At 37.5% G+C, this 72,089-nt stretch overlaps 1 protein-coding gene and 3 long non-coding RNA genes across 12 annotated transcripts; all 4 read right to left on the reverse strand.

Annotated features, from left to right (window-relative positions):
- Nucleotides 1–23,313: 23,313 nt before the first annotated feature.
- Nucleotides 23,314–23,694, reverse strand: LOC145800506 (uncharacterized). Its single transcript, XM_082890195.1, has one exon. The coding sequence runs from the start codon at nucleotides 23,692–23,694 to the stop codon at nucleotides 23,314–23,316; it is 381 nt and encodes a 126-aa protein (XP_082746321.1).
- A 10,263-nt stretch (nucleotides 23,695–33,957) lies between these two features.
- On the reverse strand, nucleotides 33,958–49,582 carry LOC114281538 (uncharacterized). Of its 3 annotated transcripts, none has more exons than XR_003635943.2 (4): nucleotides 49,346–49,582; nucleotides 35,401–35,544; nucleotides 34,989–35,098; nucleotides 33,958–34,349 (listed from the first exon to the last, which is right to left on the reverse strand). It is a non-coding gene; the product is annotated as an uncharacterized LOC114281538 (long non-coding RNA). The 3 variants fall into 3 exon arrangements; XR_014342265.1 differs by having other exon boundaries at nucleotides 35,401–35,575; XR_003635942.2 differs by lacking the exon at nucleotides 35,401–35,544.
- LOC145801668 (uncharacterized) lies at nucleotides 36,452–39,716 on the reverse strand. Its single transcript, XR_014343303.1, has 4 exons — nucleotides 39,488–39,716; nucleotides 37,689–37,875; nucleotides 37,546–37,597; nucleotides 36,452–36,615 (listed from the first exon to the last, which is right to left on the reverse strand). It is a non-coding gene; the product is annotated as an uncharacterized LOC145801668 (long non-coding RNA).
- On the reverse strand, nucleotides 39,784–46,553 carry LOC114310187 (uncharacterized). 7 transcript variants are annotated; one of them, XR_014343304.1, is made up of 10 exons: nucleotides 46,283–46,553; nucleotides 43,786–43,871; nucleotides 43,348–43,599; nucleotides 42,818–43,063; nucleotides 42,567–42,640; nucleotides 42,297–42,351; nucleotides 41,680–41,751; nucleotides 41,517–41,592; nucleotides 40,778–40,874; nucleotides 39,784–39,842 (listed from the first exon to the last, which is right to left on the reverse strand). It is a non-coding gene; the product is annotated as an uncharacterized LOC114310187 (long non-coding RNA). The 7 variants fall into 7 exon arrangements; XR_014343305.1 differs by having other exon boundaries at nucleotides 42,297–42,412; XR_014343307.1 differs by lacking the exon at nucleotides 42,818–43,063.
- Nucleotides 49,583–72,089: the final 22,507 nt, after the last annotated feature.

Consider the following 72,089-nt stretch of genomic DNA (forward strand, 5'->3'; position numbering starts at 1 on the left):
AAAATCAGAAACTGGTCTCCAAACGGGAAAAATATTTTACGGCCATGAAACGTAGCCTACGGCCACTGAGAGATGGTCTACGAGACCTCTCCTTCCCTTCGGGAAGAGAAAACAGGGAAAACAGGACCTGGTTCGCAAACCGAGGTAAAGCACAAAAGAGCCCTGAAGTCTGGAGGCAAGGCTCGTAGCCGAGACTCTGAAACCTTAGAACGAGCACAATATGCATCATCAACGAGCGCTCAATTGGTGACGTTTGTGTCTTAAGGTTGGTCAAAAATGAGGTGTCTACAGTTGCCCCTCTTTGACAGAACTCGAAAGTCATAAGTGACGGGAGTGAATGTCAAAGCCCAGAGGCGACCCATTTTTGACAAGGCCGAAGACTTAGACAAACGGGCGAGATTAACAAAGATGTGCCCGTAGGCATGCCCGCAGGCAGGGGGCAAAATGCAAGACGATATGCACAAAGCTGAACGCAACTCATGACAATGCAAAGTAGCGAGCTGTAATGAAGCAAATATTCACAATAAATGCAACAGTTTTAAGCAAGAATAAAAACCAAACTACATTACATGCAGAAAGGATATAAAAAGATTATGCAATCTTAGCGAGCATGTGCGATAGATACACAAAAGTGGATGAGGTGTGATAGATACACAGAGTGAGTAAGCATGCGCGAATAACACACAAAGCGAGTGTAGTGATAGATACACTAAAGCGAACATGTGATGGATACACAAGGCGTGCGTGTGATGGATACACAAAGTGAACGTGTGAAGGATACACAAAGTAAACGTGTGATGGATACACAAAGTGAGCGTGTGATAGATACACAAAGTAAACGTGTGATGGATACACAAAGCGAGCATGTGATAGATACACTAAGTAAACGTGTGATGGATACACAAAAGGTGAACACGAAGTGTGATAGATGCACTTAGTGAACAAGTATGATAGATACACAAAAGGTGAACACGAAGTGTGATAGATGCACTTAGTGAACAAGTGTGATGGATACACAAAAGGTGAACACGAAGTGTGATAGATGCACTTAGTGAAAAAGTATGATAGATACACAAAAGGTGAACACAAAGTGTGATAGATGCACTAAGTGAACAAGTGTGATGGATACACAAAACGTAAACACAAAGTGTGATAGATACACTAAGTGAACAAGTGTGATGGATACACAAAAGGTGAACACAAAGTGTGATAGATTCACTAAGTGAACAAGTATGATATATATGCTAAAGGTGAACACAAAGTGTGATAGATGCACTATGTGAACCAGTGTGCTGGATACACTAAAGGTGAACACAAAGTGTGATAGATGCACTATGTGAACCAGTGTGATGGATACACTAAAGGTGAACACAAAGTGTGATAGATTCACTATGTGAACAGAGTATGATAGATATACTAAAAATGAACACGAAGTGTGATAGATGCACTATGTGAACAGAGTATGATAGATACACTAAATGTGAACACAAAGTGTGATAGATGCACTTAGTGAACAAGTATGATTGATATACTAAATGTGAACACGAGGTGTGATAGATGCACTTAGTGAACAAGTATGATGAATATACTAAAGGTGAACACGAAGTGTGATAGATGCACTAAGTGAACAGGTGTGATGGATACACAAAAGATAATGACGTGGATATGTGCATGATAGATACACAAAATGAGGATGTGTGTGATAGATACAGAAAATGAGAATGTGTGTGATAGATACAGAAAATGAGAATGTGTGTGATAGATACAGAAAATGAGAATGTGTGTGATAGATACACAAAATGAGAATGTGTGATTGATACACTAAGTGAAGAGAGTGTGATTGACACACTAAATAAATGAAGTGTGATTGATACACTAAGTGAATGATTTTAAACGGAACTTCTTTGAATGAACCGTACATACAATATTGTGAATGAATGAGAAAGAAACTTGATAGGTATAATGTAATACAATGCATGATGTTTAAGGAACGCAATAAACAAGCGTAGTGGCGTTTTAGAAAGCACCTCATGAGGTGAGTGGCAGTGAACCGCTCTTCTCCGACGGGGATCTCCCCTTGTGCTCTTCGAACACTTACCTTCAACTTACAGTACAAAGGCTCTGAAATACTGACAAGGGTTCTTCACGTAGAACACTTTGGATGCTGCCTTTCTTCCTGATCATATTTACAACTTTCCCTATTCTCCAACGGGATGACAGACTAGGTTGGTTCAGTATCCGGAATTGAGGTGCATACACGCTATCTCAACCTATGGGGCTTCCATACAGATTTCAAGCCGGGGATACACCCCTGGGTATTTAAACCAGACTTTAGTCCCGGAAATCCCGAACCTTTACGTTCTAGGCATCAGCCATTCGAGCCCTAGTTTCCACCGTCGCAGTTGGTCTCCTAGGAACTCATTGCAAACACGGCGAAGATGTCCTTGGCACGAAACGGTACTCGAGGAGAGCACTTCTGATCGCCATTCTGGCTTGAAGCAGACTTGATCTTGAGCTTGGGGTAGAGGCACACTCATACTTCGGAGTATTGGTAAGACCTGAAGAGGTACACACGAAATATAGTCTCGGAACTTACTGAAGTTGAAACAAACTCAGATACCGGACATTTTCCCTCTTTTCTTTTGCTTTGTAGTCTGGAACCCATATAGCTTCAAATAGGTCATGGTTTTACTATTCTGACATGACCTGGGTTAAACCCTGCAGTTTTACGAAAGAACGAATCTTGTTTTGCACAGATGTGGAGAACGGCACGGCACTCGGAACACAAAATGATTTTATTTTTTGAAATTGAGAGATGAGTTCTTGACCGGGTACTGAGCCTACGACTGACTATAGCAAAAACGACTCAACGGAAAGCAAAAGATAAAACAACGTAAACACATTCGTTGACAGTCAAAACGACTCAAAACAAGAATCAAGGTAAAACAAAAAGACACGACACTCAGACGTGCACAGGGAGCCTATTTTTCTGGGTATTGTTTCACACCCTTTCTCATTTGTGATTCTCACATCACTCGGCCTTCAAGCTCGATTTTTCTCTCAAAACCCTTCCCTCGCTTTTCCTCTCAGCGCACATCTCTCTATTCTTTAATCTCTCATTTTTCATCCCTCCCCAGGGTGGTTGATGGATAAACAAAAAGTTGTGGGCTCTTGCCCCTAGCACTCAGCTAGATTCTTCTTTTTCTGCGCGCAGCTAGTGAGTTCCTCCCACAGAAGGGTTGTGCTGCAACTAAGCGTGTAGCGAATCTGCAGCTGACATCGGCTGTCAATGCTCTGCCAGGGAGTTTGGACGTGGTTAGATCTGTCCAGATGAGGGAGTGGGATATCTTGATCCATTCCAGTTCGTGCTTCGCACTTGGCTTGATACCTCGTTGCTTGGAGGATGAGAGAGCTTTCAGCTCCTTTGTTGACAGTTTCAACTGTGCCCTTTTCTGGCAAGTATGGTGCCTTTTTTGGCAAATGCACTGACAATGGGGGAAAGACAGGAAGCCTGACTCAACTGTGCCCCTAGTTCATTATTTTGACCATTTTTTGTTTTTAACGTTCTGCTAAAACAATTTTGACCAACATGAGAGTTAGATTAACATGCTTGTTCGATTTTCTGATTTAAAATCATGCAAGTTAGGTTATGAGCATTGAAATTTTTTCTTTTTGGGCCCAAGAAATAGTCCAGTTTTGGAAAAGTGGAATAATTTTCGAGAGAATAGTCAACCTCAGTAAAAATTCTCAAAAACTGTTTTTGCAAACGGCCACTACTTAACGAGCACGGAACCTACCCTCGGGATGCACAACCTTAGATCCGAAGGAAAATTGCCCCTTGCTTGAAGGACACTGCATGGCAATGGAAAGTTGTCCCTTGTTTGAATAGCACCGCTGCACATTGTATGGCAACGGAAAGTTGTCCCTAGTCTGAATAGCGCCGCAGCATATGGCAACCAGTCCTCACTAGCGCCGCAGCACATGGCAACCAGTCCTCACAGTGACAGTTACAACCAAATTCTCGGATACAGAGAAGACAAAGATGACCAGAACCATCACATGGACACAGTCAGATTTGAAGTGTTTTACGGCTGGACTTCAAAATGAAGTTGCCTACGTATCCCAAAGATGTGAATCAAGTCTTACGTAGTTCGGGGTTAAGGTACACTCGGGTATTAACCTCTCATTTTGCCCTCTAACTTTTGCCAAGGTCGCCCTTTCTGGGTTTTCAACCTTACGAGCTTTGTTCTTCTTTTCTTTTCAATTCTTTTCATTTCTTTTTTTTTTCTTTCTTTTTTTTTTTCTTTTTTTTTTCTTTTTTTGCTCTTTTCTTTGCTCTAACTTTTGCTTGGGTCGCCCTTCCGGGTTTTCGGCCCAGCGAGCTTCTCAAGGGTAAAAGTGTAGCTTTGTCCATGTCAAATGGTTTTGAGATCCTAAAGTTATCTGAATGCAGGAGAATGGCTACTGTTAGCTGACGATGCAGGAGTCCACCCAATAGGGGGCTGAATTTGCTTCTAGTGCTGTGGGTACGAACTCAGTTATCCTTCAGCAATACTTTCTTCTTTCCTCCCCTTTGGGATTTGACATTCTTGCTGATCTTCATCTTTGACTCTTCGAACACATCTGACATTTTTGCCCCTAGTTTGAGGGGTGCTTCTGATCTAGCTTTGCAAGCTTCTTTTGACGGCATCTGATCTTCTTGATCTGACTTGCCCCTAGTTCGAGGGCTGCTTCTGATCCGGCCACACGGGCTTTACATGGTGGTTGACCATTGAACATTCTGAATCCAAGTTCAAGGTTTGAAGGTGAGGGGTCGAGCTTCGAGGCTGAGAGCGATCCTAGGCTGCACAATCTTAAGAGCAATTCCACACAGGTCTTCGCAGGACCGCGCAAAGCATTTTTTGAAATCTTTTGAGAAAGCGACAAATCGCTCGCGCTGAAGACAGTGTAGAACCAATCTAGATCAAGCCATGATCCTTCCTAGTACTCACACTAACAAGCATGATCTCATTCATTAAGGGCTTGGCATGCCTCTCTTTCTCTCAATTGATTCGAAATTTTTTTACAAATCCCAAGGAATTCCTTCCTCTTTGTTTTCATCACAATGTTCAAAAAGTTTTGAAAAACTTAGGCCCATGCAATGAGTTCGAGGCACAGAAAAGTGGGCAAAAAGTACTGTCGTTTCACCCAAACTTTTTGGCACAACTGGCTCCAAGGCAGAAACAGACTCAAAAGAAAACAAAAAGACAAACACAAAACAAGCAAGTTATGTCCGAGGTAACACCCCCGAAATCACCCGACTCTAACAAAATAGGACTGACTCGATACAACAAGATAGACCCAACTGACTCAGTACAAAAAGACTGACTATGCACAAAACAACAAAACTGACCTAATACCCAAGTCAGAAAATACAAAAACTAGCATTCATAAATGCTCAAAACAGTGCGTGCCATATGCCACATCGGGAGTAAACTGAGCACCGCCCGTAGGTGGTTCATCCCCTGATCACATCACATTATCCCCCACAAGTTCACTGATCAAGTACTGATAGACTTTGCTGAGCTGGTGCGGCGATGACCTTGTTGTCAAACAGATCTTGTACATCATGGTGAAGATGAAAGCAACTGTCAGTGCCATGACCGGTTTGTTGATGGTAGGCATAGTATTTAGTGTGGTCATGCTTTGAAGGGATAGGATTGGGTAGAGGCCGTTGTTCCAATGGTTTCAAATATCCCTTTCGGAGTAAGGCCTCTAGAGCCTTTGACAAAGGCATATAAAGTGGGGTAAAAACCCTCTTGACTCAAGGTGGATATTTGGTTTTTTGTGAGCTGCTTCCGGATGCACCGGTGAATGGGGTAGCTATTTTTGATGCGGTGGTGGTGACCATGCCCACTTCAGAAGATCTTGCAGCTGCATCATCATTAGTGGTCGCATTTAAGCTGTGGGAAAACGCCCTCCTAGGCTGCTCTTTCTCCTGGTCAAGAAGGCCCTGCTTCATAGCGTCCTTGATCTGTACTCTCATCTCATGTAAATCTGAAAAGGTGGGGAAGGGGAGAACGATCATCTTCTGCATGAGCTTGGGATGGAGGTTACGCACAACCATCCGAATTTGATCTTTGTCAGTGGGCCTAAGGGTCATCATTGAGGCCTTGGCCCTCCAGCGGGCTACGAAATCAGAAAAACTCTCCTTAGGCTCTTGCCTTGTTGTCTCAAGATCATGGGTTGTGACCTCGATCTGTGTATTATAGGAGTACTGAGCGACAAAAGCCTCGGCCATCTCATTCCAATTCCTCTTAACATCGTCTTTCAATTTTGCGTACCAGATGGCCACCACACCCGACAGGGTTCGGCCGAATAAAGAAAGCTGCCGTAGTCTGGTGAGGCCCATCGGCCTTAATATGTCTGAAAACAGTCGTAAGTGCACCATGGGATCCCCAGACCCGTCAAAGCGGTCAATATATGGCATTTTAAAGCGGTCTGGCAGCGTCACGGCCGCATTGGTATACCCATCCTCAATGTCCGAGATGGACTTGACGCCTTGAGATTTCTTGAACAGTTTTTCAAGCTTGCTCACCTTCAATGCTGTGGGGTCCACCTCGGACTCAAAGGGAGAATTCGGCAGTTGGTGGGTGTTTTGGATAATTGGGGTAGGATTGGGGGCGGAGCCGGTCCTATCGGAATGTCCGTATCTCCCTGGACATTTGGTGCCTCCTTGGGTGCTGGAACTCCTGGTGGAGGAGGGGCTTGGTGCGAAGCAGATGCTCCGGTTTGCTGCTGTAGCCGGGTAATTAACTCTGCCTGTTGAGCCATGACAACGGCTTGCTGTTTGGCAAATTCTGCTTGACGAATAGCGTCCTCCTATATGGCTTTCATGCTCTCCTGGAGCTGACGCACCATGTCTTCCATCCCTGACATATTGTCCCCTGACATACTGCCCTGATTTATCTGAACTGCATGTGTATCTATCTCTGTAAAAATAGATATCTCAACGCAACGGTGCACAGGTGAGATGGATAATGACTGTTGATCCGAAGACTGTAGCACTGATGATCTGTGCCTGACTGGCCTTTTTACCCTGCCTCTGGCAAAGGAACACTGATTTCCCTTGAACTGAATCTCTGACCTGACGAAGTCTATCAGCACAAGTCCGATGAACCTCGGGGGATATTGGAGTCTTCTGAAGCTACGGTTCCAAGACTACCTAGCAAAAGAGAAAACATGCAGCATCTCAGCCTGATTTCACCAAAACAGATATGAACGTAGCTGAATGACCGTGCTCTCTACCAAATTCTGCCCAAAAGTCCGCCTGTAAACTGATACCCTCAGGTAAAATTGATTCCCAAATATTGATGCCCGCAGGCCTGATACCCAGACTTGCAAACTGTTACATGCATTCCTGTAGGGACACACCCTAAAAGTACATAGCAAGCAAGTGAGAGCCAAAACACCCCTATGTTGGGGTAGGGTTTCCCTATCCTATTTTGTCAGGACCTAGGGTTTCACAACGCACGCAGCGGTTTCAAACAACCTAAACTTGGGTAAGCAACCTGTCCTAGCTTTGGAATGGTCACTATAGATTCCGAATATGCACTAGGTCGAATGGTCAAAAAGGGTGCCCCGATAAAACCGGGGTTTGTGTTCCCGCCATGGCAGAGCCCGCAACCGGTCAGCCTTATGAAATGCTTCGCAAAGCGAGCCTTCGACAAACCGATCGGGAATAGCATACGGCAAACACGGTGTCCTAGGTGTACCAATGCAAATGCAATGCAAAAAAACACATAAGTGTAGTCAAAACCAGATATCACGAGTTCGAGTCAAGTTCTCCAAAATCCCCAGCGGAGTCGCCAGAAACTGTAGACATCCTCGAACGCCCCGGGAGGGAATCCCGTTCTGTTCATATGGGCTCACTACAGTTCAGGACTCGAATGTCACGGTCCTGTATCTAATCTCACAGAGTGCAATGCAAGACCGATGAATCATCAAAGAGTCCAAATCCGGTAAATCGTTTTTGAAAACAGATTTTTTTTAAAGAAGTGTCAAACATGGACTGCTTTGCCAGATACAGAGTCGCTACCTAATATTTTATTTTTGGAGAATTTAGGAAACCCTGACTCGTGTCTAAGGCCACGTGTCCACAATCACCAAAGTTACCTCGGCTCGGGAACTTGGGTACGATTGGGGAAGGTCACTTCGTGAACAACCCCACTCGCCCGATCAAAGATCGGCCTCTACTAACCATGATATCTAGTTTTGAAAACATTATGCGTTCTTATTCTGGTTATTAGCCTAGATTTACTATGTGATGCGTATAGTATATAAGTATAGACTGGATCGCCTGAATTGGAACAAAACATTTTATGTTTGTTTTTGAAAGCGGTTTGCTACTCGCAAGTAGGCTAAAAATGCAGATTTTGCCACCCTCGGGTAAGCTTAGAAAAAATGGTTTTGCCACTATCTAGTGGGCTTAAAACTCACAGTCAATGCATTATTCCAATTCAGATAATCCAACCTTCATCCACAGGCATTCAGGCAGGTATATCACATAAGCAAATAGCCTCATGGTCAGCGTGCTATCATGGCAGTCACTCACACGTATGCAAGGATGCTAAAGCATAAAACTTACCGAGTACTACAAGCCAAAACAGAAGCTGATTAGAAATCATGCATGAATCCTAACTATGCTGGAATACCTAATGCAACACATGCAAAATGCAACTAAAATAGGCTCGGCTATTCTACAATGGCATGTGAAATGCTACAGCTAACACGTATTCAACTCGGAATTGAAATACAATGCAGTTAGGATGATGCGCCGAGCCCGGTGCATGCAAGACAGATGAATGAATGCAAACATGCGAGCATAAGTATGCTAATTGAAATATGCCCTAATCTAACCATCATAAGCTGGTAAATAAAAAGGAGAAAGAAGTGGGGTTGGAAGACATACATCACACTCACGCACACTTATTACAACATTGCCCTCGCTCGGAGGGTTCAAATGAATATTACACAACCAAAATAAATAAAGAATTATTACACAACACTAATTACTTAACAAATGAACTAGGTAACCAAAGTAAACTAGCATGCTATGCTACGTGCAATGGACTGCCTCAGCTCTGCTCGGAATGATGGAGGGTGTATGCATGCTCAATTTACCTTGTCGGTAAATTCCATCGCAATGCCTTGACTCGCCTTGACTCGCCTTTGTTTGCAATTGAATCTAGAAACTTGCACAAAGCTCCGAGAGGCTGAAACTCCACTCTGGGGAGCTGTGGGAGGGCCATCGACCAGCTATTGGGCTTAGAGACCACCCACCGACCAGTTTATGTGGGAAAAACCAAAAGGGGTGGTCGGCCTGCCAGAAAAGCTGGTCGGCCGACCAGTTCCTGCCTCTAGTTTCTGATTTTTCTGCAACAAAGGCAAGAAAAGAGAAAGCAAGGAATTTGCAACACATGTGTGCACGACCACTCTCTCCGTCATTGCACAAGCTCTAGGGAGTGTGGTCCTCGATCCTCGTGCCACCAATCACGCATCTCAATGCATGATGACCGAGGAATCGAATTGCACGACTCGATGTGAAATGAATGCACATATGAACGCAACAAGGCCTAAACTCCATCATGGATAATCCGGAGCGTTAGCGACTGGGAATCGAGGCACGTTTCGTCACTTGGAGTACGAAACACTAAACCCTACTCCAAACACAATGCAATATGCATGATATGCATGAATGTAATTCTAACATGCAATCCTAGATGCAATGCCGCTGAATGACGCAAACATGAAAGGGATGAAATGCAAACATGCACCTAGCATATACAATGCTAACACTACATGGCATGCGTAATGCTCATGAACTAAATGCGACTAACAACCTATGGCATACTCAATGCGACTACCAACCTAGCATACACAATGCAAGGAATGACATGGCATACACAATGCTAACAACATATCATGCACAACACATTGCAACATGGCATACACAATGCAAGGTGGACTTAAACCAATATGAGTGGACCTCAGCCACACTCAAATCAGTGGCCAAATGATGGAAATGAGACAACCGAAACACATGCAAACATGCACGATGCAAGGGACCGATCCTAAGGCATCAAATGCCACTCTACCAAAGCATGGTAAAGGATGAAACATGGCATAAAATGACACATGATACAGCTCTGAAATGGTCATAAAATATGGTCCCGAAACATGCAAATATGGCACACAATGCAAGCTAAGGGGCCCGGGTACCGAAACTAGTGAAGTGCGTTACACTAGAGGTACCCAAAGCAATGCACCAAAGGCAAAACTAACCCCAAAAAGACCCTAGGCAGGTCTGAAACAGTGGGGAAATGGCCTAAAATGATGGCTCGGAATGCAGCGAAATGGAGCTCATTCAGTGGTCCGAAAACAAGGCATACAAGTCCGACTCTCAAACACATTTAAAGAGTACAAAACATGGCAATATGGCATTCAAACAAGCTCTGAAATATGATGTCTAATTAGCCCAAAACATGAACACACCTCAGTAAATGCATGGAATGAACCTCGAAACTCAAAGTTAAGCATGGGTATTGAACTACAAGCATGCAAAACAAACGTCATTCGACCACAAGACCCAAAAACAGAGCTAGGGCAGTCCAAAATATGCACAAAATCAGTTTAAGGTAAGGCCAAAAAGAGCTAAAATCAAGGGTCAACAAAGCATGCGAAATAAGCTAGTGAACCATGATTTACAGTACAAGTATGTGAAGCACATGAGGGCTCACCGAACCAGCTACAAACAGAAGTATGCCATGCCAAAATATGCCCAAATAACCACTGAAACTCAGTCAATGCATGCAAAAATGAAGTGTTCCTTTGGAAGGCCATGAGGTGGATTACTCTACACATACATGATAGACATACAAAGTGGAAAAACTACCTCTGGAAAGAGGTTATGAAAGCCCTAAAACTCACTGAAAAGGGCCTGAAATGGGTCAATGAAGCATGCAATGAAAGGTCCCTTTGAAAGGCCTTGAGGAGGATTGCTCTACATATGCATGAGGGACACAAATTATGCCCAAAGGGCTCCAGACAGAGCTAAGGCAGACCTTAAAACTCACAAATAATGGCCTAAAACAAGACTTCAAAGCATGCAAAATGGAGCTCCTTTGGAAGGCCAATAAAGCTAGTAAAGAGAACAAGGGGTGAGAGGGTCACCTCTCTATGATTTTGATGCTCAAAGACACATCTAAGCCATTAAAAATTCACTGGATTTCAATGGCTAAAAGGCCAAACCAAGGCCAATGCAAATGCTCAAATGCATGGCTCAAAACATGAGGAAATGAAGCGTCCAAGGGGGAAGGTGACCCCAAACAGAAAAATGACCTTGAACAAACTTGAAGAGGAGCTCAAAATAAGACTTTTTTTGGTATATTTCGAAGTCCAAAAATGCTTGCAAATAGGGCTAAACTATGGATCAAAACAATGTCGAAATGGGGGAAATGAAGGCTTACCCTTGAAGAGAAGAAGGCCAACAACTTTTGGATCAAAATAGTGAGTCTTCAACCTCTGAAAATCAGCTCCAAGGTGCTTGGATGGATGGTGGAGGTGTTGTGCTAGGAGGTGTAGTGTAAATGGCCAAGAATAATGGAGTTTGGAAGCTTGGGATGCAGAGATATATGGAGGAGTGTATCTATCTTGAGACCAAAATGTTCAACCCTTGCAAGTGGAGAGGAGGGTTGGTTTTATAGAAGAGGAGGTCCAAGGCTTCTTGGAGAAGCTTCAAACAAAAGGGTTAAGCTTCTAAGAGAAGCCAAACAAAAGGGTCAAGCTTCTTGAGAAAGCTAAACCAAAGGGGTCAAGCTTCCTCAAGAAGCTTGTCAAAAGGTCAAGCTTCTCCTAGAAGCTAAGCAAAAAAATCCACACTTCCTTGAGAAGCCAAACAAAAAGGTCAAACCCAGAGCAAATGCCTCCCAGCTGGCACAGCTGTATGCAACTCAGGAAGGCCAAAAAGGAGATGGTTAGTCGACTGGTTCAAGTGGTCGGCCGGCCATTTGCCCTGGTTGGCCGACCAGGGTTCAAAAGGGTCAAGGTGCAAAGCTGATCGGCCATACCAGAAAGGTGGCCTCCTAGATGAGTAGAATACAGCCGTACGGTGAGAGACCAGAAAATGTGGCCCAGGAGTGAGAAAAACCAATTTTCTAGCAAGGTTCAAAAGGGTCAGGAAGAAAAGCTGGTCGGCCTACCCATATTGGTGGCCTCCCAGATGAGTACAACACAATGGTGGTATGGGAGACTAGAAATTATGGCCCAAAAGTGAGGAAAACCAGCTTTCTGTTAAGAAATTGGCTGGAGGAGAGAGAAAATGATTTCAAAAAGAATTGCTGGTCTCCCACTATAGTACCACCTTCCAAACAATGAAAATAGAGTCCATACCAAAAATGAACCCTAACCGATGCAAAACGAGGGTTCGGGGGCCAAAACGCGTAGCCCAGGGACCCAAAAACAGGCTGTTAGGTACCGAAAGTGGCGTGCAACCACGAAGGTGGTCTCTCGGGCCATAGTGTCCCTCAAAAGAGAGGAAACAAGGTGTGTACCAAAAATCGGAGCAAACGGCGGTAGTTAAGCGGTCCCAAACCGAGGCACACGGCCGACGGCTCCGAAAATCAGAAACTGGTCTCCAAACGGGAAAAATGGCCTACAGCCACGAAACATAGCCTATGGCCACTGAGAGATGGTCTACGAGACCTCTCCCTCCCTTCGAGAAGAGAAAACAGAGAAAACATGACCTGGTTCGTAAACCGAGGCAAAGCACAAAAGAGCCCCGAAGTCTAGAGGCAAGGCTCACAGCCGAGACTCTGAAACCTCAGAACGAGCACAATATGCATCATCAACGAGCGCTCAATTGGTGACGTCTGAGTCTTATGGTCGGTCAAAAATTGGGTGTCTACAATTGGCCTAGCACATATAGTAAAGCTCTAGTGACTGCTCCAACATAGGACATGATGCTCGCCCATATGCAGGGTCTTGTGAAACCACTTGTTTGAAGTAGTAAAACTCTAGATCATGCCAAAGCTAGGACAAGGTAACCATACCCTCTTATAGGGGTGTTTTTGCTCTTTTTATCTACTATGTACTTTGCAATGGATCTGTTCGAGGGTGCTTCATATCATGTGGGTTCAATTATACCAATTTATAGGGGAGAATTCAGTGAAGGAGTACAGTCATTCAGCTATGATCATATATGTTCTCATGAAATTTGGCTGAGGTGCTGTCTGTCTTCTCTTTTGCTAAGTAGTCCTGGAACCATAACTTTAGAAGGCTCTGACATTCCCTAGGTGCTCTAGACTCGTGCCGATAGACTTTGTCTGGTCGGAGATCTAGTCCAGGGACAACCAGTGTTTGCTTCACTGTTACCAAGTGTAAGGCGAAGAAAGGTCAGACGGGGTTCACCAGTTTTGTTGTTTCGGCAATCACCCCTCAGATCACTTGTACTTAGTTCACCCCAAGCATAATCACCTATTCTTGGAATGACACCATATCCATCATTAGATTTAGAAGACTTACTAATTCAACTGCAGCAATCAGTGGATTCACTCTAGCACGACCTGGCTCGTCAAACCGAGGTCACAAATAGGTTATAACAATAACAATAGCAGCCAGTTGTGGCTTCTGCTTCTCATGCACCTAACGTGGCTACTCCTATGCTCGGTACCACTACCTATACTACTACTCAAGATCCACCAGTTAAGGGTGTTCCTATTCTTTCCATCCAGGTAGATCCTATCTCGGTTTAGATATCTAGAGCTCCAATTCACTAGACTGAGGCACCTTTTTAGTTCGAGTTTAACCCGACCTTGCTCAAAGTCAACAAACTTGAAAAACTATTCAAGAAGGCGCAGGGGGTTAACTCTATTTCGAATATTGAGGACAGGTATACTAAATATGTCGTTACTTTGCCGGAGCGGTTCAAGATGCTGCATATTGACCACTTCGATGGCTTTGGAGACCTAATGGTACATTTTCGTTTATTTTCTGATATCTTGCGACTAATGGGTTTGACCAGAATTCAGAAGCTGTCGCTATTCGGCAGGATCATGTCTGGTATAGCTACTATGTGGTATGCTAAATTGGAGGACTCTGTGAAACAGAGTTAGGAGGAGTTGACTGAATCTTTTTTACCCAATATTCTTACAACGTGCAAATCGAGGTCACAACTCGTGATCTCGAAGCAACGCGTCAGGAACCGAAGGAGGGCTTTTCAGAGTTTGTTACGAGATAGAGGGCAAAGACGGCTATGGTGGTAAATAGACCTATAGAGAAAGAGCAAGTCCATATAATTGTTAGAAATCTGCATGAAAGGCTATTGGAAAAAATGATAGTCCTCCCACTATTCAACTTTAAGGACCTCCATGAAATTGGGGTTCAAACCAAGGATGTCATTAGACAAGGGATCATTGTGGAAGGTAATGAGCCTATGAGGAAGAATATTGTTCACAGTTCCAATGCTATTACCAGTGGTAGCACAACTATGAAATGCTCAGAAGTAAACACTGTTACCAGTCCTATCAAAAACCTTTTTGCTGATAATAGCCTAAAACTAACCACTTCAACTCGGCCCCAAGCCCGAAATTTCCATCATCTTTACATGGATCTCTCTCAAGCCTTGAAAATTCTGCTATAAAAAGGGCATATAGAGCTCCTAGATCCCTGACCCCTGACCTCTCCCAAGTCCTTTTCCACCAAGACATGACCCTGTTAAATATTGTGCCTATCATCAACAACCTGGTCATGATACAAACCGTTGCATCCGCCTCCGTCATAAGATTCAAGATCTTATTGATGAAGAGATCATAGCTCCACCAAAAAGGCCTTAGGCTACCACCAACCCATTACCTCCACACCTCAATCTAGTCCATACACTGCCATCTACCTACAACCCTAGCATATACATCACCATAGCCCATTTATCCAAGCCTGAGGTGTTCATTCTAAAAAGCACATACTTGTGTATGATGGATACACTTGAATCTCAATCATCTCAAACCCCATCAAATACACTGTAAGCACCAATGGCTGAACCCACTACTTTTAAGTTGTTGAGCATGATTGAAGATCTTCAGAGAATTGTGGCAATTTAGCCTTTGGGATCTTGGCTCCATCATCGACCACATCACGTGCCAGAAATTTCACATCTAAAAGCTCCTCAATCTTAGGGCGAGTTGCAATTGGAAAAGGGCCAACCCGAAGCTATCTCAAATTTGGGTGATAACATGTCAACAACAAATAGGCCTCACTTCGATATAGCTACCCAATCCCTTGGCAAAGCTGAAGCAAGTGGCAAGAATAAGGCTGGGGCAAGTATTGATCCTTATGCGCATCTTCAGTGGGCTATAGAGGTTTTGAAGGTCAAAGGGCTGAACAAGCAGCAAGTGCTTGCAGTTGTTACAAAAATTGTGGATGACACTTTTGTCGCTCAGGTTGGGGACATTTTGAATCAGGGGGTAAGCCAAACAACACCTACCGACCCCTCTGTCAATACTTCCAAGACTGGTAGTCGCACCTTCAATCCCCTTTACATGACCTTGTCCAAAGCTTTTCCAAATCCTCATAGGACAAGGCCATCTCAAATCCCTTGACTCTCAGCCTCTCCCTGATTGCCTTTTAGCCAGGCATGATGTTGCCAAGTATTGCGCCTTTCATCAACAACTCGGTCATGACACTGACCGTTGTTTTCGTCTTCACCATGAAATACAAGACTTGATTGATAACAAGGTCATCGCCTCACTAGGTCGTACAAAGTCAATCGGTGCTGGATCAATGAACTTGGGGGATAACGTGGCTAGTCCTGTGATCGGGGATGAACCACCTGCTGATGGCACGCATTTCACTCCAGACATGGTGGATGGCACACACTGAGTTTAACAATTTGAGAATGTTTTTCATTTTACTTTATGTATTGGGTATTGAGTCAGTCTTGTTGCGTCAGAGTTTGGTGATTTCGGGGGTGTTAACTCAAACACCATTGTTTTGTTTTTGTTTGTCTTTTCACTCTTTTTCTTTAGTTTGTTTCTATCATTGAGCCAGAAGTTTTGAATGAAACTGCATTAATTTTCACCTACTTCTCTGTGCCTTTAAATCATTGCATTGACCAAAGTTTTTCAAAACTGTTTCCACAATTATGGTGAAAACAAAGAGGAAGGAATTCTTGGGATTTGTAAAATTTGATTGACTGAGAGAAAGAGATGCATGCTAAGCCCTTAATAAATGATATCATGTCTGCTAATGTGGATATTGAGAAGGATCTTGGCTTGGTCCAGATTGGGTCTACATTGTCTTCAGAGGAGCATGAGCAACTAGTCGTTTTATTAAAAGATTTCGAAAATATTTTTGCATGGTCCTACGAAGACATGCATGGACTTGATCTTGAGGTTGTACAACATAGGATCACTCTTGGCCTCGAGACTCGACCCCTTACCTTTCAAACCTTGATTCAAAATATTCAACGATCAACTAAAATATGAAGCTTGCATAGCTGAATCGGAAGTAGCTCTTGAACTAGGGGCAATAAGGTCAGATGTGATCAAAGGAAGCTTGCATAGCTGGATGAGTAGCTGCCCCTAAACTAGGGGCAAAAAAAATTAGATGTGATCAAAGATTCAAAAATGGGTAATTTCTCATGCCAATGAAGACTGACAAGAAAACCAAATCCCAAAATCTGAGAGAAGAGAAGTTATTGCTGAAGGACAATCGAGTTCCTATCCACGGCACTAGGGGCAAATTCAAAACTAATTGGATGGGCCCTTACATCATCGAGCTTATTTAGTCGGGAACAACAACCATTCTCAGGGATTCAGATGGCTTAGAGATCTCAAAATCGATCAACATTGTCACGACCCAAACCAGACCCCTGTAGGTTTAGCATCGTAACCGGCCAGTAATCCGTGGATTACCAAAGGCCTCTTAAAAGATAAGCACATAGTAAAGGGCTGCGGAAGCAAATGTACAAAATATAGATAGTCCAATGAGCTGTGTCGATAAACGTAGGACAAAATATTTCAAAACTTGTATATACATAAGCGTGTTGGTCAAAGGATATCATGATTACAAAATGTTTACAAGAGTGTAATATCCAGGACCCAATTGTACAAAACAGATAGAGACTAACATAAGTACAAAAACAGCCATGTAACTAGACTTCAATCGGAACCTCCTCGGGAGGCACAACGGCTGGTTGACAAAAACAGAAATGAAGGCCGTCAACTCTGGCCCTGATCACGCGCCGGCTCACCTACATACATAATATAAACTGTGAGCGAAAGCTTAGTGAACAATAACAGAGTAAAGGGGTTTCAATGAATGAGTCCGTATAGATTCAGAATTCACAATTTAGTTTCGTATCAATTCATAATTTGTCCAGATCATATACAGAAACCATAAGTCATGTGTAAGTATATGTGATACATCCATAAGCGCTAACAGAGCAGATGCAGAACAGATGTAGACACGTGAGGGTTACGAATAACCAGTTCCATAAAGGAACCTCTGGATCCGGGTAACAGAGAATATACATGCTGAACTCCATGATGGAGCCTCCGGTACAGGTAACAGAGTGCAGACAGATTAAGTTTCATGATGGAACCTCCGATACGGGGTCACAGCCAACACATATCACATGATACTAAGGATGTCACGAATACATATCAGAAATTGGACAATCATTCATTGTACATAACATAGCATTTCAGAAAATAATTCTTATTTCATCATACAGAAAATAAATAAGGTTGAACATAGTTTTACTATGTTATTACTCACAGTTGGCCTTGAGACAGACAAACGGAGCAGATTGGTCAAACGGTACGCGGCACATGACCTACATGACACATAATAGATACACACTTGAAACACACGTTCGAATTGTACATAACTTATGTCGTTTGCTCATGGTGTGTTTCTAACCTTTAATCCTCAATATAGAGTCTTAAACATGGCCTAGGAATGCCTATGATGGAATGAGGATGCAGGAATGCATTGTAAAACATTTCTTAAAACTTGCTGAAAATAAGGTCCACGCTCGAGCGTGGCTTTCCTCGCTCGAGCGGACATGCAGACAATGAAGCTCCGCTCGAGCGTGACTTTCCCCGCTCGAGCGGACTGTAAACTCTTGAAAAAGTACTGGTTACAAGTTTTTCACGCTTGACGAACGCTCGACCTACGCTCCAGCGTGGGACCCAGACCTTCGCTCGAGCGTAGATTCCCTCGCTTGAGCGGACTGCAAAACACAAGGACTTCTGGGTATATGCATTTCACGCTCAAGCGTAACCATCGTCGCTCGAGCGTGAAGTTCCCTGCTCGAGCATGGATCAAATTTCTGGAAATTCCAGATTCGATCACCAAGCTCAAACTCAACTTTTGAAGCATCCAAAACTCATTTTCTGGGCCAAAACTTGAGGAAATACATGAAAACTCATAATACAACATGTTTAAAGAAGTATAACAAGAAATCATGGCCCAAAGGCTTGCCAATTATACAAAAATTCAACTTTAAATTCAAAATTAATTCATGAACATAACATGCATGTACATTTTTGAGCTAAGGCCCTCCAAAACATGATCAAATGCTACTAAATAACATGAAACTCATTGTGTTTCCAAAATTAAAGTGAACCCAACACATGCATGAAGGAATTCTTGAAAATCAATCTTCAAAATGCTATGAAACATGCATGCATGCATGGATTGATTTACTTCCCTATTCCTTAAGCTTGATTCTCACATCTTATAGCTCAATTTACTTGAATTCATGCATGAACAACTTAAATCCACAATTAAAAGAATGAATTTCCTACCTTAAGTCTTGAATTCCAAGTGTGGAAGCTTAAACATGCAATTCTCCTTCAATTCCTCTAACTCTTCAACTAATCTCTAGATGAATTCAATTTTTCCTTCCAACTCTCTCTCCCTCACGTTGGGCATCAAGGAAATGGAAGAGTGAAATGAAAACATAACCTTAGTGGGGTCAAAATGGCCTTGTAGGCAGTAATTTAACAGAACTAATCAAATGACATTATTTTAATCAAATTTAATTGCTCCAAACCAAATTTTAATTAAACCTACCATAAAATTCTATAAATCCTAATTAGCACATAAATCAAGTCAATTTCTGATTCGGACGCCGATAAGGCTTTCAATTCGCAAATCGAAACTAAAACATGAACAGATCTTTCTAGTACAAACAGATACAAACACAAAATGATGCAATGCACATATAATCGACTCAGAATTTCTTCTTAATCTTTGTCAGGCATAATCAATTACGGATTAATGTTAATCATGGGTCGGGGTTGTTACAGTCTTCCTCCCTTAAAAGAGTTTGGTCCCCCAAACTCGAATTACCTTCGTTCTGGAACAACATTGGGTCCAATGGAAACAAATCCGGATATCTCTTCATCTTGTCTTTTTCGGTTTCCCAGGTTGCATATGTTCCTCCATGGTTTTGCCAATTAACTTTTACCAACGGTATTTCTTTATTTCTCAATCTTTTGATCCTGCGATTCACAATCTGGATAGGTCTTTCCTCATAAGTGTAGTCGTCCTGCAAGAGCACATGTGTTGGTTCAATGACATGGAGTGGATCTCTCAAATACTCTCGAAGCATCGATACGTGAAATACATTGTGCATATGCTCTATTACCGGTGGTAAGGCTACTCGATACGATATTGGATTGATCTTTTCAAAGACTTCATAAGGTCCAACATACCTTGGCGCCAATTTGCCCTTAACACTGAACCGAGTTTGACCCTTCATCGGGGTCACTTTAATGAACACATTGTCCCCACCTTCATATTCCTTATCTCTTCTTCAGACATCAGCATAGCTCTTCTGCCGACGCTGTACAGTTTTCAGATGTTGCTGGATCAGTTTCACTTTCTCGGTTGTTTCTTGCACAAGTTCCGGTCCCAACAAAGGTCTATCACCTACTTCAGCCCAACATATCGGAGAACGACATTTTATTCCATACAAAGCTTCGTAAGGAGCCATTCCAATGCTTGAATGGTAACTGTTGTTGTACACAAATTTAGTTAATGGCAAATAGGTGTCCTGGCTTCCTTAGAAGTCTAATACACACATTCTAAGCATGTCTTCCAGAGTTTGATTGGTTCGTTTAGTTTGTCCATCTGTCTGTGGGTGATAGGCACTACTCAATCTTAGTTCTGTCCCCAAAGATTGTTGCAAACTCTGCCAAAATCTTGACACAAACTTCGAATCCCTGTCAGATACAACAGATACCGGTACACAATACAATCTCATAATTTCGTTCACATACAAGTTAGCTAATTTATCTGCATTATAAATACTCTTAACAGGCAAAAAATGGGTAGACTTAGTTAAACGGTCTACAATGACCCAGATAGAGTCCATACCTCGAGAAGAGCGAGGCAATCCCACTATGAAATCCATGGTTATGTGCTCCCATTTTCATTATGGTATTGTGAGTGGTTGTAACAAACCAACGGGTCGTTGATGTTCATCTTTAACCTGTTGACAATGTAGACACCTAGCCACAAAATCTGCAATACTCTTTTTCATTCCAGGCCACCAAAAATTCTGTTTCAAATTGTGATACATTTTCATGTTCCCCGGGTGCATGGCAAACTTACTGTTGTGAGCTTCGGTCATAACACATTTTCTCAAATCATAACAATCGGGTACACAAAGACGGTTTTGAAATTTCAGCACGTCATTCTCAAACACAAATCCCGGCCTCGGCTTTGAATCAAATTTCTCTATGATCTTTTTCAAGTATTCATCTTCACATTGTTTCTGTTTGATCTCGTCAAGAATTGTAGGTTGAGCGGAAATAGCAATTAAAATCCCACCTTATTCTCGCACGACAATCTTAATCCCCTTCTGTTCCAGGTCATTTAGTAATTTTTTTCGATTGGACAGCAAGCATGACAAATTTGCATTGGATTTTCGGCTCAAGGCATCTGCTACGGTATTAGCTTTCCCTGGGTGATATAAGATTCGCAAATCATAATCTTTGATTAACTCTAACCATCGCCTCTGTCTCATGTTCAATTCCTTTTGGGTGAAGAAATATTTCAAGTTTTTATGATCGGTATACACCTCACAAGTTACCCCATACAAGTAGTGACGCCAGATTTTCAAGGCAAACACCACAGCTGTTAATTCGAGATCATGCATTGGGTAATTCTTTTCATGAGGTCGGAGTTGTCGAAAAGCATAGGCAATCACTTTTCCGTTTTGCATTAATACACACCCCAAACATTTGTAGGAAGCATCACTGTAAACTTGAAACCCATCAGTACCATTGGGCAAGGTTAAAATTGGTGCAGTCACTAACCTGGTTTTTAACTCTCGAAAGGCCGCCTCTCTTTGTTCGTTCCAATCAAATGACACATTCTTCTGAGTTAACTGGGTCAATGGCATGGCAAACTTGGAAAAGTCTTTTACAAATCTCCTATAGTAACCTGCAAGTCCCAGAAAACTTCTAATCTCTGTCACATTTGTCGGTTTAGGCCAATCCACAATAGCTTCAACTTTTTGAGGGTCAACAGAAACACCACCTTTGTTGATTACATGACCCAAAAATGCCACACTGTCAAGCCAAAATTCACATTTGGACAATTTAGTGTATAATTTCTTTCTCTTAAAGTCTGTAGAGCAGTTCTCAAGTGATTCTCATGTTCTTCCCTGCTTTTAGAGTAAATCAGGATATCATCAATAAACACAACAAGAAATTCATCCATAAATGATTTAAACACTTTGTTTATAAGGTCCATAAAGGCAGCAGGTGCATTGGTCACCCCAAACGGCATTGCTAAAAATTCATAGTGTCCATATCTAGTTCTGAATACAGTTTTCTTTATGTTTTCAACCCTAACCTTTAACTGGTGATACCCAGATCTGAGGTCAATTTTGAAAAATACTTGGGCACCCTGAAGTTGGTCAAACAGGTCATCTATGCGGGGCAGAGGGTATTTGTTCTTGATAGTTACTTTGTTCAGTTCTCGATAGTCTATACACAACCTCAAAGATCCATCATTCTTTTTGACAAACAGGACTGGAGCACCCCAAGGTGAAGTGTTCGGACGGATAAATTTCTTATTCAACAACTCCTGAAGTTGAGTTTTTAATTCTTTCAATTCTGAAGTAGACATTATATAGGGGGTCTTGGAAATAGGTTGTGTTCCCGGAAACACCTCAATAGTGAACTCAATTTCTCTATCAACTAAGTCCCCAGGTAAGTCATTCGGAAACACATCATAAAATTCACAAACAACAGGGATAGTTTCTATATTAGTTTCGTCAGACGATGCAGTCAGTATACAACACAAGTAACCCCTGCATCCCTTCCTATGCAGTTTTCTAGCTTTCAGAGCTGAAATCAGATATGGGGGAGGAACTACCCCATTCCCAGTAAAAGTAAATTCAGGCATACCCGGTGGTCTAAACACAACAAATTTACTTGCACAGTCAATGGTAGCACAGTATTTAGTCAACCAGTCCATTCCTAAAATACAATCAAAATGATCAATGTTCAAGGGCAATAAGTCAACATATAATATCATATCGCCAATCATAATATCACATGTTGGATAAACATGAGCACACATCATAGAACCCCCAGACGACGTAGATACAGATAACACATATGTCATAAGTTCTAATGGTCTAGTCAATTTCCAAGAGAAAGCATGCACTACAAAGGAATGTGTAGAACCAGAATCTATTAGTACACATGCATTTTGAGAACATACAGAGAGAGTACCTGACACCACAGTATAGGTGTTTTGTACGTCACCGGGCACTAAGGCGAACACTCGACCTTGCCTCAGAGGTTCTTTCCCAGTATTGGCTTTTGCATTTACTTTGGCCGTAGAGGCGGATCCAACTGAACTTGCTGTAGGGCGGCTAGTATTCTCAGACCTGAGTGGGCAATCTTTCATTACATGACCTGCCTGGCCACATCAGAAACAAGCACCGGATACTCGGTAGCACACACCCCTATGCCTTCTACCACAAGCAGAACAGACCGGGATGGACCCACTACTCTGACTCGAGCTGTTTGTAGACCTTATGTTCTGCTTCTTATTGACATAAGACCGGCCTCTTCTAAAACCATACCCAGACCTCTTTCCTTTCCAATTCGTTTGTATAGCTGCTGGGGCCTTACTTTGTCTCATAGCAGCTAGTGTGGCTTCCGCCATTATGGATATATCTAAAACTTCCACATAAGTAGGTAATTTCAATACACCTATTCGATCAAACCCCTCCAAATCCAGTCCACCTTAAAATTTTTGTGCTTTCTTGTAATCAGTATCCACCATATGTAGAGCAAACCGTGCCAGTTCGGTGAATTTGGCTTCATACTCAGCTACAGACATCCTTTCCTGTTTAAGTCCTTGAAACTCAGACACTTTCCGATCCCTGAAACATTGGGGAAAATATTTATCATAGAAGATCACATTAAACTGTGCCCACGTCATATTCCCATTGCCACTTCGAATCAGTAGCCACCACCTTCGGGCTTCATCCTTCAGAGTATAGGTGGCTAGGAGGACTTTCTGGACTTCAGAACAAGGAAACACTTCATATAGCTTTTCCATTTCAAGTAACCACGTCTTTGCTTTCAACGGTTCAATTCCACCATAGAATGTCGGCTGTTTCATTTTCATGAATTTCTGTGTCAAGTTGATGATGTCATTATTATCTGCTTCGGCTTGTGCCGGCAGAGGTAGAGGGGGCAAACGTTATTGTCTTTGCTGTTGTGTCAGAGTTTCAGTCAATGCTGCAAGCATTTGTTCCATTCGGCTCATGCGAGCCTTTGAAGATTCATTTACATCACTTTCCCTTGCATTCTCCATGTCGCTATAGAGACATCAAATGATAATAAACATGGGCATAATCTTATTTGTTTCTTTCAATTCATTTGCTCAAATTTACATTCAGTTTTCATATTCATTTGGATTACCACACACTAACACATGCAGATGGAATGCCCCTAACTCTTATTAGGACATCCTAAGCTCATATGGACCTGTGTGTGCGGTAGAACACGTGCTCTGATATCACTCTGTCACGACGCAAACCCGCCCCTGTAGGTTTAGCATCGTAACCAGCCAGTAATCCGTGGATTACCAAAGGCCTCTTAATAGACAAGCACATAGTAAGGGGCTGCGGAAGCAAATGTACAAAACATAGATAGTCCAATGAGCTGTGTCGATAAACGTAGGACATAATATTTCAAAACTTGTATATACATAAGCGTGTTGGTCAAAGGATATCATGATTACAAAACGTTTACAAGAGTGTAATATCCAGGACCCAACCGTACAAAAAAGACAGAGACTAACATAAGTACAAAAACAACCATGTAACTAGACTTCAATCGGAACCTCCTCGGGAGGCAAAACGGTTGGTCGACAAAAATAGAAATGAAGGCCGTCAACTCTGGCCCTGATCACGCGTCGGCTCACCTACATACATAGTATAAACTATGAGCGAAAGCTTAGTGAACAATAACAGAGTAAAAGGGTTTTAATGAATGAGTTCGTACAGATTCAGAATTCATAATTCAGTTTCGTATCAATTCATAATTTGTCCAGATCATATACAAAAAACCATAAGTCATACGTAAGTATACATGATAGATCCATAAGCACTAACAGAGCAGATACAGAACAGATGCAGACACGTGAGGGTTACGAATAACCAGTTCCATAAAGGAACCTCCAGATCCAGGTAACAGAGAATATACATGCTGAGCTCCATGATGGAGCCTCCGGTACAGGTAACAGAGTGCAGACAGATTAAGTTCCATGATGGAACCTCCGATACGAGGTCACAGCCAACACATATCACATGATACTAAGGATGTCATGAATACATATCAGAAATTGGACAATCATTCATTGTACATAACATAACATTTCAGAAAACAATTCTTATTTCATCATACAGAAAATAAATAAGGTTGAACATAGCTTTACTATGTTATTACTCACAGTTGGCCTTGAGACAGACAGACGGAACAGATTGGTCAAACGGTACGCGGCACGTGACCTACATGACACATAACAGATACACACTTGAAACACACGTTCGAATTGTACATAACTTATGTCGTTTGCTCATGGTGTGTTTCAACCTTTAATCCTCAATATGGAGTCTTAAACATGGCCTAGGAATGCCTAGGATGGAATGAGGATACAGGAATGCATTGTAAAACATTTCTTAAAACTTGCTGAAAATAAGGTCCACGCTCGAGCGTGGCTTTCCTTGCTCGAGCGGACATGCAGACAATGAAGCTCCGCTCGAGCGTGACTTTCCCCGCTCGAGCGGACTGTAAACTCTTGAAAAAGTACTGGTTGCATGTTTTTTCACGCTCGACGAACACTCGACCTACGCTCCAGCGTGAGACCCAAACCTTCGCTCTAGCATAGATTCCCTCGCTCGAGCGAATTGCAAAACACAAGGACTTCTGGGTATATGCATTTCATGCTCAAGCGTAACCATCGTCGCTCGAGCGGAAGTGCATGTACTCAGAGTTCACACTTGAGCGTGAAGTTCCCCGCTCGAGTGTGGATCAAATTTCTGGAAAATTCAGATTCGATCACCAAGCTCAAACTCAACTTTTGAAGCATCCAAAACTCATTTTTCTGGGCCAAAACTTAAGGAAATACATGAAAACTCATAATACAACATGTTTAAAGAAGTATAACAAGAAATCATGGCCCAAAGGCTTGCCAATTATACAAAAATTCAACTTTAAATTCAAAATTAATTCATGAACATAACATGCATGTACATTTTTGAGCTAAGGCCCTCCAAAACATGATCAAATGCTACTAAATAACATGAAACTCATTGTGTTTCCAAAATTAAAGTGAACCCAACACATGCATGAAGGAATTCTTGAAAATCAATCTTCAAAATGCTATGAAACATGCATGCATGCATGGATTGATCTACTTCCCTATTCCTTAAGCTTGATTCTCACATCTTATAGCTCAATTTACTTGAATTCATGCATGAACAACTTAAATCCACAATTAAAAGAATGAATTTCCTACCTTAAGTCTTGAATTCCAAGTGTGGGAGCTTAAACATGCAATTCTCCTTCAATTCCTCTAACTCTTCAACTAATCTCTAGATGAATTCAATTTTTCCTTCCAACTCTCTCTCCCTCACATTGGGCATCAAGGAAATGGAAGAGTGAAATAAAAACATAACCTTAGTGGGGTCAAAATGGCCTTGTAGGCAGTAATTTAACAGAACTAATCAAATGACATTATTTTAATCAAATTTAATCGCTCCAAACCGAATTTTAATTAAACCTACCATAAAATTCTATAAATCCTAATTAGCACATAAATCAAGTCAATTTCTGATTCGGACGCCGATAAGGCTTTCAATTCGCAAATCGAAACTAAAACATGAACAGATCTTTCTAGTACAAACAGATACAAACACAAAATGATGCAATGCACATATAATCGACTCAGAATTTCTTCTTAATCTTTGTCAGGTATAATCAATTATGGATTAATGTTAATCATGGGTCGGGGTTGTTACAAACATGGACAAGTTAAAATTCTCCATCATTGAGAGGCTCGCTGGGCCAAAAACTCGGAAGGGCGACCTAGGCAAAAGTTAGAGCATAAAAAAAATAGAAAGAAGAAAAAATGAAAAAATAAAAAGAAGAAAAAAGAAGCGCAGGATAAAAGAAAAAGAAAATGAATAAAAACAAATCTCGCAAGGTCGAAAACCTGAAAGGGTGGCCTTGGCAAAAGTTAGAGCGTAAAAGGAGAGAGTTAATACTTGAGTGAACCTTAACTGGGAACTACGTAAGGCTTGATTTCCATCTTTGGGATTCGTAGGCAACTTCATCTTAAAATTTGGCCCCAACCATTTTCAGCCTGCTAATCTTATCCGTGTTGATTGACTTATCCTTATTCAACTCGGCTATCCTATCCTTGTCCAATTGGTTAATCTTCGTTCAAATCGGTTGTCCTATTCCGTTAAAAAGATTCAACTGCAAGACAAATCAAATTCAGATTTGAGGTTGTGCATCTCAAGAGTTAATTCCACGTTGGTCGAGTAGTGGCCATTTGCAAAAACAGTTTTGAGCATTTTTAGTGAAGTTGACTAATGTTATCGGAAATTATTCATTTTTTCCAAAACCAGACCATTTCTTGGACCCAAAAAAAGGAATTTTTCAGTGTTCATAGCTTGAGTTACATGATTTCAAAACAAAAAGTAGAACAAGCATGTTAATCTAAACTCTCATATTGGTCAAAATTGTTTTAGCATAAAGCCAAAAATAAAAATATGGTCAAAGTGATGAGCTAGAGGTATAGTCGAGTCAGGTTTTTTGTCTTTTCCCCATTATCAGCGCACTTGCCAGAAAGAGTACAACTGAAGCTAGCAGTAGGGGCCACAAGCTCTCTCATCCTCCAGACAGTGAGATATTGAGCGAAATATGAAACATGGATTGGAAACGGAGTTGGATATTCGAGTCCTTCATCTGGACAAGTCTGATCATACCCGAACTACCGTCTGAACCAGAATGGGAAGTAAAAAACATGTTAGGTGAGACCAATCAATAATATACCCGGTTGGTGGGACATGCTATAACTTTTCTTTGTCAAGTTAAGCCAAGGACATTGCCAAGTGATGTCGATTACGGATCTGTTGCACAAAGCAGAGTACTCAGGGTAAAGGATCAACTACACCTGGGAAGGGATAAAAATAAGAGAGATTAAAGAATAGAAAGATGTGCGTTGAAAAGAAAAAGTAAGGAAAAGGCTTTTGAGAGAAAATAAAGATTGAGTGCTAAAATGGTGCGAGGATCACAAATAAGAAAGGGTGGGAAATAATACCTGGAGAAGCAGTGAGCTTTCTGTGAACCAAGAGGTCTCCCGCCAGTGGAAAGCAAACATCCAAGTGTTATGTTTGTTGTTTTTGTTTGTTTTAATTCTTGTTTTGAGTTGTTTTGATTTCGGTTAGGTCGTTTTTATTTGGTTTTTCATTTGTTGAGTTGTACTTTGGTCAGTCGTAGGCTCAATACCCAGTTAAGAACTCATTCTTGGTTTCAATGTCAAAAATAAATCTTTTTGTGCTCTGAGGGTCGTGCCATTCCAAACATGATATGCAAAATGGAATTCTTTCTTTCATAAAACTGCAGGGTCCAACCCCGATCAAGAGGAAGCCATAGAACAAGGACCTATCTGAAGCTATTAGGTTCCAGAGCAAAAACAAAAGAGAAAAGGGAAAATTGGAGCATCTGGGTTTGTTTCAACTTCAAAAAATTCTGAGATTACATTCCGGATGCACCTTTGCAGGTCTCGCCATTTCTCCGAAGTATGAGTGTACCTTGACCTCGAGTTCAAGCCTGCTCTTAGTCAGAATGGCGATTAAAAGTGCTCTCCCTGAACACCATTCCCCACTAGAGACGTCTTGGTTGTGTTTGCAATGAGTTCCTAGGAGACCAATTGCGACAGTGGAAACTAGAGTTCGAATGGCGATGCCTAGAACACAAAGTTTTGGAATTTCTAAGACTAAAGTCTGGTTTAAATACCCAGGGATGTATCCTCGGCTTGAAATCTGTATGACAGTCCCATAGGTTGAGGTAGCTTGTATGCGCCTCAATTCTGGATATTGAATCAACCTAGTCAGTCACCCCATTGGAGAATAGAGAAAGTTATAAGTATGATTACAGAGAAAAGCAGCATCTGTGGTTTCCGCATGCAGATTTTACCCCTTGTCAACATTTGAAGACCTTTGAACTGTGAGTTAAAGGTAGAAGTTTGAAAAACACAAAAAGGAGATCCCCGTCAGAGTAGAACGGTTCATCGTCACTCACCCCATGAGGTGCTTTCTAAAGCGCCGCTTTGTTTGTTTATTGCATTCCTACACAGCATCCACGACATTGCTTGTCACATGTATCATATCATCTACCACACCCATTACATCCATCTGGCTCATGCATTATCTTCTATATCTATCCTTTTACACTGAGCATTTAGGATCTTCCTCCATTTTTTCTCAAGACATGTAGGAGCATGTTCTCAAGTGGTTTTCTTAGGACGCGTGAGACGCTTTTCTGAGCGATTTTTAACTTAGGGCATGCAGGAACACAACCCTGAGCGATTTTCTCAAGACCTCTTCTCATGATTTTAGCGTGGTTAGAGTGTTCCCGAGCGGTCTTTATCTCGAGGCGTACAGGACAGCGACCTCGAGAGGGTTTTTTATCTCAGGGCATGCAGGAACGCAACCTTGAGTGGTTTTCTCAGGACCTCTTCTTATTATTTCAACGTGGTTAGAGTGTTCTCGAGCGGTCTTGATCTCGAGACATGTAGGAACGCGACCTCGAGAGGGTTCTTTATCTCAGGGCATGCAGGAACGTGACTGTGAGCGGTTTTCTCAGCACCTCTTCTTAGATTTTAGCATGGTTAGAATGTTCTTCCTCTTTTCACAATTTCAGTGTGGTTGGAGTCACTTCATCTTCTCACAATTTCAGCTTGGTAAGAGTATCTCAGGGCATGCAGGAATGCGACCCTAAGCGGTTTTTTTTAAGACCTCTTCTCACGATTTCAGTGTGGTTAGAGTATCTTAGGGCGTGCAGGAACGTGACCCTGAGCGGTTTTCTCAAGATCTCTTCTCACGATTTCAGCGTGGTTGGAGTCTCTTCCTCTTATCATGATTTCAGGGTGGTTAGAGTATCTCAAGGCATACAGGAACGCGACCCTGAGCAATTTTCTCAGGACCTTTTCTCATGATTTTAGCATGGTTAGAGTGTTCCCCAAACGGTCTTCATCTCGAGGCATGCAGGAACGCAACCTCAAGAGGGTTTTTTTTAATCTTAGGGCATGGAGGAACACGACCCTGAGTGGTTCAGGACCTCTTCTCACGATTTTAGCGTGGTTCGAGTGTTCTTCTTTCTCTCATAATTCCAGTGTGGTTGGAGTTTCTTCCTCTTCTTACGATTCTAGCGTGGTTGAAGTATGTTACCCTATCCATTTTATCCATTGCATCATACTTTATCTTGTTGCATTCATCCTTTTCGTGTAATATCCTATTGCATTGTTATTTCCCAGTAGATCATTACCCAGCAGATCATTCTTTACCTATATCATACCACCCAATCACTTGTACTCTTTCTGCGAAAGGCATAGTTTTGCATGTGCTTGCACCCATTTCACATTAAAACATGGTAATGTTATGTGTAAGCACCCATGCTGCGCTGAGGCCAGTATTGAGGGTGTAGGCACTGAGCCTGTGTCAGGCGTTGTTTGGCTCATGCCCACTTCTTTTCTATATAAAACATAGTTTGATTTTGCTTCCTCATTCCTTTATAATAGTTGTGTGGTAAGCACTACTCGTGGTTTTGATTGGTGCATTGCATTATGTATCATGTACATCCAACCCCTGAACTACGCTGGTTTGATTGCTTACAAAGGGATATGTAGGCAACCCTCGGGTTCAACCAACTGCATCTGCATTTTGTTTGTCTGCCCAAGTCTTACGACCTTGTCAAATGGGTCGCCTTCGGATTTTGACATTCACTTACGTCATTTCATGATTTCAAGCTCTGTCAAAGAGGGGCAACTCTAGACCCCATTTTTGACCGCCCTTAAGACTTGAGTGCTTCACTTTGAACACTCAATGATGAAATATTATACTGTGTAATCATTCAAATCTTTAGTAAAAGAGTTTAGTTTTGAGATTCAAACCCAAACCTTGCACCCCATTTAGACCAAAACCTGTTTTTCTAGCTTGACCACTCAAAAAGTGGTAAGACCAAAAAATGACCGGTATGCCATATCCTTTTGGCCGGCTGACCATCCTTTTGGCTAGTCGGCCATGTTTAGCGTACCAGATATTTTGCAGCAGCCAGCTATTTCCATGCACAAGATTTGGCTAGCTGCTCACTTTTGAAGACATTTACGTTGGAAGGTAAGGGAAAGTCTATAAAAAACAACATATTTCCTCTAAATTTAGGGTTAGAGAATTATTTGATAAGCCTAGAAGTTCCCTCAAAGCAACCATACACCCTCTTGAATATAGATACACCATTGGAGCTCAAACTTGAAGCTTTTTTGCTGAAGTTTTGAGCCTAATTTCAGATACTTGAGAGTGCTTAGATTGAAGCTTGTGAATCAAAAAGTTCTCCATCTTTTCAAGAGATTGATCTTTGAACTCTTTTCATTGTCTTTTCCTTTATCCTCTTGTTCTTCATTCTTCATTTTAATAATGATTTTCAGAGTATTTTAGGCTTTAAAGTGTGATTTAAACCTTGTTGAAGTGGAAGAGTTAGCCACCCTTCCATAGGCTTTTTCTCTAGTGTTACTTTCTTGTTGTTCTTTATGTTTTTGCTTCTCTTCTTTCATTTTCAGCACTATTTTAGTTAGATTTTGATTAAATATGAACTGTATATATGTGTTTAAAACTTATATAGATAGTTTGATTCTTGTCTCATATCTCTATTCTTGGAAGGTATTGCAAAGCTTTCTTCTAGTTCCTTCTTTGTAGCATGGAAATGGATATTTCATCTATATTCCACGAGTAGGAAGATGAGCTTTCACTCATCTCTCCATAGCTTTCATTTCTTACTTTTACTTAGTTTAGTTTTGTTTTTGCTTCAAAGCTATATGAGAGCTCTTTTATCAAGACCATTAGAGACTCTCTTCTAGTTCATTTGAATCATGGAAATAGAGGTTTCAATCCTTCTTCCATGAGTAGAAGAAGAGTCTCTTTGGTTTTCTTAATGATAAAACCTCTTGTGCATAAGCTTTGCCTGCAAGAATGGCTCCTTCTAAACCTATTCTCTCTAAGCTTAAGTATTCACTTGCTCTTGTTTTCCATAAGATTCAGTGAGTTTTGGCCATATCTTTGATTGTATGTTTCATAATTAGTTTTATTTAGCTTTGAATCCATTAATTGCCATCTTGTTGCTTCACTAATCATCATTTAAATACCCTAGGGATGTTTGATGATTTTTGAAGCAAACCAACTCTCTCTTTAAGAATTTTTCATGATAGGAGAGAGAACGAAGGATGAACATCTTTTGGAAACCCCCTGTTTTGCTCTATTTTAGTTCTGATTGCAGCATATCTTCCCCCAAACTAGATAGTCGGTCGACTAGAGCTACGTATGGTCGACCAATTCTCAGGGCAGGTTGACCCCTTTATTTTGTATGACTGTGGTGTTTTTTTCAGTGAAACAGAGCAGATCCTAAGTCCCAAAACAGAGACATTTTCAGGCTGTGAACAGAGCAGCTTCTGGTAATGAGCAGTGGAGGTTTCCGGAGGATGTTCTTGCTCGTGTGCATGTGATTCCCCGCCTCTCATTAGATTAGTAGCTTTGATTTTTGTATTTTGTAATAATTAGTTAGTAATTAATTAATTAGTTTATTCATTTGGTGTTGTAATAATTAGTTAATTAGGACGTTCAGACCCTCTTGTGCGAGGGCAAATTTGTAATATATGATGTATGTTTTCCAACCCCCATTTCTTTCTCCTTTTTATTTACATGCTTATTGTGGTTGTATATCATATCATGTTCGTTCCATATCATTACCATGCTTTGTATTCATTTTTGCATACATTAAATTCGGCTCATCATACATAATGCTCTTACCAATTCCTAAATGATTACGTGCGCTACCTCATGCTTTGAGTTGTTTCATATGTTATATTAGTAGCCGAATTTAGTAGTTGCATTTTGTATGTGTTGCATTAGTCATGTACATTGTTAGGGTCATGCATTTTTCTACTTATTTTCTTTTCTTTGACTTGCCTCGGAGTACTAGGTGAGCATTTTTTTCTTTAGCATATTACATTTGTGCATGTGTTTCCATATCAAGTATACTACCATGAGGTTTCGTGCTTATTTGAATTACCTCTTTGAATGCCTGTGGATGAAGACTATTTCGCTTAAGTTGGAATGACTTTGATTATTGTACACATGAGCTAGCTTTTCTTTTAAGTTGCACATATTCAAAACTCTTTCAAAAAATACATGAAATCAAAGCATTCTAAAGTAAATGACGCAGTGTATACTTGTTTACTTCACATAGTAATGTTAGTATATTAATAATCAGAACATGAGCATATAATGTCCATAAAATTCACATCATGAGCCGATCTTTGATTTGGTGAGTCGAGTGCTCAATTCATGACCTTTCCCTCTCATATCTAAGTTCTCGAGCCGAGATACTTTGGTTATGACGGACATGTGGCCTTTGGCACGAGTCACGGGTTTCCTAAATTTTTTCAAAATATTTAGGTGACGACTCTGAAATCTAGCAATGCAGTCCATTTTTGACATCTTTGATGATTAATGGATTTTCTAGGATTTGTCAGATTTGGACTCTCATTCATTTTTTCTATTTCATATTGCAATTGTGGAACCAGATTCAGAACCACGGTAGTCTAAACTGTAGGACTATCGTAGTCGACGAAACTAAGCCCCTCCGAGGAGCATGAAAAACCAGCTACAGCCATGTATACCCATGCCACGATAGATACTAGTGACACTTCAATGACACTTGCAAGTGCCAATACACCATGAAGGCTAAAAGCTTTTATTGACACTTCAAAGTCAAGTTAGACACTATTCATGACACTACCAAACACCATTAAACATGACTTACAATCAAAAAAATGCCACTATATACATTTTTAATGGCACTTCTTATGCCACCACAATTGATATTATTTATGGACAATTGAGTGCCATCTTAGACATTATTTATGACACTTTTATACATACATTAGTGGCATTTCCACGTGCCACTAGGTTTTTCACTAGTGACATTTAGAAATGTCAGCTTATCTTATTTGTTGGTACTCATATGCCACATTTAGTGGCGTTTATGGCTGCCATTAAAAATTTAAAAATAAACAAAAAAAAATTAATTGCATCAAAAATTCCATTAATCATTCTCTTATATAAGCTAAAAATTTATAATTTCATCCGTATAATACAAATATAACATTCATGACACTAACAAACTACAATAAAAATAATATCTAACTCAAAAATATTTCAAACCGAAAATATTCCAACTGCTTCAAATAATATATCAAGATGCACTATCTTTTATCTTCAATGACGGTTAAAACACCAATCCCATTTGATTTTTTTTTTTTAAAAGGAAAATGCTAAAAATGCTGATTTCCTCACAATGGCTTCGAGTTTTGCTACAATGCTCCCTGAAGAGCTCCATGATTCATCATACCTCCCAACATGTAAACATATCCACTGGTGTTTCTATTCTTGTAATCATAGTTTGTTGAATTCCTTTTCAAGAGCTTCAAACCTATCAAGTTCATTAAAATATTCGCAAGTAATGGAAGACCGGAGCAATTGACTTGTTTATGTTAAATAAAAATAAATAAATAATAATAATTGGAAATTGACTAAGTAAAGAGAAACAAATACCTTAAAAGCCTTTAATAATTTCAAAAGTGCACTATGGGCAATAGTTCCAAGATGGTCAATGAATTATTCTTTGATTATTCTAATACCCTTATTCTTGCAAAACCAGATAAATTCGTTTCAAATAGTTATTTTCATTATCCAAGAAGGTTTAAAACAAAAAATAAGATCACCATGCATTACAAATACGGTCCCCTTGTTTGATGTGAATTTCTTGTTCCCAAGCATCTACAAATAAAGATCACTTCTACTACAAAAAGCTAATTGGTTGAGAGTATCTATAGAATTCACTTCCATTCCCCAAGAAGTAACGAAATAGAAAATAGAATCACCATACATAATAGTGAAGTGTAAAGAAAGGTTTTTGGGGCAAAAGAAAATTTTATTAATAAGTAATATAGGGGTTCCAACTTGGAAACAAACTTTTAAAAAGCAAAATTATAAGAAACCATTACAAAACTTTCTTAATACCTCTAAATTACTAGATCTCAAAACCAAATTACAATTTATACTCCCTTACCTGATCTATGCAAGTAATGAAGTTGTTAATTGAGTACTCCTTTATCTCCTTATAGGCCTACACCTGGTGCATTGTTCTCACTACGATAATGTCTATAACTTTCTTCCTTTCTGCAATTTGATTGTTAGAAATAGAGTTATTGTGCTGAATCAAAAGACTGATTAAAACTGCAAAGAATAATGACTCCCAGATTAATTTCTTCAATCCATTCATTTTAAATCAAAATCACCATCTCATTAACCTTTTCAAATCAATAGGATATACTAACAATAAACCCGCCATTTTAAACAAAAAAACTCCAAACCTTCATGAAATGGACATAAGCTATTTTTAGTAATCAACAAATCACTAGTAACAAACAACTTGAGCTTTAGGTGGAATGAAGGATTTCCAAACTAGTTTGTATACTCACTTTGAGAGACCATATGAAGCTTGATGACGATTACAAATGAAGCTACACAATATTGACCATTAAATTCCCAAGTCCATAACATTTTATCCTTTGCCTCAAATTTGGGACAAAAATAAAAAAGTAATGTCCTCGTCATCTTGTTCCCTTTCACAAATAAAAAGATCCCCTCAAAATTCTAATCTCCAAACCCAACCATCATAACCATGAAGATGCTTGCAAGAATATAATAATTTAATTAGGAAAACAAAACCTGAATTTATAAATGACGAAAAATAAATCAAGGGATCTAGACATGTTGTTACACTACAAGAATTAACACTTTTGGCAACAAAAAAATTGGTCGCTAAAAGTCTATTTTTGGTCGGCAAAAGTTATCCGCGACCAATTTTTTTTGTCGCTAGTTTGGTCGCCAATTGAGGGTCAGCAAAAGTAATTCGCGACCAAAATTTTCGTTGGTCGGGAAAAGTTGCATTTGCCGACTAAATTTCTGGTCGCTAAATATTTATTTACTGCGACTAATTCATTTTGTCGCTAAAATACTTTGGTCGCGAAAAGTAATTTTTTCCCGACCAAATATCTTAGTCGCCAATTGACACATTTCGCGACTAAAAAGTTTGGTCGCCAATTATCACATTCAACGACCAAAAAGTTTGATCGCCAATTGTGACATTCCACGACCAAAAAATTTGGTCGCCATTTGTTACTTTTCGCAACCAAAACTTTTGGTCGGCAAAAGTGAGTTTCCACGACCAAGAGCTGTTTTGGTCAGCAATAGATGCATTTTTTGCGACCAAAACTCTTGGTCGGCAATTGTCATTTTTTGCAAAAAAAAATTATTTATTTGTCGCGACTAATAAATTGGTCGCCAAAGTAAGAAAACAATACACCTATAATTCCTAATAATTCATTCAATCCATAATAAATCTATAATTTTAAAGTATCATTCAAATCAACTGAATCATTAACATTCGACACAATACATAATTCATAAACATTCGACACAATACAACTATTCTAAGTTTTCATTCACAAGTCACATCCATCTATATTAACAATTTCTATTTGTTATCCATGCGCAGCTATCAACAAATAAAACTACTAATATTTGTTATCCATACACATCCATCAAAAAATATTTAATCCTCCAAAAAATGCTTATACTGCCAAGTAGTCTTGTACAATTTAGCTTCGTGCACGAGATCATCCATCATCCATCTATACCAAAGAAAATGAGAAATAATGTTAGGTTTGTTTTTAATGAAAATATTTGAAATGGGTAATTAAATTATCAATTTCAGAGAATCGCAAGTTCAAATCAAAATTTCTAACTCATTTGCAGGTAATTAAATTATCAATTTCAGAGTATAAGCTGCTAATTACAAATTTGAAATGGGTATTAACAGATTGGACAATGAGACTCATGTTTACACAGAGAAAAGTGCAAGGTTCATATATGGTCATGGCAAACACAATCAAGCTTGACAAGCACAGACAGACATAGAAGACTACTACAATGTTGAAAACAATCTTCCTCTTATTTATGGTTTTCTCTGTTTTTTCGTTTCGTTTCTTTTCTTTTCTTTTTCTTTGTTTATGGTTTATTTGTTTCTCCTTATGTAGTTACTTCAAAGGAATGATCCTGAAAAGTTTGTGAACCTCAGAATCGACCCTCCTAAGGGTGTTCTATGCTATGGTCCACCTGGTACCGGTAAGACACTTTTAGCTAGAGCTGTGGCTAATAGAACTGATGCGTGTTTCATCCGTGTTATTGGAAGTGAACTTGTTAAGAAATGTGTTGGGGAGGGTGCCCGTCTGGTTCGTGAACTATTTCAGATGGCACGTTCCAAAAAAGCTTGTATCGTGTTTTTTGATAAACTAGATGCCATAAGAGGTGCACGTTTTGATGATGGTGTGGGTGGAGACAATGAGGTTCAGTGCACTATGCTTGAAATTGTGAATCAGCTTGATGGATTTGATCTTTAGATATCTCTGTAAATCTCAAGCTCGAGGTTCAGTGCACATATATACAGACATCACTCAACAACCCCGCTTTCTTTGTTTATGTGCATAATTTTTTTTAATGTTTTCCCCAAAGCAATGTATTTAAATGACTTAAAATGATAAAGGACAATAACAAAAACTTACCAAGAACACCATTCATTGGGGTTCTGATCTCATGGGACACAGTAGCAAGGAACTACAGAGGATTGAAATTCAATTAGAACCATGTAGACATATTAGGTGAAGCTTAACAAAATGTCAATACATGAACTACAACTATCAAATACCTGTGATTTAGCAACATCAGCTGCCTCTGCTCGTTTCTTCAGCTCCATCATCTCATGGTAATCATCCTCAACTTTGGCTATATGATTCACTGGTACGTTGATTATATGCCCAAGAAGCAATGCAATTACGAGGATACCAATTGAAATCATCATCGCAAACCATGGCCATGGTGGTTTTTGTTTGAATCTGCTTCAAGAACAAACTTAGTTGTAAGTCCATTTTATCACTTTGAATCTCAATCTAAGAACTCGCATTGACCCCTCTAAAATACACAGTAACGAACAAAAATTGTGTAAATTTCTAATTTCACAATATAGACCACCAGTTTGCTCCAAAAACAAGCATCCAAACAGATCAGGATGACCATCCAGACAGATCAGGATGATTGACAGATCAGGAAAAAGCCAGATAGAGCTGGAGCACACACTGAAGCCAGACAGATCCATCTGCTGCCCATCTAGACAGATCAGGATGATCTTTATGAAGCCAGACAGATCATGCAGACCACCAAAGGAAAAGAAAGAATAAAAAAGAAGAAATAGAGAGGGGCAAACCCACACTGCTGCCACAGTGTTACACAGCAACAGAGCACAATGCACCAATCTGCTGCTGATGAAGACAGCAGCCAACTAGCAAGATAGATAAAGAAGAGTATGACAAATCAAAGTGGTCGGCAATTGTGTAAATTCTTATAGTGGATTAAAAGGATTAAAATAGCAAGATAGATAAAGAAGAAGAAAGGAATCGCTCATAAAACGAGGCATTCCACCTAGATTTCCGTAGGCATCACACCTAGGATTAGATATCTGTTTTCGATAAATAAACCTAGGCTTTAAAATTGCTTCAAAAATTTTGAACTCAAGTTTAACTTCCTGTTTGGAAACTAAGAGTTTGACCCTTTAAACGTATCTAAAAACCAAATAAGACTCATAAATAAATAAATAAAATAAAAAATAAAAAATTGAAAACCAACTAAGACTTACGATAAAAATAATAATAAAACAAACTGAAAACAAAGATGGAAAAAGGAGAGCTTGAGAATTGTAACTTGATTTTATTTGGTTCACGTACTTACTATGAGGGTGATGAATAAAAAATATTAAGCAACCAAATGATATGGATCCAAATGATAGTTGACTTCTAGTCCATTCATGGTCTAGATCAATGATCACATGAAATCCAATTAAACAATATTGCAAGGTCATGATGAATGAGATGGTCTTCAGTGCACCAGCCCAGGATGTGCTGCTGGTTCCAACAACAGTAAAAATAAAGAAGATCTCATCAAAAATTAAAATTAAATCCACGAAGGACACGCGCAATCATAGGTTGTCAAGACTGTGTTTGCATAGGTTTGGAACATCGCATGGTGTATTTACACCAATGTTTGGACAAAACTGGCAATCCCTTCTTTCTTTCTTTCTTTTTTTTTTTTGGGTACAAACTGGCAATCCCTTCAACACCATCCATATGAGTAATTAAGCCTAATGGTGCATCAAATTAGTTCTAGGCATTTCAATATCCAAAAATAAAATGCTACAACTATTCAAGAGACTCTCAGATGACAAACACTGATTAGAGACAGAATATCTGTACTGGCTTTATAATGCACTATGGCCTTTAATTTTTTGGTGTGGCACAAAGAGGTTGGCAACTTAGTTCCATAAAAACAATAGTACCTTTGGGCCTCAAACTAACGTGTTTTGGGAAAGCTTACTTTGAATTATATATGTACACACAGATTATATAACCAGAATATAAGCAAAAAGAAGGAAAGAAAGCTATACAAATTACTTACTAGGATTAAGCGAAATAGCTGATATTATGGGGCCATAAACACCTCTCCTAGGAATACGTGTAGTCCCTTTGCCAGCCCAATAAAATCAGATTTCCAAAATATTATCTATCACGCTGGTATTGAATTGTTCTATCACTGGCTTTAGAGCCCCACCAGCCACACCTTCAATATTGAAATCCTTCAATGTTGATCAACATGCTGTTCCAAGAGACAAGAGACCCAAGTCCTAGAATCCTTCAATATTGAACTTAAGTTAGTACCAAAAGGGTAATATAGAAGAAACAATTGACATATCAAACTATACCATAAAATAACTGAACATGAGAGATGGCCTCAGCTCCAATTGATATTTAACCTGCAATTCCAGAGTTTGCTCATCAAGAGAGGACTTCAAGGTCTGAACATGAGCCCATTTAATATGCATGCCTATCTTAGTACATATATATAGCATTTAGAATGTGGCCTCATTGGAGTATGAGCCAAAATATCATTAACTAAATTTCTCTCTAAAAATTGGTCTCTAGAATACACTCCCATGCTCAACAATTGCTGAGCATTATTCATTTAAATGCACATTTTGATTGTAGAGAAGCCATTGACAAAATCAAAATTGGATGACAACATTCAATACTTTCTATGCTATCCAATGACATAACTGCAACCTATAAAGAGTATTCCAGGAAGAGAAGCAAAGAGAATGTACAAATGAATAACGACTTGGCTAAAAGGTGATCAAAAAGAAAATAGACTTATAATTCAAATGTCATCATAACAAATTAACAATCATTATCTTCATTGCCACCAATCATTGTCAATTCCTTCTTTCCTATCCACAATGCAAATCTTGATTAGCCTTCCTAGTCTACTGTTTACAACAAATTCAGACTGCTAGCAAAAGCAATCCAACTCCCTTTGATTCTTGCTACATGAAAAGAACATTGATGTTAAAATGATATTGAAAAGAACATTATTACTCCTGCTCTACCAGAAGCAATCCAATGTAAGTTGATGTTAAAATGATATTGAAAAGAACATTATTACTCCTGCTCTACCAGAAGCAATCCAACTCCTTTTGATTCTTGCTACATGTATGGAATATATTAAGAAGTGAACATGAAAATTATTTAATAATGTTTTTGACCATGGAAAAGATTAGGAGTGACTCACCAACACCCTTACAAACACCCGATATTTATGCATATGCTCAAAGCATAGAATAATAATAATAATAATAATAATAATAATAATAATAATAATAAATAAAACATTTAAACAGTAGGAGACACTAACCTTCACCAAGAGCTTGCATTCCAAATTGTTTGGTATTGGACGCCTGTGATCCATTGTCCGCTACAATAGGAGATTCTTGAGATTTTACAAAAGATGCCTATTGACATGAATTATGGTGTTTAAATAGAGTTTCCATCTTGTAGAACAAGGGAAAATTTAAAGCAGTTCAAAAAATGGTAGATGTGCTGAATTAAAGATCTTTCTCCCAAAATATGATTTTCCACACACTAGACTAGAGCCACAATTATGATTTTCTTCTTCCTTTCTCCCAAAAGAAGGCATAACTACCGAATCCAAAAGAAAGTGTGAGCCAATTTGCATGTCAGGTATATAAGGTTATCATTCATATACCAGCATCTAAATTGATTGAAATGTGAATCAAATGAGCTAATGAGCATATGGCTCATCCCCACTAAATGGCAGTTATAGTAGTACCTGATTTCCAAACATAGCACATCACCATAAAATTTTCCACACACTATTTAGGTTATTGAAAGTAACCAAATTACAGGCATTTAGAAATTATGATGGGTTTTATATATGGATAGGGAATAGAAAACAGGTTTCTTTTGGGCCAAACATTTAAATGGTCTTCCCAAATGTCAATACATTGTCTGTGTCTGTGCTTCTGGCAGAAAAGGGAGACTGAGGGTTGGATTTATTAAATGCAGGAGAACTAGGAAGAAAAGTTTGTGGAGACAAGAACCAAATTAGAGCACTTGGAAGACTGGATGAAAACCTGGAGTGCAGAATGGATCGTAAACACTGTATAGGGCCACCAATGAGTCCATATCCAGGAAAATCCATTGCCAACACTGTATACTCAATTCAAAAAATTTAATGGGTATTCACAGCTAGCATCTTATTATGATTTTAATTGGGTATGTGATAGAAATACTCACAATATCTCCAAAGTCTGCAGTAGTCCTAGCGTTGAAGGAATCTTGCCACTGAGTTCATTGTTATTAAAAACCCTGCTCAAATTAATTCACAAAATTAATTAAAGCCAGTCAAGGCTATATAGCTTACAAGCTATTCACAAAATTAAAGCCATTTCTTATTTTTGGGATGGTGATAACAAATTCTATTCTAAATTAAAGTGTGATCTTTGGGAGTGTGATTAAAAAGGGTCTTTTAATCACATCTTTTAAGTGTCATTAAAAAATGATTTCATCACATCTTTTAAGTGTGATTAAAAACATCAAAAAATGAGTTACGTAGATAGAAGATAAGAAAATGACAAAGGAAAGCAAAAAAATAATTGAAAATTATAGTACTAAAGTACGCCATCTCATATAAAGAGAAAAAAAGCTAGAGGGGGAAACAAAGCAAACTAAAGGCAAAACCACATCATCCCACCAAAAAATAATGATTAGTGCGACTCAAGATATTGACTTTTGCGGTATCTGTTCATCAAGAGACAAAGGGAACTCTAATCACATGGCATGCAAAAGACATCACAAATACATGGAACTTGAGGCACGCAAGAGCATGAGGTGCAGTGTAGTAAGAAACTAACCTGACAATTTCCATCTCCATGAACCATAAACTCCACCAACTCATATAACTGCAATCTGAAGAAGAACAGACATCTCCAGCATCAAAAACTATATATATGAAATAAAAATCCCACAGCTGCAAAAAAAAATAAAATATAATAATAATAATAATAAAAATAAGTAAATAAATAAATAAAGGAAGGCAAAAGAGACAAAGATGCATATATCTTTTCTTCTCTGGACGAGGGGAAGGGGAGCTTTTGTCCAGTCCTAAAACAATAGCTGAATACCTGTCCAATAATCTTTGATGGTCTAAAGTTGCTTCATCAACAGAAGGTATTTCTCCATTAGTTCTAACGACATGCTGCACAAATACAGCAACATAATAGTGAGTTAATTTATAACAAGTCATCACTAAACCATAGCAGATAGAAGCACATATGACAAATATGTGGAGAATGTCTAAATCAACCTGATAGCATTAGATATTGTTGTATTTCTTTATGTAGAATGGAGCTGTTTACTGTTTTTGTGTTGGTACCTCAAATATGGAACTGGTTAGGCTAAACTCTGGTGGTCTGTCTACACATTCTACTGGAGTGTCATGTGATCTGCTGTGTAAATCTATCCAGGTGCCGTGTCCGCCTGCTGTTAATGTCTATAAATTCTGGTTTGTGTTGTGTTTGCTTTAGTTTAGCTGCTATGAATAGCTGCCCAGGTGCTGTGTGGGAGTGTGTCTTTGCCTTGCTGCTGTTGATTCTGCCTTGCTGCTGCTAGCTCTGTTTTGCTGCCGAGTGTTTTAATGGTTATGGAAATTGTGATGTCAAGTACACGTAAAACTCTATAGTGCAACTCATAAACTAATAATGGGGCATTTAGTTATTATTTAACACAATAGTCTATGGCTGCTATCCTGACTTGTAGAAACACTAACTTAAAATATTTGAAGTCTCCAATGTATTTTTTCCACCATCAGATCTATATATAGCTAAAACTTGAAATATGCTTCATATCAAGCACTATAATACACTGTCTACATGAAGAGATTGGCTAGAGAGAGATAATGAAAACCTTAAAATTAGGAGCATTTCTTCTTATATTGATCACATTTCTTGTCACATATTTCTTCTTCAACTCTTTGATCTTGCTTCCATGTTCTCAACTCAAAGTTCTGTGGCTGCTATCAGAAGGTGGGCTGAAGACCAACATGGATCCAATTTGCTTGTGCCTAAGCTATAATGGTTTAATGTTGCCCCTTCCAAAACCCAGTTTTTTGGCTGGTTCGCTTGGTAATGGAGGGTGAAAACAGCCGTCTCTTCATCTCTTGCATCAATAGAAAAAGAATAACCACTTCGATTGTTACTAGTATAAATGTTTGGATTACCATATCGATATGACACATACATAGAATCAATAAATCCAAAGCCAGATATTTTACAGTCATAAAACCAAATATACATAGAATCAATAAATCCAAAATGAAATCTCGAAGTAGAATCCTAAACTTACTTGTAGAATCCTAAAACATCCTCATGCTTCAGTAACTTCTTTAATGATTGATAGACCCATACAGAACGGAACCCTTCAGTTCTAGTCTATAAATATCCAAAGATAGAGGCAGTTAGGAAAATATAATAGTAATGTATAAAAATAGTAGATGTCAAGAAATGTGATCAATATAAGAAGAAATGCTAGGGATGTCAAGAAATGCATGATGCTGGTCATGGTTGGAATGTTGGCAGTGGTGATGGCAACATTGATGGGAGTGAGGGTGGTGGTAAGTAAATTGCAAAAATTGTAACACCCATGGCAGCATGAGTGTTGGTGGCAGTGCCTATAGTTACAATCCTTCTAGTGGCAATGACACCTTTCTTTTTCTTTTCTTTTTTCCATTACTACACAGCAGTCCAATTATCAATCGAAGAATCGGTGAGTTAAATCTATTCACTGGGATTTATGTATCGTCATTATATCTAGAATACAATTCTCAGATTTATGATGGAATTCCAAATCAAAACCACAAGCAATGGTTACTAAAAGGCCCCAAATCCAATTCCACCCCCAACTACTTGATCAAAGAGAAGCCTACAAGCAAGGTTTTAAAAAGCGGCCGCAACCGTTACGTAACGCCGTTACGTAACGGTTTTGGCAGTTACCGCCACCCGTTACGGCCGCTTTTGCAGTGTGATTGAGATTCACAGGTGTGTCGGCCGTAGCGGCTTCCGTAGCGGCCGTAACGGTGCCGTAACAGCCGTAACGGCCTGTTACGCACCGTTACGTAACGGTTCCAAACTGTTTCTTTCGAAAAAAACACACAAAAAAAAGCTAAAAATGGGGGAAGAGAGGTAGAAAGAAGAGGGAAGATAAAGAGAGAAAATGAAGGAGTAAGAGATAGAGAAAGAGAAGAGGGAAGATGAAAAACATGTTATTGATTTGTTGAAGCTGTAAGACCTATGCTATTCTATTCAACTGCTATCACTCAATCATTTTGTTTGTGTGCGTCTATTTATATATTGTTTGAAAATAATAATGATAAGTATGGTCATTATCTATTTGGCTTGGTAAAAATATGTATATATATATATATTTAGGCTCTTATTTATTCTCTTACTTTTGTTATTGTTTATCTTATATATAATAGTTAGTGATTGATTTTTTGTATAATATAAAGTCATTAATTATTAAAATAAAATATAAAAAACTCAGTTTATAGTGATTTAAAAATATAAAATATATTGGATCATACTTAAAAATTTGTAAAAATTGATCAATATTTATTTTTAACCTAATAAATATGATCATGGGAAAAAAATGTGTATCGGTAAGTTTTTTTCAAATTGTGCAAAAAATAAAAAAATTCACGGTTCCGGTTACCGCAACCGTTACACTACGGCCTTTACACCCCGCAACCGCAACCGCGCCACCGCCACCGTTACGGCGACCGCAACCGCTTTTCAGAACCTTGCCTACAAGGCATTGACTAGGTCATTGCAAGCCTCGATAAGGAACATTATTGTAATTTTGTAACCAACTTACATGAAATGCAAACTCACCATTCCAACTTCAAGTGGTAGAAAAGTTAAGACACCTTCGGAATGGCTTTCTTTGCAGGGGCAAAAGGGAATGGTTTAACTATTGCTTGGTAAGTAGAAGAGCACAATTTTAAAAGTATCTAAAAGGAGGTCCAGACTCTGAAGATTTTATCAAGGGTTTCGAGGGGGAAAAAGTTCTGGAGATTCATTTCTTAGTAATAGAGAAAAAAAAGTAACAGTGGATAGTAAAAAGAAGCCAGATAGCTAGTGAGAAAGAATCATCATGGCATGTTAAGTTGAATTTCAATGAGGTGACTGTTAGCTCAGCTCAAGATTGTAGATCCAAGAAGAGCAATGTGAGCAATCCAAAGCAGGCATACAGTCGTTTCCAATGAGTGGAACTATCAGTTTCATTTTGTTATTAGAGATGGAGACCCATTCATGGGGATCCAAATTGATCAGTCAGCACTCAGCACCCGCCCAAAAAAGAAGCCTTAATTGAAGAATATTTATTCAAGGTTCAAGAAAGGTGCTCTAGTTTCAAGGGTATACTGACAGCTATTTTGTTTGATTAATAGTATGCATCCCATGGACAACCTATTAGGTAAGCTTGATGCACTGTAGAAATGATGAATCAGCAAATCAAGCATATTACCCTTTCATCTCTTCCACAGGCGTTTAGGAAACATGGAGGATTTCAAAACCGGCATCAGCAACAGCACATTTCATATATAAATAATAATTAAAAAGAAAATTATGCCCTCTCTGAAATTTTGTTCAATTTTATATTAATGGAATAAGTTTCTACATCGATTAATTAATTAAGTTGAACTCTTTCTGTTTCTGGCCTAAAGCTAAAGAATAAAGAATGTCAAGAGAAAGGAAAAAAAGTTCTGCTTAGTGTTCAATACGAATTGTTAATTACTATAAATATGAGAACAACTAAGAATTCCATAAGAAACAAAAATATTTACTTCTCTAACAGCACATGCATGGTCTTCCTCATCTTTGTTCTTTTTCCCACGGGGAAAACTCCAGCTTGTTCCCTTCCATCCTTTCACTAGCAAGCACTGCAGATTGCACAAATTTAGCATATAGGTAACAAGTTAAAACAGTTGCAGATTGAAAATGAAAACACATACAACATATTGAATAACATTTTCATGACATATAGTTTAAGTTTTACAATGGAATTAACATAACACTTCTAATGATGTTAATACCCAACAAAAATGCCACCTACAACATTTTGAATTGAATAATGTGTAAATTCTTTTCGGAGACATCACTAGTCGAAAATCAGGTGCATTTTGGGGTCCATACTAGTCGAAAAGTGTAGTATATTTTTGTCTTCATCTTCAGAATCCTCTACCTTTCAACACCCATGTTTTAATTTGCTATCTCGGAGACATCACAAATGAGTTGGACACACCCATGTTTTAATCTACTATCCCGGAGACATCACAAATGAGTTGGACACAACAAGTAATTTGAGCGCGACTCATATTTGATACATTAAGAGCATATTTAAATGAGCAAATTATAATATAGAAATAAAATTATTAAATTATAGGACTCACATTTTAGTATTTGATTTCAATTTCTATTATTTGAATTAGATTCCGATGAAAATTTCATTCAATAAAGTTGACAATTTTTTAATCATACAATTAATAACACAAGAGAATGTCCCACTGTAAAGTTGATTTATTAGGTTGAAAGTTAAAGTTGATTTATTAGGTTGAAAGTTAAGATATAATGTCCCACTGTAAAGCACCATAAGAGAACAAATGTAGACAGCACAGAGAACAATTCCACTGTCATTGTTTCTATATAATGGGTTAGGCTTGTGGCTTAGAATTTTGAGAAGCCTAACAGACATTTTATCAAACAGTTTGAAGGCAAGAAAAAAAAAACAAAAAACAAAAAACACAAATCCTTTGTTATTAAAGTTTTGCTTTTAAAAAATTGTACATACGCAATCAATTTAAGTTGGGGCTTTTAAAAAACTGTACATATTCAGTAAAAAAATGGTTTAAAATCACCTTCTGATCGTCCAAGAAGACCGAGATGCTAATCTTTTAAGCGAGTTCGACGCATCAAGTTTGTCTAGGATGTGAGTGAAGAAGATCAGGACGGGAGAGTGGATTCCCATATCTCTATCCTCATCTGATTGTTTGAGATAGAGTGAGGGTGAGAGTGAAAGATCAATCGATTGATCATGAGAACAAGAACATGACAACAAAAGCATGAGAATGCAACTGAGAGAGAGGGACAGTTGACTGTTGGTGACAAAGTTCAGAGATCGTGAGAGTTGAGAAGAAGAGGCACTGTGAATTTGTTACAGATTGCCGATTGATGAAGGGCAAGTGGAGAAGAGATGGACTGTTGCACTCAAAAAATTTTCAGACAGAGAGAGAGTAAGAGCGGGAGATATTTTATATGGATGGTTATTGGATCAGCTGTAAAATGATCTTACTTTGCGTATACGGACACATTTCAGAGTCTCCTTATGGCGAGTGTGGTCTGAGGATATGAGGATGAACGAGAGATCAATGTGGTCGTAGGTCGAGTGTGGTCTGAGGATCTGTGTGAGAGAAAGACAGAAGGGAATGGCGAATTTCAAATTCCCGCCCCACGTTTCAAATAACCCCCAAATTTTTTGCGACCAAAAGACTAAATTAGTCGCAGAAAAAGGATGTTTCGCCGACAAACGTTTTTAGTCGCCAAATCTCAATCAACAGCGACTAAAATAATAGTCGCTAAAAGTACTAATTTGGCGACTAATTTTTTTTGGTCGCCAAAATGTGACCTTCTGCGACCAAATTTATAGTTGGTCGCCAAAAGCATATCACTTTCTGCGACCAACTCATTTTTGGTCGCCAAAATATGACCTTCTGCGACCAACTCATTTTGGTCGCCAAAAATAATGATTATTCGCGACTAATTAATATTTTGGTCGGCAAACGTCATTTTTTTGCGACCAAAATTTTTTTGGTCGGCAAAAGTGGTCGCCAAATGTGTAAATTCTTGTAGTGTTATTTTAAAAAAAATTCTAAATATAGAGGGAAGCTTGAAAGTAAAAACAAAGTGCCTAATGCATAATGAAACTTAGCTGTACAAGCAACACAAGCATATCATCACCTAACTAGTTCTTGAGGGAAAAAAAATTCAGTACCTGCTTGAACTATAGTTAGTTCCAACATTTAAACTTTTAACGCTAAAAGAAGCACCAAAACTGTGTTTCTCACCCTTATCTAAAAATATACTACATCAGCTAATTTATTCCATTTAAAAAAATTAAGAAGTCACCGCGCATGGGAAATGACATAAACTACATTCACACATATATGTCTCATATGTCTGCAACTCTTTTAGGCAATTTATCAAACACGTAAAGGCCAATTGAAACCCAAACTAAGCAAAAGGGTACATTTATCAACAAATGTATAAAAATTAAAAAAGAAAAATGAAATTAAGATTGTACGCATAAAGGAAAAAATTCTAATCAGATTCAAACATTTGATTTCTTTCTGAATTTCTCAATTTTAACCAAACTCTAAACAAAATTTAAAATAAAAAATTAGGGTTTGTAAATTTTAAGGTTCCTGTTAATGCAATAGCACTATTTTAATAGCAATTCAAATGTTGTTCCTTTGTAACTAGTTTAAAATAAAAGATCCATAATATTATGAAGATTCTAATATTTAACAATGATGGTGGAGGGTACAAATGAATTCCAATATACATCCATTTTAAATATATAGACAAGTGGTGCTATTTACGAATCATTATGACATTTAAACAAACACTTGCAAGGCATTATATAAAATTATAACATAAATACAATAATAGTAAATCACAATTAACCCTTGATATTAAAAGATGAAAATTAATAAATTCATGGGTTAGAAGATTATATTTTCAAATTGTATCAAGTTTTATACCTAAAACATGAACATCATAAATAAGAGACAAATATGGAGGTATTGTGTGTGTTTGCTTGTGGGTGTGAGTGAGAAAGAGAGAAAGAATACCTAATGAATTCAGTAGATTGTAGACGATGAAAACATTGCAAATTTGTGGTGTAGATGGTAGATAAAGATGAAAAATGATAAAGCCTTTGCTTCATTATTTTGCTCCCGCATCTTTATCCCATCAAAATTAATTTTGCTTCACCAATTTCAGTGGATTGGGTCTCTACTCTAGCTTCTTTTACTCTTAACTCGTGGATTGGGTCTCTAACCTCAGTATTTTGCTTTCCCCTATTTCCTTATTTCTTTTGTTAAAAAAAATTAATATCAATTTTGTACCTTACATTTTTAAATTAGGTCAATTTTTACCTTTAATTTTAGATTATGTGTCAATTTGGTCTAATTGATAATACCGTTTATATTTTTGAAAAAAAATGATCACTGAATTGGTTGAGATTAACTCATCGTGTTAAGCAAATTTATAATTTAGCCTAAAAAAGAATGACATATGTCATTTATATGCATATATTTTTTTTTATTAAAATTTATTAACAATTATAAGCAACGGGAATAAATTGTGATAAATCTGTAAATTCGGAGTTAAAATCAAGTCAATTGAAATTATAACGACTAAAATGATACAAAGACTAAATCATGTCCCCTGAAGTTTCCAATTTCATAATAAATGACCCATTTTATTAATAGATCATCAAGTAAATCAACAATTTTTGAGGATATCATAAATTTATTTCACTTAAAAATTCAAGTAATTTTATTATTGTATAGAATAGCAGTTAGAAATTTTATTTTTTCAGTTAATTTATATAAGGCGATTGATTAATTTTGTACATGTGGTAAATAAAGTTAAAAAACATGTTATATTGAGTTTAGTTTATTTATTTATTTTTATTGTGCATTTTAAAAAAATTTGGGAATATATTGGCCTTTTTTGTTTTTTCAAAAAATGTCATCAGATAGTTTGGAAAGATTTTGGTTTAGTGGCATTTCATAAAATGCCATAAAAATTACTTGTTTATGACATTTTTCACTTAATGCCATAAAAAGTTACTCACACCTACCTAATTTAGTGGCATCTATTCATAAATATTAAAACAATTTTTTGTGTCATTCTTTTTTAAAATGCCATAAATTTGATGTTACTAAATCACATTATTGTTGTAGTGAAGTGACACTTGTTTATTGAAATGCCACTAGAGCCTTTTATGTTTGTGGCTTTGTGACATTTTTCTAAAGCATGTCACCAAATATTATTTTTGTGTCATTTTCTAAAAACATGCTACTAGTATAGTGTCACTAAAGTATGTTTTTGTTGTAGTGTATCTTACCTCCGTTATCCTATAAAATTACTGAAAAATAACATAGTGTTAGAAAAAGTAGGAATAAGTGATTTATAATAAGTTTTATAGTTTTGTACCTTTGATCTCATCTTCTTTAAATATGTTACTTGACATTGCAAGATAAACTCTGCTTATTTATCTTGAACAGTGAGATTAATTAAACTAGTATTATCTTTGACCACCATGGTAATATTGTATATAATCAATAAAGAAAACACTTGTTAAAAGAAAATATTGTACCTAATCAAAAATTAAAACACTTGTTAAGTATATATTATTATTGTACATAGAAATTATTTATTAAAAGCAAAATACCTTGTTATAATATCAATTTCATCATGTATTCAGTGGCAACAAACAATGTGACTATATTGCTATTTAACATTTTGATAGTAGTTTTTGTATAAATCAATCCAAAGGTTGTCAACACCAATTTGTTCAATGTACCCAAGTATTCGAAAATATGAAACCTACAAAATATTTGGAAAAACTTAAATTCATAGCTCTCTCAATATATATATATATATATATATAGATGTTAACTTTCAGTACTTGAGTGGATAAAAATTCTAACATTTGGTATAGGTGCAAAATCACGTATTCTAATTTTTTTAGAATTTGATATTATCAATGATTGTATAATTGAGAATTCATTTTTTCGATTCCAAGATACTAACTTTTGTGATGTAGGACTCATAATAAACGTAGATAAACATGTCAATATATATATATATGATTGTGAGAATTATATTATTATATGTAATTAACTAATATTATATAATTGTAACATACCATCGTCGAATATGATTTGTATAACAGAATGAATAATTAGTATACAACTTGTTGTATTTACATGTAGCGAGACATATACCTAGAAATTGAGAAAATACACTATCAATATCAAGATATATATATATATATATATATATATATATATGCATATAGATGTTATAAAAATCAATAAAAAATTAATCTTACTATGATAATATTTAATTGTTAATCCAATGACAAATAAAATATTATTATTCTCTCGAGTATGATATAATTGCATGCCATTAGTTATTGCAAATACATGACATAGTGTTAGTCTTACTAATATGAAATTATTTTTAAAATTGATAATAAAAAAAAGTTGAGATTAGAAAAAAGAATATAATTAGCAGAGGTTTTTTCAATTTTGGTGAAGACCAAAAATATGTTATGGTACCATACCTTATATCAAGTAGTAGAATCTCTCTCTCATGGTTTGTAATATTTTGACATTCAGTAATGCTAACAACCAAGCCAATCACATCTGCATATTTCAACTTCAATGTAAAATTTCTTAACTTATCATTTATTTTAGGATTGATATGTTTATTATTTTGATAGTTTAATTTTTTATTTATTTTTTTGGTTGCAACCTATGTAAGTATATTATATATATAGATAGATAAGTGTCATTTGGTAAAAGTAATTTTAATTTTTATCACCAATCATCAATATTCAGTTAGCAAAATTCCTTAGTTGTTGACGCATTTCAATAGAAGTATCATGGGCCATAATACGCATATTGGTCCTCAAATGCAACACACGACAATGGTTCCAAATGGTCAATTTCTTCAATGACACCACAATTGTGGCTTCATGTCTATCTTTTGGAACTACAGGTAAAATTTGTCTAAAATCACCACTAAATATAAATAGTTTTCAACCAAATATACACAATCACTTGAACAAAATTCTGTACCCTGTAGTATATCTCTGAAAGTACGATCAACTGCCTTAAATCCATAACGATGGTGCATTGGAGCTTTATCCCATATGATCAATGATACCTCTTGAATTAATTTTGTCAATTCAATCTGTTGATCAATACTACAATTGAGAATTCATCCAAATAAATTGGGATTTTAAAGCATGAATGCGCAATTCTGCCTTTTGGTAATAACAAAGTTGCAATTGTAGATGATGCAACTGAAAGAAAAGTTTTCCTTTATGATCTAAACTTTACTATATCAATGTTTTCTACGCATACATATTTTTCCTATTCCCTCACTTCCATATTGAAAGAAAAAAAACCCCTTGTTTACAATTGTATGCATTTATTATGGTGTCAAAAACTTCCAATTGATCATTGTTTACACTAGAATGTAATTCATTGAACAAAAATATATTTTTCCGAAACACTATCGTACTCCATCTCTTCTCTAATGAGTGAATTAAGCACCTTGCAGAGATGTCAATGGCATGGGTGGAAAATCTTTGAGAGATCTTCCATTTCTATTTAATAAATGCTCAATTTTAAGAAATCGTAGATTTTTTAAGTCTTCATCGTCAAGACATAGATCACTATCTCTCATATCTTTTCTAATTCTATATTATATATCATTGGTGAAGCTTTTCCAATGACGTTTCCATAATTCAACTGAATTGGTTATATTAGAAAATATGAGTATGGTACAATACATATTTCAAAGTTTTGTTGTTGACACACAATTTGATGTTTCAACCAATGCCTCGTGCTATTCATTATCATCATCGAGTAAACCAAATGCAATATATGTTGATTTAAATATTGTATGCTTGATCGTATTTACAGTTCTAATAGGCTTAAAATTTTCTACATCACAAACTTTATTCAATAACATTCCCAAATAATATCTCTCACCCGATGTTTGATGTACATATGGCAATCTACCAATATATTTATTAGATTTTTAGACATCTTATTTTCTTTTATATATATATATATATATACATATCTCTTTTCCACACAAATTTTGTTAGAAATTCAACATAAGTCAGCTCATTTGCAAATTAATGGGTTTTGTTTGCTTCAACCCATTTAGTCAACATTGTGCCATAAACATGTTGGTCAGTAACTTTATGTAAATGATTATTGTCATTAAATATAACAAATTGTTAACTTGGAAGATGATATTGTAAACACTTAATAGAAGGAGTTTGTTTGTGAAGTTCAAAATCAAATATCCTTCAACATGCTTCAATCCCGGACATATATTGAGCATGCAAATACTACTTGATCTCATTAACTTGTTTGTAATGCCATTGCCTATTATTGTTTGGATTAATAACATTATTCTTAATCACAGTTGTCGAATGATCAGGCCCTTTGTTAACATATTTGCAAAAATATTTCATTAATTTTGGGTGCGCGCATCATTCAATATTAATGTGACAATCATATCGCACTGAAAGATAATAATTATATGGATTGACCCATTTGTTATCAACTATATATTCATATATGTTTATTGTGTTGCTCTCATTACATCTACTCCTGTATGCTACAAATTCATTATCATCACTTGTTTCATTATAAAATTTCTTTGGATAATATTTTGTACACTTTCCATGTACCATGCATAGAGCATTGGGATTAGCAGTACCACAAGGCCCATGTATCTTGAATCTGACAACAATCTCATATGCCAATAGGTTTTCATTTTTGTCAAGAAATTTAGCACATACAAAACTCATGAATTTGTTCCAGTGTAATTGGTTTATTCTCCAATGCCAATGTGATTATAATGTGAGATTGCAACAATCTCAATTTTTGAAACTCGATGACATAAATAATTGTTCATAAATATTATTATTGATATGTTAGATCTTGACGAGAATTTATGTGTTCTATCATAAATGCATAGGTGCTAGAATAATAATACCCAAAAAGTACTGAACTAAATATTTTATTTTTCTTCAGATTGGTTAGTAGTTGTTTAAACTTAATCCAAAAAACTCTAACAACGATATTGGTTCTATATTCAGTATGCTGATTTGGTATCATTTTTTTAAATTTTATATTTCTAGTCATATAAATTGCATGTGAATGTGATTGTTGGAAATTGGGTCATGTTTAGAACCCATACCCGATTGGGTCACCCATGGTGGTATGACTCATGATCCATTAAGAGACTCTATTAGGAGATATTCATTTTGAATCAACTTGTTCTGGGGATACGGTTATATAACCCACTATTTCATCTCTTAAGGAGATAAAGTTGTGAGTGGTTATAACTCTCCCACATAATATACGTATTATATTTAGGAGAGTAAAAATTTAACCGTATAGGTAATCAGTACCTTTTTTTTTCCTTCTCTCTCTCTCTCTCTCTCTCTCTCTCTCTCTCTCTCTCTCTCTTTTTCTCCCCCCTAGAATTCACGCTTCTTTCTCTCTTCATAGAAACACATAATAGCCTTTATACTATGAATAGTATAGGAAGTTCTGTAGTAGTTCTACCTGTAGACGTGCCCGAACGTCCCAGGCTCCGCACGCGAGATGGCGCAAAATCTCGTTTTGTTCATTGGGATACTACAGTTCGGACTCAAATGTCACAGTTCTGAATCTAATCTCACAAAGTGCAATGCAAGACCGATAAATCACCAAAGAGTCCAAATCCGGCAAAACGTTTTGGAAAACTGATTTTTAATAAAGAAGTGTCAAACATGGACTGCTTTGCCAGATACAGAGTCGCCACCTAAAAATTTTGTTTTGGAAAATTTAGGAAACCCTGACTCGTGCCTCAGGCCACGTGTCCGTCATCACCAAAGTTACCTCGGCTCGGGAACTTGGGTACGAGAGATGAAGGTCACGTAATGAGCACCCCCGCTTGCCCGATCAAAGATCGGCCTTTACTAACATGATATCTTATTTTTGAAAACACGCGTGTTCTTATTCCGGTTATTAGCTAGAATTACTATGTGATGTGCACAACACACAAGTATAGACTGGATCGCCTAAGTTGGAACAAAACATCTCATGTATGTTTGAAAGCGGTTTGAAAGTGCTACTCACAAATAGGCTAAGACGTGGATTTGCCACCCTCGGGTGGGCTTAGAAAAACATGATTTTTCCACCCTCAAGTGGGCTTAAAACTCACATTTCGATGAATTGTTCCAATTCAAGTAATCCAACCTTCACCCACAGGCATTCAGGTAGTTTAACACATAAGCAGTTAGCCTCATGGCAAGTATGTTGTCATGTTAACACTCACACTCATAGAAGATGCTAAAGCATAAAAGCTTACCTAGTACTCTGAGCCAAAACAATAGCTAGTTAGTAATCAATGCATGATCCTAGCTATGTTAAGATGGCTAATGCAACACATGCAAAATGCAACTAGAAATAGGCTCGGCTATTCTAAAATGGCATATGAAATGTAACTTGATAATCATGTATTCAAGTAGGAATTGAAATACAATGCAGTTAGTATGATGCGCCGAGCCCGGTGCATGCAATACAGATGAATGATGCAAACATGCATAGCATAAGAATGCTAATTGAAACATGACCTAAAACTAACCACTGAAAGCAGGTAAGTAAAAAAGAGAAAGACATGGGGTTGGAAGACATTCACACACTCACGCACACTTATTACACAATTGTGCCCTCTCGACGGAGGGTCCAAATAAATAATACAAACCAACTAATTAACTAACTAACAAGCTAATTAATTATTACAAAACTCTTAACTAATTAAGCAAATTAATTAAGTTACAAAACAGTTAAAGCGGCCTCAAAATGAGGGACAAATGCATGCTCGATCGGCTTCGCTCGGAAATCCGTTGCCATGCCCCATGTTGCCTCTGTTTGCACACTTATGCTCATCTGAAAACTGTGAAAATCTTTGTGATGCTTCTGAACCACTTTATGGACATGCTGAGAGGCCATCGGCCAAGGAAAAATGGTCATCGACCAATTGTGAGTCCATCGGCCAAATATTTTTAGCCGATCAGCATTCCAGATAGCCGATCGGCCATCTCTTCCTGGAGACTGCTCCTTTTGTTGCAGCAGAGGACAAACAAGGGCATGGCAATACATTTGCAAGAAAATGTTGTGCAATTACACCCCTTATCATGCTTGAGACTCAAAGGAGTGTAGTGTTCGACTCTTGAGCCATCAATCACGCATTTTGATGCATTATGGCCAAAGAGGCCGAATTGCACAAATCAATATGGAATGAATGCACAAAAACACATGAATGCCTCACACTCTATCATGTTGAATCAAGAGTGTCGGGGATCGAGGATTGAGACACGTTTCGTCACTTCAAGTACGAAACGCCCCTCGGTCCTCATGCTTGGTTTGACACCCCAAACTAAACACAATGCAATGCAACATGGAAAAGCTATGCAATGCAACATATGCATGCCAAATGCAATATGATTCAAACATGCACGCAAGGCTAAGGTAACAAGCATGCCAAATGCAATGCAACCTAAACAAGCATGTGACAAAATGCAAACTAGCAAGTATGCAAAGATGGACAAGCATGCAACAACATGCAACATGTCAAGTATGCAACAACATACAAAGATGGACTTAAACCAAAATGGGGAGGCCTCAGCCATGCCCAAATCAGTGGCCAAAATGCAATGAAAATGAAGGCAAAAGCACATACAAGGCATGAAGATACAAACTCTTAAGAGCACTTAAAGAGTGAAAAGCGTGGACATGTGACAAGCATCATAAGCTCTGAAATTGTTAATCATATTATTTAATTTTGATGATGTCTAAAATATATTAGTTAATATACATATTATTTGACACAAATTATTATCTTTTTAAAATATATATATTTGTTAAATATTATTTAAATAAAATAATATTATCTTTTTAAAATATCTATGTTAAATATTATTTTAAATATTTTCAAAAACTTTACTATTCACTTTTTGAAAAATAGGGTTAATTACTATTCATCTTTTGACAAATCGATTAATTATATTATTTTGACAAAAATGATTGATTGGTTGTATTATTTTGACAAATTTGATATTTATGGGTTGTCTTATTTTGACAAAATTAATATGGAGTGGTAAAATATATTTAGTTTAAAATCTCTACAACATATACAATATTTTAAAGAGGACATATATTTTCAGATCCATCATAAATATAATTTATAGAGATTTTTCTGTATGCAAATTTTTTATCAGAACTTATATAACATTATATGCAGAATACATCACGTGCGCTATTAAATTTTTTACATTACATTGATTATATCATATCATACTACACTACATTGATTATATCATATTATAATTAAACAAGAAGAAAAAGATGGAGTTATATATATATATATGTGTGTGTGTGTATATATATATTATAAACTAGATGGAGAAAATTATTTGTTTGTTTGAAAGCTGTGAACTTTGTATTAAATTGTCTACAAAAATGGTGGCTCCATGTTTGAAATAACAAAAAGAAAAAATCAGTCTTATTTTTTATCTTTTGCTGACTATTCAAAATCAAGGAGTGTGCTTATGTAAGCGATGACATCAAGAGTGTGCTTATGTAAGCCATGACTTCAGGAGCGTGCTTATGTAAGCCATGACATCAGGAGCGTGCTTATGTAAGCCATGACGTCAGCAAGGAGTGTCCAACGGGTATATTTTTGTGTATAAATAGAAGTGTTGGATGTGGAGAAAGATCAAGAATTTGAAGAGAAAATATTTCTGTGAGCTCCAAAATTCTGAGTATTCTGCTCTTTCACTTTCAGATCTAAGTCTAGCATTTGTTCTTACACTTTCATATCTACTCTTTGTGAGAGAATTATCGTAAAAGTGGGTTCAATTACCACTTATTCTTATTCCTTATTTTTGTGAGAGATTTTGTAAGGGTAAGGCATTTATTGTTGAGTGAGGCTCAATAGATAAGAGTAAGTCCTGTGCCAAATCCACAAGCTTGGTGGTGTATTTATTCAATTGATAGTAAAGAAATTCTCAAGGAGGTTCCTTGGGGAGTGGACGTAGGCCTGGCGTGCCGAACCACTATAAATCGCAGTGTTTGATTTTCTCTTTCTTCTACTTTTATATTGATAATTATTATTCTTTTTTTTATTTATTAAAATTCTGAATATTGTGTTATTTTTAATATTGTGAAATTTTTAATAACCCAATTCACCCCCCTCTTGGGTTGCCTATCTGGGATAACAATTGGTATCAGAGCCTAGACTCTAGTTTTTGTGACTTAACCGTCTTAGAGTAGATCATAGCAACCCCTAGTTATTCCTTACCCGAGGGACAAGCATCTAATAGGCCACCTCTATTTAGCGGCACAAATTTTAGCTATTGGAAAACTAGGATGACCATACATATTCAATCTAATGATTATGAATGTTGGAAAATTATTTGTAATGGTCCAAAAATTCCTACCAAAACTATAGATGGACTTAGGGTACCAAAACCTGAAGATGAGTGGGATGAATCAGATACTAGAATGGCCCAAATTAATGTCAAAGCTACAAACATGTTGTACTGCGCCTTAGATGCCAACGAGTTCAATAGAATTTCCACATGTAAAACCGCTAAAGAAATTTGGGACAAGCTTATAGTGACTCATGAGGGAACCGAACAAGTTAAAGAATCTAGAGTCAGTTTGCTAGTCCATAATTATGAACTTTTTAAAATGAAGCCTGATGAAACTATTCCTCAAATGTTTACTCGTTTTACTGATATTATTAATGGTTTAACTTCTCTTGGCAAAATATATACTAATGCTGAAATTGTAAGAAAAGTGCTTAGGTCATTGCCAAAAAGTTGGGAGACAAAAGTCATTGCCATTACCGAAGCCAAGGATTTATCAAAGCTAAGTCTAGATGAGTTAATGGGATCTCTCTTAACTCATGAGCTCATAATGCAAGAAGGAAAGGAAGAGGAGGACAACAACAAGAAGAAAGGAATAGCTTTCAAATCCACCTCGAAACATCAAGAGGATAAGGAAGATGATTCAGATGAGGATGAGGAAATGGCATTCATCACTAGAAAGTTCCAAAGGTTTGTGAGAAAGAAACAAGGTGTACGAAATTTTTTCAGAAAAGACTTCAACAACAGGGATTTTCAAAGAGGAGAAAATCACAAAAAATCTAAAGTAACCTGCTATGAATGCAACAAACCTGGACACTACAAATCAGAATGTCCAGAACTTAAGAAAAAATTCAAGAAGGACAAAAAGAAAGCTATGATTGCAGCATGGGGAGAAGATAGTGATGAAAGCGACATAGAAACCGAAGTTTGCAAAAACGAGGTTGCTAACCTATGTTTAATGGCACTTGGAAATGAAAATGAGGTAAATGACGAATCCTTTACATTTGATGAATTACAATTAGCTTTTGATGAATTACATGCAGAATTTAAGAAACTTAGTTTGAAAAATAATTGTCAAAAGAAAGTAATCTCAAGTTTATCAAAAGAAAATGAATCATTGACTTCCAAGATAAATGTTTTAGAAAATGAAGCCATGAAAATGAAAAAGGAAAATGAGATTTTAACTCAAAAAGAGTCTTCAATTTCTGAAAAACATTTAGTTGTATTGCAAAAAGAAAACGAGTCTTTAAAAAATGAGCAAATTATTTTGAAAGAAAATATTGAAGACTTGAAAACTACTCTTTCAAAGTTCACTCAAGGTAGAGAGACTTTAGATAAAATTCTTAAAAATCAAAACCGTACTTTTGGTAGAGCCGGAATTGGATATAAACCTTTTTCAAAAGTAAAAACTGCCAAAAATGGTTTTGTATATGCATCTTCTAATCACTCTCATCTCACATGTCATTTTTGTGGAACAAAAGGTCATATTTCACCTTCATGTCCTATTAAAAGAAATCTTTTTGCTAAAATAAAAAAGATGTGGGTTCCTAAGGATATCTCAAGGGTATCAAATTCTAACTTTTATGGACCCAAGAAAAAATGGGTACCAATAGAGAAATCAAATTTTTGTAGGTATGTTTCAAGACAAAATCCAGTAACGATAGATGGTATCTCGACAGTGCATGTTCGAGACACATGACTGGAAATAAAGCTATGTTCGCCACACTCCAACCAAAGGATGGCGGATATGTGACTTTTGGCGACAATAGCAAGGGTAAAATCATTGGTGTAGGAAGTATTGGTAAAAATCCCTCTCCTATTATTGAAAATGTTTTATTTGTTGAAGGTTTAAAACATAACTTGCTTAGTATTAGTCAATTATGTGATAAAGGTTATAGAGTTATTTTTGAGAAAACTCATTGCACTATTGAAAATACCTTAGAAAACAAAACTTTATTTGTAGGTTATAGACATGAGAATGTATATGTGTTTGATTTACATGATTTATCTTCTCATTTTAACATTAAATGTTTATCTGCTATAAATGATAATGGTTGGCTTTGGCATAGAAGATTAGGACATGCTCATTTTGATTTAATTTCCAAACTTTCAAAAAATGAGTTAGTCATAGGTTTACCAAAAATTGTTTTTGAAAAAGATAAACTTTGTGATGCATGTCAATTTGGAAAACAAACTAGAATTTCTTTTAAATCCAAAAATATCGTTTCAACTACTAGACCGCCTCAACTCTTGCATATTGATCTATTCGGACCATCTAGAACATTAAGTTTAGGAGGAAAATCTTATGCCCTTGTTTGTGTTGATGATTACACTAGATATACATGGGTATTATTTTTAGCACACAAAAATGAAGCTTTTTATAATTTCTCAAAACTTTGTAAAAGAATTCAAAATGAGAAAAATCTTAATATTTGTAGTATTAGAAGTGACCATGGTAGAGAATTTGAAAATGATGATTTTATTAAGTTTTGTGATGACTTAGGAATAGATCATAATTTCTCAGCCTTAGGACTCCTCAACAAAACGGTGTGGTTGAGAGAAAAAATAGAACTCTTGAAGAAATGGCTCGTACTATGCTTTGTGAAAATAATTTGCCTAAATATTTTTGGGCAGAAGCTGTAAACACTGCATGCTATGTTATAAACCGTGCCATGATTAGACCTATTCTTAAGAAAACTCCTTACGAACTTTGGAAAGGTAGAAAACCTAATATTAGTCACTTGCGTGCTTTTGGTTGTAAATGCTTTGTATTAAATAACAATAAAGATAATTTAGGAAAATTTGATGCTAAATCGGATGAAGCTATATTTCTTGGTTATTCTATGTCTAGTAAAGCTTATAGAGTATTTAATAAAAGAACTCTACTTGTTGAAGAATCTGTGCATGTTGTTTTTGATGAATCTAACGATATTATTTCCAAGAATCTTTTAAGTAATGATATTGTAGAAAATCAACCAAGCATGGAGAGCATTTATAAAAAGGAAAATGAAGAAAATCCATTACGCGAACATGACGAAGAAATGACAATGGAGAAACTTCAAGAAATATATGCTCTTCCAGAAAATGACTCAAATCTACCAAAAGAATGGAAGTATGCTCATGGCCACCCTAAAGACCTCATCATAGGTGATGCGGCGGAAGGTATAAAAACCCGTTCCTCTGTTAGAAATATTTGTGGTAACTTGGCATTTGTTTCACAAATTGAACCAAAATCATTTTTAGAAGCTGAAAATGATGAAAACTGGATTTTAGCTATGCAAGAAGAATTAAATCAATTTGAAAGAAATGAAGTTTGATTTTTGACCCCTCGACCTAAGGATCATCCCGTTATTGGTACAAAATGGGTTTTTCGAAATAAAATGGACGAATCTGGAGTTGTTACTAGAAATAAAGCTAGATTAGTAGCTCAAGGCTATAATCAAGAAGAAGGAATTGATTTTGATGAAACTTTTGCACCAGTTGCCAGACTTGAAGCTATTAGAATGTTATTTGCTTTTGCGTGTTTTAAAGATTTTAAATTATATCAAATGGATGTTAAAAGTGCTTTTTTAAATGGGTACATTTCGGAGGAAGTCTATGTTGAACAACCTCCCGGTTTTGAAAATCATAAATACTCGGATCATGTTTTCAAACTTTCAAAAGCCTTATATGGCTTGAAACAAGCTCCTAGAGCATGGTATGAAAGATTGAGTAATTTTCTACTTGACAAAGGTTTCTGTAGAGGAAAAATTGATACAACACTTTTTATAAAAATCAAAAAGGAAGATATGCTAATCGTTCAAATTTATGTTGATGATATCATTTTTGGTGCTACTAATGAAAATTTGTGCAAAGAGTTTGCTAAAGACATGCAGGGTGAGTTTGAAATGAGTATGATGGGGGAATTAAATTACTTCCTTGGTCTACAAATTAAACAAACTAATGATGGAATCCATTTAAATCAAACGAAATATATCAAAGATCTACTCAAAAGGTTTGAAATGGAATCATCAAAGCCTGCAGCAACTCCAATGAGCACATCGATAAAAATCGACAAAGATGAACAAGGTAAACCCGTAGATGAAAAGAAATATCGAGGTATGATTGGTTCTTTACTTTATCTTACTGCAAGTAGGCCCGACATAATGTTTAGTGTTTGTATGTGTACACGTTTTCAATCCGCACCAAAAGAGTCACACATCACCTCAGTCAAACGCATTTTCAGATATCTTGCCGGCACTCAAAATTTGGGATTATGGTATCCTAAGGGAACCACCTTTGAACTTTTTGGTAACTCAGATGCCGACTTTGCGGGATGTAGACTTGACCGAAAAAGCACTAGTGGCACTTGTCATTTTCTTGGACACTTACTCACCTCTTGGTTTTGCAAAAAACAAAACTCAGTGGCTCTATCAACTGCTGAAGCAGAATACATTGCCGCCGCTGGGTGTTGTGCACAATTGCTTTGGATGAAACAACAACTTCAAGATTTTGGACTTCACTATGATCATATTCCTATAAAATGTGACAACACAAGTGCTATTAACCTTTCAAAAAATCCTATTCAGCACTCACGCACTAAACACATTGAAATAAGGCATCATTTTTTGAGAGATCATGTACTCAAAGGTGACATTGAACTCAAATTTGTGCCTACAAATTGTCAATTAGCTGACATATTTACCAAGCCTCTAAATGAAGAACAATTTTGTTATATTAGAACAGAACTTGGTATGATGAATACTCCAATATAATGTTTATATTAAAAAATAATTTTTTTAATAATTAAATAAAATAAATATTGTAATAATTATTATTATTATAAAAAATAATAACCATAATAATAATATACATATATTTATATATATAATTTCTCTCTCTCCCTTTCCGTCTCTATCTCTCACCCACTCTCTCCTTTACTTTCTCTTTCTCTTGGCCTCTCACTCTCTCCTTCTTCAGCCGACTTCATCTCCATGATCACCATCATCTACAACCATCTCCACCATCCACAAAATCATCCATCACTACTATTATCCACCCAAATCCCTTACCAATTCATCAAACTCCATCACTTCTCCATCCGAAAATCTGCATCACCATCTTCACCGATTCATCAAGTTTCATCACCGATTCATCAAGATCCGTGACTGATCCATCAAGGTCCATTGCCGATCTACACTAATTCACCACCGATCTACCCCATCTTCTCCATTTCTTCCGATTTTCAAGGTCATTACCGATCAACATGTTAAAATTATTATTGCATTGTGTTGTATTTTTTTTCTTGTTATATGTGCTCCAAATTCTCTTGGATTTAATATTGGTTGCTTCTACCTTGATTGAAGTATTTGTTTTTATTTTTATTTTCTCCTTTTATGCTAGTGCACTTGGTGTAGTTGTTTATGGCCAGATCTTAAGGGCCTTTGGTGTCATAGATTGGTAATTTATTTCTTCAATTTTATGAAATTTCTAGTGCATTAATTCAAGGGGAGACTCATATTTTGAGATTAACAATCATTATAAAAAAAAAATATATATATATATATATATAAAAAGGGGCATATGTATATTCTGTGCATAATTTTAGGGGGAGTATATATATACATTTTTTTTCCCTTATCTGCCATACTCATTGTCTGCACCAACAAACAATTTTTTTTTCAAAAACAGAATTTAAAAAATAAATAAATAAAAATAAAAATAAAAATAAATTTAATAATAACAATACAATAAATAAATAAAAACGGAAAAATTGCTCGAAATTTTATTTCAGAAAACGAAAATATTACTCAATTACATGTAAATTTTCAGAAGGCTTCACAGATTTATTCTTTTTCACTTCTCTCAACAATTTTTCATGAGCCTCTTTTACATGTCTCTCTCTATTTTCGATTTCTGTGAGTCTTGGCATTATCACTGTTGCATAATAATGCACTACATTCTCCAACTGTGCATTTTTCCTTTTTAGCTCTTTCTACTCCTTACACATATTCACTACTTGTTGTTTTAACAAGCACACCTCATCTCTCCATTGCTGATTTTCTTGTACTCTTGCTTGTAATCGTCGCGCCATATTGGAAACTGCAGTCATGGCCTGTGTACTAAGAGCCATAGTGTTATTAATAGCATCGAAATCATTTCGATTGCCAATACCACTAGAACCCTCATTTACAGGCATAGCATGTGCCTGCGTCACTGGTACTCTCTCATTTGCCTGCATTACAGGCACCTCATGCAGGTCCGACTCATTGATAGCCAAGGTAAGGAATGACATGATTACAAAAGAAGCTAAAACAATTTTTTTTTTCTAACACTTGATGATTTTGTATCTGATCTGTGTCACTTTTTATACACTCCATTGATCCATTACTCGATGCATATCTGTTATATCTGCTCAAATCTTTTGTTTGTCAATATTTCCTGCGCTCGAGATGCTCCAAAATCCCCACATTGATTCCGACAAGACAGACGGCCCCTTATTTTATTTTTGGCCACCCAGATTATTGTATCAACTGTGTTTGTTTCTTATCTTCATCTTTATTTTGATGATGTCAAAGGGGGTGAAAAAATATGATTTTGAAAATTATATGTCGTAGGGTTGTTATATGTTGCAGGGTTACCATTATCAAAATTATATGTCGCAGGGTTGTCAAATATTTTGTCAAATTTATTTTGTGCCAAATCCATACAAATATTGCCATCATCAAAAAGGGGGAGATTGTTAATCATATTATTTAATTTTGATGATGTCTAAAATATATTAGTTAATATACATATTATTTGACACAAATTATTATCTTTTTAAAATATATATATTTGTTAAATATTATTTAAATAAAATAATATTATCTTTTTAAAATATCTATGTTAAATATTATTTTAAATATTTTCAAAAACTTTACTATTCACTTTTTGAAAAATAGGGTTAATTACTATTCATCTTTTGACAAATCGATTAATTATATTATTTTGACAAAAATGATTGATTGGTTGTATTATTTTGACAAATTTGATATTTATGGGTTGTCTTATTTTGACAAAATTAATATGGAGTGGTAAAATATATTTAGTTTAAAATCTCTACAACATATACAATATTTTAAAGAGGACATATATTTTCAGATCCATCATAAATATAATTTATAGAGATTTTTCTGTATGCAAATTTTTTATCAGAACTTATATAACATTATATGCAGAATACATCACGTGCGCTATTAAATTTTTTACATTACATTGATTATATCATATCATACTACACTACATTGATTATATCATATTATAATTAAACAAGAAGAAAAAGATGGAGTTATATATATATATATGTGTGTGTGTGTGTGTGTATATATATATATATATTATAAACTAGATGGAGAAAATTATTTGTTTGTTTGAAAGCTGTGAACTTTGTATTAAATTGTCTACAAAAATGGTGGCTCCATGTTTGAAATAACAAAAAGAAAAAATCAGTCTTATTTTTTATCTTTTGCTGACTATTCAAAATTAAGGAGTGTGCTTATGTAAGCGATGACATCAAGAGTGTGCTTATGTAAGCCATGACTTCAGGAGCGTGCTTATGTAAGCCATGACATCAGGAGCGTGCTTATGTAAGCCATGACGTCAGCAAGGAGTGTCCAACGGGTATATTTTTGTGTATAAATAGAAGTGTTGGATGTGGAGAAAAATCAAGAACTTGAAGAGAAAATATTTCTGTAAGCTCCAAAATTCTGAGTATTCTGCTCTTTCACTTTCAGATCTAAGTCTAGCTTTTGTTCTTACACTTTCATATCTACTCTTTGTGAGAGAATTATTGTAAAAGTGGGTTCAATTACCACTTATTCTTATTCCTTATTTTTGTGAGAGATTTTGTAAGGGTAAGGCATTTATTGTTGAGTGAGGCTCAATAGATAAGAGTAAGTCCTGTGCCAAATCCACAAGCTTGGTGGTGTATTTATTCAATTGATAGTAAAGAAATTCTCAAGGAGGTTCCTTGGGGAGTGGACGTAGGCCTGGCGTGCCGAACCACTATAAATCGCAGTGTTTGATTTTCTCTCTCTATCTCTTCTACTTTTATATTGATAATTATTATTCTTTTTTTTATTTATTAAAATTCTGAATATTGTGTTATTTTTAATATTGTGAAATTTTTAATAACCCAATTCACCCCCCCTCTTGGGTTGCCTATCTGGGATAACAGAAATCATGCATGGAATGGTGCCAAACCATCCAAACTATACAAGTATGGCATGCAAGAGGCTCAAAACTTGAAGCTAGCAAAAGGGACTTGCACTAAGGCTATGCAAAACATGAAGCAAATGGCAAGTACAACCCAAAATAGTCCTAGATCATGCCAAAATGAGTCTAAAACAAATACGGAGCAAAGCCAAAACAAGCCAACCTGAAAGGCCAAAAAGCATGAAGTATGCAAGGCTACAAAAGGGTGTTACACTACACCTATCAAGACCAAGCATGGCATGACTTAACCAATGAAAAACAGAGTTATGGCATGTCAAAACAAACTCAAAAACCCACTGAGATGGCATTCCAAAAGCCTAAGTATGGAGGCATGCACAATGATCCATTCATGAGGCATAAAACACTAACTCTTTAAAGCATTAAAGGAGTGACAAGTACAAGTGTATGACCACTCTATATGGACTGAAATCACATAAGAAATGATGTCAAATCATGAAAATGGTCCAAGTAATGCATGCTAATGACTTGGACACTCAAAACTAACAAGCTAGATTGAACCAAGGCTACACAAAACAATGCATGCATGACTAAAACAACACCAAACAAAGCTCAAACATGGTAAAGCATGACTAAAAGTTCCTTTGAGTTGAGCCAAAATATGCAAGAATGATGACCCAAATGCAAGGTGCATGTATCATGTAGAATCGTGGTTGCAGCCCATTGACAGGTGGCCCCAGCATTCTTCAGCCCAAATGGAATTACCCTATAGCAGTAGGTTCCACATGGCGTAGTGAAGGCAGTTTTCTCTCTATCCTCAAGTGCCATCAGAATCTAGTTATACCCGAAAAATCCATCCATGAAGGAGAGCAACGCATGGCCTATAGTGAAGTCCACCAATTCATCGATGTGCGATAAAGGAAAGTCATCCTTTGGACTAGCTCTGTTCAGATCCCTGAAATCCACACACACCCGAATTCTACCATCTTTCTTTGGCGCTGGAACAATGTTGGCTAACCAAGTTGGATACTCAGATACTCACAAAAATCCTATGTCTTTCTGCTTGGCGACCTCTTCTTTAATCTTTAGAGCCCAATCCAGGCGCATTCTCTATAGTTTCTGTTTGATGGGTCATGCCTCGGGGTCAAGAGGGATTCGATGCTGTACAATATCAGGATCGATTCCAGGCATGTCTTCGTAGGACCACACGAAAATATTTTTGAAATCTTTTAATTAAGAGACTATGCGCTCGCACTCCTCCGAAGACAACGTGGACCCAATCTGGACCAGACGCGGATCCTTTTCAGTACCCACATTAATTGGAATGGTTTCATCAACAAGGGGTTTTACAAACCTCTCCTCCTCTCGATTAATCAAATGTTTCAAAACTAGAGGAATTCCTTCATCATCATTTTCATCAAAATTTTGAAAATCATGATCAATGTAATAAATAAGAGGCATAGAGAAGTACTCAAAATCTATAGTAGCATTCTCATTCAAAAGATCCAGCTCATCCAGTTCCTCGGTTATAACCAACTCAAAGGAAAAAGAAAAAGATGACCAGGACAAAACCTCAGCATTCGGGTTATCAACCCCAGGAATACCGGACCCCGACTCAGAAGAACTGAAATCTAATTCCGACTCCACAGACTCCGTGGAATCAAATTTTGGTTCACTACCTGGCTCAGAACTGCTAGACAGGTAGCCCTCCTCCAACTGCCAAGTGAGGGATAGTGTGTCAAATGCATCCAAGATACCGCTAGAATGGTTCACACCTGGTTGGTCCCCGATCATGGAAACGGTTAGGTTATCTCCCAAGCTGTCTAAGTTGATCTAAGGATCCGAAAGGAGACATGCCAGTACTGCTCCTATTTGAAGTTCGCTACTGTTAAAATCACTTTCTATGCTCTTTCCAGCCTTAGCGGTCAGTTGAGTCTATTCCTCTGTTTCACTCTTTTACAACTGCAAGTCAAAGAAAATCTCAAAGCCGGGAACCCGCTACTTTTCATAGTTGAACCAAGGTTCGGGGAAACCACAGAATGGGAAGTCTTCACCCTCTCGAACAAAATAACCATTCGGGGTTCCTCGAATTGGTCGGTGCATAAGCTCGTAGCGCTTTCCAGTCTGCTTAGCTCTGGCTCTTCCAGCCATTTTTTTCCATTTCCTTACCCAGTCCTCTTTGGTAGGTGTATAGCCAAGACCAAAGGCATGAGGGTTATGTGGTACGTCTGCTAATACAGCGACGCCTTTCCGGTCGCTTCTTCTTAATTCCATTCTTGGTATGTGTTGGAGTATGTTAAAGAAGTACACAGATTGGGCGATGACATACAAGCCCTCATTGATGGCTAGGATATTCTGCACTACCCGGGCCTCAGCCAAGGTAAACCCTGAAAGGAAGACATCCTCTTCGCCATGCACAATCTCCAGCACAGTCATAGTGACCTCTGGCGGAGGATGTATAGACAAATTCCGGAAGACTATAGCTACCCCTTCCCATGGGGGTATTTTAGCATTTGGTGGAGGGTAGAAAAGACAGCTTTCACTTGGTGTTGCCAGGGTCGCCCAAGTAGTAAGTTGAGGCCCCGTTTGTTTTGGGAGATAGAATGGAGGGGATTGATAGTGATGGGATTGTTAGTGAGGGAATTAATAGTGAGGGGATTGATAGTGAGGTGATTAATAATGAGGAATTGTTAAATTATTTTTATATAAAATAATAAAAAAAATAAAAAATATAAAAAATTAAACATTATATTTAAAAAAAAATTCCCAATATATAAAAAATAAAAAAATTTCTAATCCCCTCACTATTTTCTAATACCATCTCTACCTCCTCCTTACCAATCCCCCTTCCAAGGGTATTAGTAATACCAAGGGACTAATAGTCCTAAGGCTATCTCTGCAAACAAACAAAGGCATTATTAATACCTTGGTATTACTAGTCCCAATACCCTCCCTATAGCCTAAAACAAACGAGGCCTGAAATTGGCCGAAACATCCAGGATATGGAACTCGATGTCTTGTTGAGCTGGGCCGACTTGTACTCTAATCTGCATTGTTCTCATCACCTCTCTGCTTATATTGTCATATGCCGGGATCACCTGGGCTGTAGGTATAAAATCGGTCAGTTTCAGGCCAATAGCATAAGCCGTACGACAGGGATAGGCATTGATTGCTGATTCGGTGTCAACTAATACCACTGGTATTCATTTTTTTCAACACCCTACGGATATGTATAGAGGCCTGTTGTGTCCAAAGCCTTTCGACGGCAATTCCTTGTCTGAAAAGGTCAAAGTTGGCGCGGCGCCTCCTGGGAAGACTAATCCTACCAGTTGTTTCGGGGTGGTGTCGATGGACAACTTCGCTTTATCCATCGCTGTCAATATAGCTTATCTGTGCACTCGCAAAGCCATAAGCAGCTCCTAGATAGATATGTCAGCATGAATCTTTTCAACTATTTCAGCACAGCCTCTTCTTCTAACTACTTTTCTTTCTGTTTCTCTACCTCTTTGTCATTTTTGAAGGCTTCGGGTTGGTCCAGATGCGGTGGTTTGAAATATCGGCCACTTCTTGTCATATGGTTGACTTCTTTCACATACCAGGTATTGTCAGAAAGGCCTTCACACCAATCCTCATCTATGTGGGAAAGATGCAAATCATCATCTTCCCACCACATACCTCCGGTAACCGACAAGCAATTGTCCGGTTCCGGTCTAAGTGTTCTCTCAACAGAAACATTCCCTGCGGGGCGTTGAGCTAGACGACATGATTGTTAAGTCCAAGGAAAGAGAGGGCCACTACCCTGCCTTGAAAAAATTTCTTTCAACGGATTAAAGAATACAGATTGAGGTTAAATCCACAGAAGTGTACTTTCGGCATAACGGTAGGAAAAATGTTGGGTTTCTTGATTACACAGAGGGGCATCGAAGTAGATCCTTCCAAAATCAAGGCCATCCTCGAAATGCCACCACCAAGGACTGAAAAGGAGGTGCGAGGCTTTCTGGGTAAAGTACAATTCATAAGACGGTTTATTTCAAAATTAACCTTGACTTGTGAACTACTATTTGGTCACCTAAAAAAAGAAAAGAAATTCCGATGGGACGACCGATGTCAATTCACTTTCGAGCAAATCAAGCAATACCTTCAGAATCCACATGTGTTGTCGCCGTCAGAGCCGTGGAAGCCGTTGATTCTATATCTGTCAATAACGGACACAACAATGGGATGCATGCTTGCTCAGGAATCTAAGGATATGGTGAAGAGAGCCATCTATTTCCTAGTTGGATTGCGAGACCCGCTATACTCCGCTGAGGAAAGCTTGCTTAGCCTTGGTATGGGCTACCAGGAAGTTGAGGCACTACCTGTTAGCTCGTTCTGTAATTCTGGTTTTGAAATTAGATCCCATCAAATATCTCTTTGAGAAACCAGCGCTTACGGGTAGGCTAGCTCATTGGTTACTTCTCTTCTCTAAATTTGATTTGAAGTATGTTACTCACAAGTTTGTCAAGGGGAGAGCGATAGCAGAGTTCTTGGAAGATCATCCAGTGGAAGGGAATGAAACGGTAGAATACCTGTTCCCAGATGAAGCTATTCTGCAAGTCGAGGAAGAGATTTGGACAATGCACTTTGACGGAGTATCTAATCAGTACGGTTATGGGATAAGAGTGTTGTTGATAGCACCCGACAATTCCCATATATCCTTAGCCTTCAAACTCCGGTTCAAAGTATCTAACAACGAAGCGGAATACGAGGCGTGTATCGCTGGTTTGGAAGCTACTCTAGAACTAGGGGCAAAAAGGTTGGACGTCATTGGAGACTCGAACCTGGTTGTGTCTCAGGCAAAAGGAGACTGGAAGGTTAAAGAAGAAAAGATGAAAATTTATCACCAGACCTTGGACGTTCTGATCCTAGGTTTGAGAAGCTAACCTTCACACATTTACTAAGAGAGAACAACAGGTTCGCTGATGCCTTATCAACTTTATCTTCTATGATAGACATTCATTTTGGAGTCCGAATGCGTCCGATTATTATTGAGCAGAGATATACGCCGGCCTACGAGTCTATCGTCGCAATAGATGAAGTGCAAGATCAAAACCCTTGGTTTTATGATATTTGGAACTTCTTCGAAAATGAGGTTTATCCACCAGGGGCAAATGCCAAAG

This window comes from Camellia sinensis, chromosome 10 (genome assembly GCF_055761805.1).
Source record: "Camellia sinensis isolate YWXY chromosome 10, ASM5576180v1, whole genome shotgun sequence".
NCBI lineage: Eukaryota > Viridiplantae > Streptophyta > Magnoliopsida > Ericales > Theaceae > Camellia > Camellia sinensis.

Coding starts and splice junctions, on each gene's coding strand:
- LOC145800506 (XM_082890195.1), bottom strand. CDS start 23,694: ATGAAACAGCCGACATTCTATGGTGGAATTGAACCGTTGAAAGCAAAG.